We start from the raw sequence: 72,089 nt of genomic DNA, 5'->3' as shown, positions 1-72,089 counted from the left end.
ATAGAATAGAGTAAAATAGAACTGAACAGAAAGAATACAATAGAATAGAGTCGAGTAGAATAGAGTAAAGCAGAATAGAGTTGAATAGAGGCGAATAGAGCCAAATGGAGATGAAACGAGACAAATTGCTTTGAATGGCGTCGAAGAGAATCAATTCGAGTGAACTAGAGCAGGGTAGGGTAGGGTAGAATAGAGTAGACCAGAATGGAGTAGAATGGAATCGAATGGAGTCGAATAATGATGAATGGAGTAGAAAAGAGTTGACTAGAGCCAAATAGGGCAGAATAGGGCCGAATCGAGCCAAATTCCACCAAATCGAGCCGAATCGAGCTGAACTGACCCAACTGAGCTGATTTGAACCGAATGGTGCCGAATCGCGTCAAAATCTCTCAAATCAAATTATACAATTTTAGAGTAGGGTAGGTTAAGGTAGGGTAGAGTAGACTAGAATAGAAGAGGACAGAACAAAAGAGAAAGAATAGAGTCGAGTCGAGTAGAGACGAATAGAACCAAATGGAGACAAATCGTGCCCAATCTCATCGTATGGTGTCGAATCACTTTGAATGGCGTCGAATCCCTGCAATTCGTGTTGAATCGTGTTGCATCGAATCAAATCTATTAGAATGGATTATAGTAGAGTAGGATAGGGTACAGCAGATTACAATAGGATAGAGTAGAAGAGATTAGAATGGAGTAGAATGCTGGAGTGGAGCTGAATGTTTTTGAATGGAGTCGAATGGCATCGAATACAGAAGTTGAGTCGAATAGAGCTGATTAGAGCCAAATCGAGCCAAATCGAGCTGAACTGAGCCAAATCAAACCGATTTGAACCGAATGGACCCCGTTGGAGACGATTCGAGCCTAGTCACATCGAATCGCGTCAAAGAGTGTTGCAATGCGACAAATCGAATTGAATAGAGTAGGGTCGATTAGGGTAGAAGAGAAGAGAATACAACGGAACAGAATAAAACAGAATAGGGTAAGGAGAGTAGAGCAGGGTAGAATAGAGTAGTGTAGAGTAGAATAGAGTCCGATAGAGCCGAATCGAGCCGAATCAATCCAAATGCATAGGAAATAAGACAAATCGCGTCAAATAGAATCGAACCGATTAGAGTTTGTTAGGGTAGGGTAGAAAGGAATAGAGTAGGATAGTGTAGAATAGAGTGGAATTGTTTGGAATGGAGTCAAATGGAGTGGAATAGATACGAACAGAGTAGAAAAGAGTCGAATAGAGCCAAATAGAGCGGAATAGGGCTGAATAAGGCCAAATAGAGCCAACGTGAGTCGAATGGAGCCTAACTGAGCCGAATCAAGCTGAATGGAGCCGAATCCAGCCGAATCGAGCCTAATCAAGCTGAATCCACACGATTCGAGCCGAATGGAGCCGAAAGGACCTGAATGGAGCAAAGCAAGGCAAGGATCAAACGGGACCCAGTCAGACCAAGCTGGATATGACCAGATGCAGCCGGGCATAACCAGATCAAACCAGGTCGAACTAGACCCAACCGCATCAAGCCAGATCCAACCGGGCCTAATGGATCCAAGTGGATCCAATCGAATGCAGGTGGATAGAAGCAGATCCAGCCGAGTACAACCGGATCCAGCCAGACATAAAAGGATCCAGTCAGATCCGAATGGATTCAACCAGTTCTAAACAGATACACCTGGATCCAACCAGTCCCAACCACTTCCAACCGGATCCATCCGGTTCCAGTCTTTCCCATCTGGTTCCAACCGGATCCAACGGATTGGAACCGGATCCGTCCGGTTCCAACTGGTTCCCTGTGGACCCAGCCGGATCCATCAGGTTTGAACTGGTTCTAGCAGAATCCAACCGGTTCCAACCTGTTCGAACTGCATCCATCCGTATCCTTACGGAACTATCCGGTTCCAACCAGTCCCATCTGGATCGATCTGGTTCCAACCTGTTCCATCCGCATCAATCAGCTTCCAACCGGATCCATCCAGATCCAGCCAGAGCAATCAGGTTTCAACTGGTTCCAGCTGGATCCAACCGGTTCCAGTCGGTTCCAACTGGATCCATCCGGCTCCAATCTGTTCCTTCCGGGACTATCCGGTTCCAACCGGTTCCATCCAGATCCATCCGCTTCCAACCGGATCCATCGAGATCCAGCCATATCAATCAGGTTTCAACTGGTTCCGGCTGGATCCAACCCGTTCCAGCCGGTTCCAAATGGATCCATCCGGTTCCAACCGGTTCCTCCTGGAACTATCCAGTTCAAACCGGTCCCATCCGGATGCAGCCAGATCAATCAAGTTTCAACTGGTTCCAGCTGGATCCAACCGGTTCCAACCGGTTCCAACCGGATCCCTCCGCCTCCAACCAGATCCAGCAGGATCCATCAGGTTTCAACTGCTTCCAGCTGGATCCAACCGGTTCCAACTGGATCCATCTGGTTCCAACCGGTTCATTCTGGAACTATCTGCTTCCCACCGGTTCCATCCGGATCCATACGCTTCCAACCGGATCCATCCAGCTCCAACCGTATCCATCTGTCTCCAAACACTTCCATCCAGATCCAACAGGTTCCAATTGGGTCCATCCGGTTCCAACTGGATCCATCCCGTTCCATCCAGTTCCAACCGGTTGCTATCGGTTCCATCTGGATCCAACCAGATCCAACCTGATCCCTCCTATTCCAAGCGAATCCAACCGGTTCCATCCGATTCCAACCGGATCGAATCAGCTCGAACGAATCTCGTTGAATGCCATCGAATCCCAACAAATTCCAACAAATCGCATCGAATCGCATCGAATTCCATCCAATCGCGTCGAATCCTGTCACACCCCTTTGAATCGCATTGAATTTCGTCAAATCACGACGAATCTCTTCAAACCCCATTGAACCCTGTCGATTCTTGTCGAATCCTGTTGAATCGTGTCAAATCGTATTGAGTTCCATCACAACACGTCGAAATGCTTCGATTCCTGTCAAATTGCATCAATGGCATCGAATCGCTTCAAGTCGGTTCCAAACCCGTTGAATTCCATTGAATCGCATCAAATGGCTTCGATTGGCGTCTGGTCGGGTCGATTCCTGTCACATCCCATCGCATCTCATTCAGTTTGTTGAATCGTGTCAATCTGTGTCATGTTGCACTGAATCCCTTCAAAGAAAGTCGAGTGCCGTCGAATTGGGTCGAATCAAGTCGAATGGCATGGAATCCCGTCGAATCTTGTCGAATCACGTTGAATCCTGTCGGATTGCCTCTAATCGTGTCAAATCGTGTTGAATCGCTTCGATACCTGTCGAATCCCGTCGATTCCCATGAAATGCCGTCCAATCACATTGAATGGCTTTGAATCGGAGCCAATGGAATAGATTTGAACGGAATAAGGTAGAGTAAGTTTGAGTAGGGTAGACTAGGGTGGACTATAGTAGACTAGAGCAAACTAGACTAGTAGTCTAGACTATTACCCTAGGCTAGTAGCCTAGATGAGTAGACAAGAGTAAGGTAATGTGGGATAGCATAGGGTAGGGGAGCGAAGGGTGGAATAGAGACAGTAGAAGAAGAGAAGAGAAGAGAAGAGAGTTGAATTGTGTTGAATTGCCTCGAGTTGCATCGAATATCATCAAATCATATCGAATCGCATTGAATAGAGTCTATTAGAGCAGGGTAGTGTAGGATAGAATAGACTAGGACAGGAAAGAGTAGAATAGAATACAATACAGCAGAACAGAATAGAATAGTATAGATTACGGTAGTGTAGGGTCGTGCAGAGTAGAATCGAGTAGAAGAGAACAGAATAGAATAGAATCGATTAGGGTAGGGTAGATTGGAATAGAGAGAATAGAAGACTAGAATAAAACAGAACAGAGCAGAATAGAAAAGGATAGATTAGCGTACAGTAGGTTAGGATGGGGAGAATAGAATAGAATAAAAGAGAATAGAGTCGAATTGTATCAAATTTCGTGGAATCGCATGAAATCACATGGAATAGAATAGATTAGAGTAGGGTAGGGAAGGATAGACTGGAAAGGAACAGAATAGACCAGAACGGCATAGAACACAACTGAAAGGAACAGAACAGGGTAGGGCAGGGTAGAATTGAGTAGGGTACTGTAGAGTCAAATAGAATGGAATAGAATAGATTAGGGTAGGGTAGGGTAGCACAGGGTGGAATAGAGAGTAGAAGAATAGAAGAGAAGAGAATACAATTGAAAAGAGTCGAATAGATTAGAGTTGGACAGAGTAGGGGAGGGGAGGGTAGAATAGAATGGCATAGAACAGAACACAAAAGAAAGCATAGCAGAGAGTAGAATAGGGAAGAGTGGAGTTGAATAGAGTCGAAAAGAGCCAAATAGAGCTGATTAGAGCCGAATGGAGCCGAACTGAGCTGAATCAAGATGAAACGAGATGAATCGAGACAAATCGAGCCGAATTGCGCCTAATCGCATTGTATCACGGAGAATCGTGTCGCATCCCGTCAAATCGTGTCGAATTGCATCGAATCAAATCGAATTGTATTTGAGCTGAATCGCGTCGAATCGTGTCGAAATGTGTCAAGTCGAATCCAATGGAATAGAGTAGGGTAGAGAAATAGAATAGAGTAAAATAGAACTGAACAGAAAGAATACAATAGAATAGAGTCGAGTAGAATAGAGTAAAGCAGAATAGAGTTGAATAGAGGCGAATAGAGCCAAATGGAGATGAAACGAGACAAATTGCTTTGAATGGCGTCGAAGAGAATCAATTCGAGTGAACTAGAGCAGGGTAGGGTAGGGTAGAATAGAGTAGACCAGAATGGAGTAGAATGGAATCGAATGGAGTCGAATAATGATGAATGGAGTAGAAAAGAGTTGACTAGAGCCAAATAGGGCAGAATAGGGCCGAATCGAGCCAAATTCCACCAAATCGAGCCGAATCGAGCTGAACTGACCCAACTGAGCTGATTTGAACCGAATGGTGCCGAATCGCGTCAAAATCTCTCAAATCAAATTGTATAGATTAGAGTAGGGTAGGTTAAGGTAGGGTAGAGTAGACTAGAATAGAAGAGGACAGAACAAAAGAGAAAGAATAGAGTCGAGTCGAGTAGAGACGAATAGAACCAAATGGAGACAAATCGTGCCCAATCTCATCGTATGGTGTCGAATCACTTTGAATGGCGTCGAATCCCTGCAATTCGTGTTGAATCGTGTTGCATCGAATCAAATCTATTAGAATGGATTATAGTAGAGTAGGATAGGGTACAGCAGATTACAATAGGATAGAGTAGAAGAGATTAGAATGGAGTAGAATGCTGGAGTGGAGCTGAATGTTTTTGAATGGAGTCGAATGGCATCGAATACAGAAGTTGAGTCGAATAGAGCTGATTAGAGCCAAATCGAGCCAAATCGAGCTGAACTGAGCCAAATCAAACCGATTTGAACCGAATGGACCCCGTTGGAGACGATTCGAGCCTAGTCACATCAAATCGCGTCGAAGAGTGTTGCAATGCGACAAATCGAATTGAATAGAGTAGGGTCGATTAGGGTAGAAGAGAAGAGAATACAACGGAACAGAATAAAACAGAATAGGGTAAGGAGAGTAGAGCAGGGCAGAATAGAGTAGTGTAGAGTAGAATAGAGTCCGATAGAGCCGAATCGAGCCGAATCAATCCAAATGCATAGGAAATAAGACAAATCGCGTCAAATAGAATCGAACCGATTAGAGTTTGTTAGGGTAGGGTAGAAAGGAATAGAGTAGGATAGTGTAGAATAGAGTGGAATTGTTTGGAATGGAGTCAAATGGAGTGGAATAGATACGAACAGAGTAGAAAAGAGTCGAATAGAGCCAAATAGAGCGGAATAGGGCTGAATAAGGCCAAATAGAGCCAACGTGAGTCGAATGGAGCCTAACTGAGCCGAATCAAGCTGAATGGAGCCGAATCCAGCCGAATCGAGCCTAATCAAGCTGAATCCACACGATTCGAGCCGAATGGAGCCGAAAGGACCTGAATGGAGCAAAGCAAGGCAAGGATCAAACGGGACCCAGTCAGACCAAGCTGGATATGACCAGATGCAGCCGGGCATAACCAGATCAAACCAGGTCGAACTAGACCCAACCGCATCAAGCCAGATCCAACCGGGCCTAATGGATCCAAGTGGATCCAATCGAATGCAGGTGGATAGAAGCAGATCCAGCCGAGTACAACCGGATCCAGCCAGACATAAAAGGATCCAGTCAGATCCGAATGGATTCAACCAGTTCTAAACAGATACACCTGGATCCAACCAGTCCCAACCACTTCCAACCGGATCCATCCGGTTCCAGTCTTTCCCATCTGGTTCCAACCGGATCCAACGGATTGGAACCGGATCCGTCCGGTTCCAACTGGTTCCCTGTGGACCCAGCCGGATCCATCAGGTTTGAACTGGTTCTAGCAGAATCCAACCGGTTCCAACCTGTTCGAACTGCATCCATCCGTATCCTTACGGAACTATCCGGTTCCAACCAGTCCCATCTGGATCGATCTGGTTCCAACCTGTTCCATCCGCATCAATCAGCTTCCAACCGGATCCATCCAGATCCAGCCAGAGCAATCAGGTTTCAACTGGTTCCAGCTGGATCCAACCGGTTCCAGTCGGTTCCAACTGGATCCATCCGGCTCCAATCTGTTCCTTCCGGGACTATCCGGTTCCAACCGGTTCCATCCAGATCCATCCGCTTCCAACCGGATCCATCGAGATCCAGCCATATCAATCAGGTTTCAACTGGTTCCGGCTGGATCCAACCCGTTCCAGCCGGTTCCAAATGGATCCATCCGGTTCCAACCGGTTCCTCCTGGAACTATCCAGTTCAAACCGGTCCCATCCGGATGCAGCCAGATCAATCAAGTTTCAACTGGTTCCAGCTGGATCCAACCGGTTCCAACCGGTTCCAACCGGATCCCTCCGCCTCCAACCAGATCCAGCAGGATCCATCAGGTTTCAACTGCTTCCAGCTGGATCCAACCGGTTCCAACTGGATCCATCTGGTTCCAACCGGTTCATTCTGGAACTATCTGCTTCCCACCGGTTCCATCCGGATCCATACGCTTCCAACCGGATCCATCCAGCTCCAACCGTATCCATCTGTCTCCAAACACTTCCATCCAGATCCAACAGGTTCCAATTGGGTCCATCCGGTTCCAACTGGATCCATCCCGTTCCATCCAGTTCCAACCGGTTGCTATCGGTTCCATCTGGATCCAACCAGATCCAACCTGATCCCTCCTATTCCAAGCGAATCCAACCGGTTCCATCCGATTCCAACCGGATCGAATCAGCTCGAACGAATCTCGTTGAATGCCATCGAATCCCAACAAATTCCAACAAATCGCATCGAATCGCATCGAATTCCATCCAATCGCGTCGAATCCCGTCACACCCCTTTGAATCGCATTGAATTTCGTCAAATCACGACGAATCTCTTCAAACCCCATTGAACCCTGTCGATTCTTGTCGAATCCTGTTGAATCGTGTCAAATCGTATTGAGTTCCATCACAACACGTCGAAATGCTTCGATTCCTGTCAAATTGCATCAATGGCATCGAATCGCTTCAAGTCGGTTCCAAACCCGTTGAATTCCATTGAATCGCATCAAATGGCTTCGATTGGCGTCTGGTCGGGTCGATTCCTGTCACATCCCATCGCATCTCATTCAGTTTGTTGAATCGTGTCAATCTGTGTCATGTTGCACTGAATCCCTTCAAAGAAAGTCGAGTGCCGTCGAATTGGGTCGAATCAAGTCGAATGGCATGGAATCCCGTCGAATCTTGTCGAATCACGTTGAATCCTGTCGGATTGCCTCTAATCGTGTCAAATCGTGTTGAATCGCTTCGATACCTGTCGAATCCCGTCGATTCCCATGAAATGCCGTCCAATCACATTGAATGGCTTTGAATCGGAGCCAATGGAATAGATTTGAACGGAATAAGGTAGAGTAAGTTTGAGTAGGGTAGACTAGGGTGGACTATAGTAGACTAGAGCAAACTAGACTAGTAGTCTAGACTATTACCCTAGGCTAGTAGCCTAGATGAGTAGACAAGAGTAAGGTAATGTGGGATAGCGTAGGGTAGGGGAGCGAAGGGTGGAATAGAGACAGTAGAAGAAGAGAAGAGAAGAGAAGAGAGTTGAATTGTGTTGAATTGCCTCGAGTTGCATCGAATATCATCAAATCATATCGAATCGCATTGAATAGAGTCTATTAGAGCAGGGTAGTGTAGGATAGAATAGACTAGGACAGGAAAGAGTAGAATAGAATACAATACAGCAGAACAGAATAGAATAGTATAGATTACGGTAGTGTAGGGTCGTGCAGAGTAGAATCGAGTAGAAGAGAACAGAATAGAATAGAATCGATTAGGGTAGGGTAGATTGGAATAGAGAGAATAGAAGACTAGAATAAAACAGAACAGAGCAGAATAGAAAAGGATAGATTAGCGTACAGTAGGTTAGGATGGGGAGAATAGAATAGAATAAAAGAGAATAGAGTCGAATTGTATCAAATTTCGTGGAATCGCATGAAATCACATGGAATAGAATAGATTAGAGTAGGGTAGGGAAGGATAGACTGGAAAGGAACAGAATAGACCAGAACGGCATAGAACACAACTGAAAGGAACAGAACAGGGTAGGGCAGGGTAGAATTGAGTAGGGTACTGTAGAGTCAAATAGAATGGAATAGAATAGATTAGGGTAGGGTAGGGTAGCACAGGGTGGAATAGAGAGTAGAAGAATAGAAGAGAAGAGAATACAATTGAAAAGAGTCGAATAGATTAGAGTTGGACAGAGTAGGGGAGGGGAGGGTAGAATAGAATGGCATAGAACAGAACACAAAAGAAAGCATAGCAGAGAGTAGAATAGGGAAGAGTGGAGTTGAATAGAGTCGAAAAGAGCCAAATAGAGCTGATTAGAGCCGAATGGAGCCGAACTGAGCTGAATCAAGATGAAACGAGATGAATCGAGACAAATCGAGCCGAATTGCGCCTAATCGCATTGTATCACGGAGAATCGTGTCGCATCCCGTCAAATCGTGTCGAATTGCATCGAATCAAATCGAATTGTATTTGAGCTGAATCGCGTCGAATCGTGTCGAAATGTGTCAAGTCGAATCCAATGGAATAGAGTAGGGTAGAAAAATAGAATAGAGTAAAATAGAACTGAACAGAAAGAATACAATAGAATAGAGTCGAGTAGAATAGAGTAAAGCAGAATAGAGTTGAATAGAGGCGAATAGAGCCAAATGGAGATGAAACGAGACAAATTGCTTTGAATGGCGTCGAAGAGAATCAATTCCAGTGAACTAGAGCAGGGTAGGGTAGGGTAGAATAGAGTAGACCAGAATGGAGTAGAATGGAATCGAGTGGAGTCGAATAATGATGAATGGAGTAGAAAAGAGTTGACTAGAGCCAAATAGGGCAGAATAGGGCCGAATCGAGCCAAATTCCACCAAATCGAGCCGAATCGAGCTGAACTGACCCAACTGAGCTGATTTGAACCGAATGGTGCCGAATCACGTCAAAATCTCTCAAATCAAATTGTATAGATTAGAGTAGGGTAGGTTAAGGTAGGGTAGAGTAGACTAGAATAGAAGAGGACAGAACAAAAGAGAAAGAATAGAGTCGAGTCGAGTAGAGACGAATAGAACCAAATGGAGACAAATCGTGCCCAATCTCATCGTATGGTGTCGAATCACTTTAAATGGCGTCGAATCCCTGCAATTCGTGTTGAATCGTGTTGCATCGAATCAAATCTATTAGAATGGATTATAGTAGAGTAGGATAGGGTACAGCAGATTACAATAGGATAGAGTAGAAGAGATTAGAATGGAGTAGAATGCTGGAGTGGAGCTGAATGTTTTTGAATGGAGTCGAATGGCATCGAATACAGAAGTTGAGTCGAATAGAGCTGATTAGAGCCAAATCGAGCCAAATCGAGCTGAACTGAGCCAAATCAAACCGATTTGAACCGAATGGACCCCGTTGGAGACGATTCGAGCCTAGTCACATCGAATCGCGTCAAAGAGTGTTGCAATGCGACAAATCGAATTGAATAGAGTAGGGTCGATTAGGGTAGAAGAGAAGAGAATACAACGGAACAGAATAAAACAGAATAGGGTAAGGAGAGTAGAGCAGGGCAGAATAGAGTAGTGTAGAGTAGAATAGAGTCCGATAGAGCCGAATCGAGCCGAATCAATCCAAATGCATAGGAAATAAGACAAATCGCGTCAAATAGAATCGAACCGATTAGAGTTTGTTAGGGTAGGGTAGAAAGGAATAGAGTAGGATAGTGTAGAATAGAGTGGAATTGTTTGGAATGGAGTCAAATGGAGTGGAATAGATACGAACAGAGTAGAAAAGAGTCGAATAGAGCCAAATAGAGCGGAATAGGGCTGAATAAGGCCAAATAGAGCCAACGTGAGTCGAATGGAGCCTAACTGAGCCGAATCAAGCTGAATGGAGCCGAATCCAGCCGAATCGAGCCTAATCAAGCTGAATCCACACGATTCGAGCCGAATGGAGCCGAAAGGACCTGAATGGAGCAAAGCAAGGCAAGGATCAAACGGGACCCAGTCAGACCAAGCTGGATATGACCAGATGCAGCCGGGCATAACCAGATCAAACCAGGTCGAACTAGACCCAACCGCATCAAGCCAGATCCAACCGGGCCTAATGGATCCAAGTGGATCCAATCGAATGCAGGTGGATAGAAGCAGATCCAGCCGAGTACAACCGGATCCAGCCAGACATAAAAGGATCCAGTCAGATCCGAATGGATTCAACCAGTTCTAAACAGATACACCTGGATCCAACCAGTCCCAACCACTTCCAACCGGATCCATCCGGTTCCAGTCTTTCCCATCTGGTTCCAACCGGATCCAACGGATTGGAACCGGATCCGTCCGGTTCCAACTGGTTCCCTGTGGACCCAGCCGGATCCATCAGGTTTGAACTGGTTCTAGCAGAATCCAACCGGTTCCAACCTGTTGGAACTGCATCCATCCGTATCCTTACGGAACTATCCGGTTCCAACCAGTCCCATCTGGATCGATCTGGTTCCAACCTGTTCCATCCGCATCAATCAGCTTCCAACCGGATCCATCCAGATCCAGCCAGAGCAATCAGGTTTCAACTGGTTCCAGCTGGATCCAACCGGTTCCAGTCGGTTCCAACTGGATCCATCCGGCTCCAATCTGTTCCTTCCGGGACTATCCGGTTCCAACCGGTTCCATCCAGATCCATCCGCTTCCAACCGGATCCATCGAGATCCAGCCATATCAATCAGGTTTCAACTGGTTCCGGCTGGATCCAACCCGTTCCAGCCGGTTCCAAATGGATCCATCCGGTTCCAACCGGTTCCTCCTGGAACTATCCAGTTCAAACCGGTCCCATCCGGATGCAGCCAGATCAATCAAGTTTCAACTGGTTCCAGCTGGATCCAACCGGTTCCAACCGGTTCCAACCGGATCCCTCCGCCTCCAACCAGATCCAGCAGGATCCATCAGGTTTCAACTGCTTCCAGCTGGATCCAACCGGTTCCAACTGGATCCATCTGGTTCCAACCGGTTCATTCTGGAACTATCTGCTTCCCACCGGTTCCATCCGGATCCATACGCTTCCAACCGGATCCATCCAGCTCCAACCGTATCCATCTGTCTCCAAACACTTCCATCCAGATCCAACAGGTTCCAATTGGGTCCATCCGGTTCCAACTGGATCCATCCCGTTCCATCCAGTTCCAACCGGTTGCTATCGGTTCCATCTGGATCCAACCAGATCCAACCTGATCCCTCCTATTCCAAGCGAATCCAACCGGTTCCATCCGATTCCAACCGGATCGAATCAGCTCGAACGAATCTCGTTGAATGCCATCGAATCCCAACAAATTCCAACAAATCGCATCGAATCGCATCGAATTCCATCCAATCGCGTCGAATCCCGTCACACCCCTTTGAATCGCATTGAATTTCGTCAAATCACGACGAATCTCTTCAAACCCCATTGAACCCTGTCGATTCTTGTCGAATCCTGTTGAATCGTGTCAAATCGTATTGAGTTCCATCACAACACGTCGAAATGCTTCGATTCCTGTCAAATTGCATCAATGGCATCGAATCGCTTCAAGTCGGTTCCAAACCCGTTGAATTCCATTGAATCGCATCAAATGGCTTCGATTGGCGTCTGGTCGGGTCGATTCCTGTCACATCCCATCGCATCTCATTCAGTTTGTTGAATCGTGTCAATCTGTGTCATGTTGCACTGAATCCCTTCAAAGAAAGTCGAGTGCCGTCGAATTGGGTCGAATCAAGTCGAATGGCATGGAATCCCGTCGAATCTTGTCGAATCACGTTGAATCCTGTCGGATTGCCTCTAATCGTGTCAAATCGTGTTGAATCGCTTCGATACCTGTCGAATCCCGTCGATTCCCATGAAATGCCGTCCAATCACATTGAATGGCTTTGAATCGGAGCCAATGGAATAGATTTGAACGGAATAAGGTAGAGTAAGTTTGAGTAGGGTAGACTAGGGTGGACTATAGTAGACTAGAGCAAACTAGACTAGTAGTCTAGACTATTACCCTAGGCTAGTAGCCTAGATGAGTAGACAAGAGTAAGGTAATGTGGGATAGCGTAGGGTAGGGGAGCGAAGGGTGGAATAGAGACAGTAGAAGAAGAGAAGAGAAGAGAAGAGAGTTGAATTGTGTTGAATTGCCTCGAGTTGCATCGAATATCATCAAATCATATCGAATCGCATTGAATAGAGTCTATTAGAGCAGGGTAGTGTAGGATAGAATAGACTAGGACAGGAAAGAGTAGAATAGAATACAATACAGCAGAACAGAATAGAATAGTATAGATTACGGTAGTGTAGGGTCGTGCAGAGTAGAATCGAGTAGAAGAGAACAGAATAGAATAGAATCGATTAGGGTAGGGTAGATTGGAATAGAGAGAATAGAAGACTAGAATAAAACAGAACAGAGCAGAATAGAAAAGGATAGATTAGCGTACAGTAGGTTAGGATGGGGAGAATAGAATAGAATAAAAGAGAATAGAGTCGAATTGTATCAAATTTCGTGGAATCGCATGAAATCACATGGAATAGAATAGATTAGAGTAGGGTAGGGAAGGATAGACTGGAAAGGAACAGAATAGACCAGAACGGCATAGAACACAACTGAAAGGAACAGAACAGGGTAGGGCAGGGTAGAATTGAGTAGGGTACTGTAGAGTCAAATAGAATGGAATAGAATAGATTAGGGTAGGGTAGGGTAGCACAGGGTGGAATAGAGAGTAGAAGAATAGAAGAGAAGAGAATACAATTGAAAAGAGTCGAATAGATTAGAGTTGGACAGAGTAGGGGAGGGGAGGGTAGAATAGAATGGCATAGAACAGAACACAAAAGAAAGCATAGCAGAGAGTAGAATAGGGAAGAGTGGAGTTGAATAGAGTCGAAAAGAGCCAAATAGAGCTGATTAGAGCCGAATGGAGCCGAACTGAGCTGAATCAAGATGAAACGAGATGAATCGAGACAAATCGAGCCGAATTGCGCCTAATCGCATTGTATCACGGAGAATCGTGTCGCATCCCGTCAAATCGTGTCGAATTGCATCGAATCAAATCGAATTGTATTTGAGCTGAATCGCGTCGAATCGTGTCGAAATGTGTCAAGTCGAATCCAATGGAATAGAGTAGGGTAGAAAAATAGAATAGAGTAAAATAGAACTGAACAGAAAGAATACAATAGAATAGAGTCGAGTAGAATAGAGTAAAGCAGAATAGAGTTGAATAGAGGCGAATAGAGCCAAATGGAGATGAAACGAGACAAATTGCTTTGAATGGCGTCGAAGAGAATCAATTCGAGTGAACTAGAGCAGGGTAGGGTAGGGTAGAATAGAGTAGACCAGAATGGAGTAGAATGGAATCGAATGGAGTCGAATAATGATGAATGGAGTAGAAAAGAGTTGACTAGAGCCAAATAGGGCAGAATAGGGCCGAATCGAGCCAAATTCCACCAAATCGAGCCGAATCGAGCTGAACTGACCCAACTGAGCTGATTTGAACCGAATGGTGCCGAATCGCGTCAAAATCTCTCAAATCAAATTGTATAGATTAGAGTAGGGTAGGTTAAGGTAGGGTAGAGTAGACTAGAATAGAAGAGGACAGAACAAAAGAGAAAGAATAGAGTCGAGTCGAGTAGAGACGAATAGAACCAAATGGAGACAAATCGTGCCCAATCTCATCGTATGGTGTCGAATCACTTTGAATGGCGTCGAATCCCTGCAATTCGTGTTGAATCGTGTTGCATCGAATCAAATCTATTAGAATGGATTATAGTAGAGTAGGATAGGGTACAGCAGATTACAATAGGATAGAGTAGAAGAGATTAGAATGGAGTAGAATGCTGGAGTGGAGCTGAATGTTTTTGAATGGAGTCGAATGGCATCGAATACAGAAGTTGAGTCGAATAGAGCTGATTAGAGCCAAATCGAGCCAAATCGAGCTGAACTGAGCCAAATCAAACCGATTTGAACCGAATGGACCCCGTTGGAGACGATTCGAGCCTAGTCACATCGAATCGCGTCGAAGAGTGTTGCAATGCGACAAATCGAATTGAATAGAGTAGGGTCGATTAGGGTAGAAGAGAAGAGAATACAACGGAACAGAATAAAACAGAATAGGGTAAGGAGAGTAGAGCAGGGCAGAATAGAGTAGTGTAGAGTAGAATAGAGTCCGATAGAGCCGAATCGAGCCGAATCAATCCAAATGCATAGGAAATAAGACAAATCGCGTCAAATAGAATCGAACCGATTAGAGTTTGTTAGGGTAGGGTAGAAAGGAATAGAGTAGGATAGTGTAGAATAGAGTGGAATTGTTTGGAATGGAGTCAAATGGAGTGGAATAGATACGAACAGAGTAGAAAAGAGTCGAATAGAGCCAAATAGAGCGGAATAGGGCTGAATAAGGCCAAATAGAGCCAACGTGAGTCGAATCGAGCCTAACTGAGCCGAATCAAGCTGAATGGAGCCGAATCCAGCCGAATCGAGCCTAATCAAGCTGAATCCACACGATTCGAGCCGAATGGAGCCGAAAGGACCTGAATGGAGCAAAGCAAGGCAAGGATCAAACGGGACCCAGTCAGACCAAGCTGGATATGACCAGATGCAGCCGGGCATAACCAGATCAAACCAGGTCGAACTAGACCCAACCGCATCAAGCCAGATCCAACCGGGCCTAATGGATCCAAGTGGATCCAATCGAATGCAGGTGGATAGAAGCAGATCCAGCCGAGTACAACCGGATCCAGCCAGACATAAAAGGATCCAGTCAGATCCGAATGGATTCAACCAGTTCTAAACAGATACACCTGGATCCAACCAGTCCCAACCACTTCCAACCGGATCCATCCGGTTCCAGTCTTTCCCATCTGGTTCCAACCGGATCCAACGGATTGGAACCGGATCCGTCCGGTTCCAACTGGTTCCCTGTGGACCCAGCCGGATCCATCAGGTTTGAACTGGTTCTAGCAGAATCCAACCGGTTCCAACCTGTTGGAACTGCATCCATCCGTATCCTTACGGAACTATCCGGTTCCAACCAGTCCCATCTGGATCGATCTGGTTCCAACCTGTTCCATCCGCATCAATCAGCTTCCAACCGGATCCATCCAGATCCAGCCAGAGCAATCAGGTTTCAACTGGTTCCAGCTGGATCCAACCGGTTCCAGTCGGTTCCAACTGGATCCATCCGGCTCCAATCTGTTCCTTCCGGGACTATCCGGTTCCAACCGGTTCCATCCAGATCCATCCGCTTCCAACCGGATCCATCGAGATCCAGCCATATCAATCAGGTTTCAACTGGTTCCGGCTGGATCCAACCCGTTCCAGCCGGTTCCAAATGGATCCATCCGGTTCCAACCGGTTCCTCCTGGAACTATCCAGTTCAAACCGGTCCCATCCGGATGCAGCCAGATCAATCAAGTTTCAACTGGTTCCAGCTGGATCCAACCGGTTCCAACCGGTTCCAACCGGATCCCTCCGCCTCCAACCAGATCCAGCAGGATCCATCAGGTTTCAACTGCTTCCAGCTGGATCCAACCGGTTCCAACTGGATCCATCTGGTTCCAACCGGTTCATTCTGGAACTATCTGCTTCCCACCGGTTCCATCCGGATCCATACGCTTCCAACCGGATCCATCCAGCTCCAACCGTATCCATCTGTCTCCAAACACTTCCATCCAGATCCAACAGGTTCCAATTGGGTCCATCCGGTTCCAACTGGATCCATCCCGTTCCATCCAGTTCCAACCGGTTGCTATCGGTTCCATCTGGATCCAACCAGATCCAACCTGATCCCTCCTATTCCAAGCGAATCCAACCGGTTCCATCCGATTCCAACCGGATCGAATCAGCTCGAACGAATCTCGTTGAATGCCATCGAATCCCAACAAATTCCAACAAATCGCATCGAATCGCATCGAATTCCATCCAATCGCGTCGAATCCCGTCACACCCCTTTGAATCGCATTGAATTTCGTCAAATCACGACGAATCTCTTCAAACCCCATTGAACCCTGTCGATTCTTGTCGAATCCTGTTGAATCGTGTCAAATCGTATTGAGTTCCATCACAACACGTCGAAATGCTTCGATTCCTGTCAAATTGCATCAATGGCATCGAATCGCTTCAAGTCGGTTCCAAACCCGTTGAATTCCATTGAATCGCATCAAATGGCTTCGATTGGCGTCTGGTCGGGTCGATTCCTGTCACATCCCATCGCATCTCATTCAGTTTGTTGAATCGTGTCAATCTGTGTCATGTTGCACTGAATCCCTTCAAAGAAAGTCGAGTGCCGTCGAATTGGGTCGAATCAAGTCGAATGGCATGGAATCCCGTCGAATCTTGTCGAATCACGTTGAATCCTGTCGGATTGCCTCTAATCGTGTCAAATCGTGTTGAATCGCTTCGATACCTGTCGAATCCCGTCGATTCCCATGAAATGCCGTCCAATCACATTGAATGGCTTTGAATCGGAGCCAATGGAATAGATTTGAACGGAATAAGGTAGAGTAAGTTTGAGTAGGGTAGACTAGGGTGGACTATAGTAGACTAGAGCAAACTAGACTAGTAGTCTAGACTATTACCCTAGGCTAGTAGCCTAGATGAGTAGACAAGAGTAAGGTAATGTGGGATAGCGTAGGGTAGGGGAGTGAAGGGTGGAATAGAGACAGTAGAAGAAGAGAAGAGAAGAGAAGAGAGTTGAATTGTGTTGAATTGCCTCGAGTTGCATCGAATATCATCAAATCATATCGAATCGCATTGAATAGAGTCTATTAGAGCAGGGTAGTGTAGGATAGAATAGACTAGGACAGGAAAGAGTAGAATAGAATACAATACAGCAGAACAGAATAGAATAGTATAGATTACGGTAGTGTAGGGTCGTGCAGAGTAGAATCGAGTAGAAGAGAACAGAATAGAATAGAATCGATTAGGGTAGGGTAGATTGGAATAGAGAGAATAGAAGACTAGAATAAAACAGAACAGAGCAGAATAGAAAAGGATAGATTAGCGTACAGTAGGTTAGGATGGGGAGAATAGAATAGAATAAAAGAGAATAGAGTCGAATTGTATCAAATTTCGTGGAATCGCATGAAATCACATGGAATAGAATAGATTAGAGTAGGGTAGGGAAGGATAGACTGGAAAGGAACAGAATAGACCAGAACGGCATAGAACACAACTGAAAGGAACAGAACAGGGTAGGGCAGGGTAGAATTGAGTAGGGTACTGTAGAGTCAAATAGAATGGAATAGAATAGATTAGGGTAGGGTAGGGTAGCACAGGGTGGAATAGAGAGTAGAAGAATAGAAGAGAAGAGAATACAATTGAAAAGAGTCGAATAGATTAGAGTTGGACAGAGTAGGGGAGGGGAGGGTAGAATAGAATGGCATAGAACAGAACACAAAAGAAAGCATAGCAGAGAGTAGAATAGGGAAGAGTGGAGTTGAATAGAGTCGAAAAGAGCCAAATAGAGCTGATTAGAGCCGAATGGAGCCGAACTGAGCTGAATCAAGATGAAACGAGATGAATCGAGACAAATCGAGCCGAATTGCGCCTAATCGCATTGTATCACGGAGAATCGTGTCGCATCCCGTCAAATCGTGTCGAATTGCATCGAATCAAATCGAATTGTATTTGAGCTGAATCGCGTCGAATCGTGTCGAAATGTGTCAAGTCGAATCCGATGGAATAGAGTAGGGTAGAGAAATAGAATAGAGTAAAATAGAACTGAACAGAAAGAATACAATAGAATAGAGTCGAGTAGAATAGAGTAAAGCAGAATAGAGTTGAATAGAGGCGAATAGAGCCAAATGGAGATGAAACGAGACAAATTGCTTTGAATGGCGTCGAAGAGAATCAATTCGAGTGAACTAGAGCAGGGTAGGGTAGGGTAGAATAGAGTAGACCAGAATGGAGTAGAATGGAATCGAATGGAGTCGAATAATGATGAATGGAGTAGAAAAGAGTTGACTAGAGCCAAATAGGGCAGAATAGGGCCGAATCGAGCCAAATTCCACCAAATCGAGCCGAATCGAGCTGAACTGACCCAACTGAGCTGATTTGAACCGAATGGTGCCGAATCGCGTCAAAATCTCTCAAATCAAATTATACAATTTTAGAGTAGGGTAGGTTAAGGTAGGGTAGAGTAGACTAGAATAGAAGAGGACAGAACAAAAGAGAAAGAATAGAGTCGAGTCGAGTAGAGACGAATAGAACCAAATGGAGACAAATCGTGCCCAATCTCATCGTATGGTGTCGAATCACTTTGAATGGCGTCGAATCCCTGCAATTCGTGTTGAATCGTGTTGCATCGAATCAAATCTATTAGAATGGATTATAGTAGAGTAGGATAGGGTACAGCAGATTACAATAGGATAGAGTAGAAGAGATTAGAATGGAGTAGAATGCTGGAGTGGAGCTGAATGTTTTTGAATGGAGTCGAATGGCATCGAATACAGAAGTTGAGTCGAATAGAGCTGATTAGAGCCAAATCGAGCCAAATCGAGCTGAACTGAGCCAAATCAAACCGATTTGAACCGAATGGACCCCGTTGGAGACGATTCGAGCCTAGTCACATCGAATCGCGTCAAAGAGTGTTGCAATGCGACAAATCGAATTGAATAGAGTAGGGTCGATTAGGGTAGAAGAGAAGAGAATACAACGGAACAGAATAAAACAGAATAGGGTAAGGAGAGTAGAGCAGGGTAGAATAGAGTAGTGTAGAGTAGAATAGAGTCCGATAGAGCCGAATCGAGCCGAATCAATCCAAATGCATAGGAAATAAGACAAATCGCGTCAAATAGAATCGAACCGATTAGAGTTTGTTAGGGTAGGGTAGAAAGGAATAGAGTAGGATAGTGTAGAATAGAGTGGAATTGTTTGGAATGGAGTCAAATGGAGTGGAATAGATACGAACAGAGTAGAAAAGAGTCGAATAGAGCCAAATAGAGCGGAATAGGGCTGAATAAGGCCAAATAGAGCCAACGTGAGTCGAATGGAGCCTAACTGAGCCGAATCAAGCTGAATGGAGCCGAATCCAGCCGAATCGAGCCTAATCAAGCTGAATCCACACGATTCGAGCCGAATGGAGCCGAAAGGACCTGAATGGAGCAAAGCAAGGCAAGGATCAAACGGGACCCAGTCAGACCAAGCTGGATATGACCAGATGCAGCCGGGCATAACCAGATCAAACCAGGTCGAACTAGACCCAACCGCATCAAGCCAGATCCAACCGGGCCTAATGGATCCAAGTGGATCCAATTGAATGCAGGTGGATAGAAGCAGATCCAGCCGAGTACAACCGGATCCAGCCAGACATAAAAGGATCCAGTCAGATCCGAATGGATTCAACCAGTTCTAAACAGATACACCTGGATCCAACCAGTCCCAACCACTTCCAACCGGATCCATCCGGTTCCAGTCTTTCCCATCTGGTTCCAACCGGATCCAACGGATTGGAACCGGATCCGTCCGGTTCCAACTGGTTCCCTGTGGACCCAGCCGGATCCATCAGGTTTGAACTGGTTCTAGCAGAATCCAACCGGTTCCAACCTGTTCGAACTGCATCCATCCGTATCCTTACGGAACTATCCGGTTCCAACCAGTCCCATCTGGATCGATCTGGTTCCAACCTGTTCCATCCGCATCAATCAGCTTCCAACCGGATCCATCCAGATCCAGCCAGAGCAATCAGGTTTCAACTGGTTCCAGCTGGATCCAACCGGTTCCAGTCGGTTCCAACTGGATCCATCCGGCTCCAATCTGTTCCTTCCGGGACTATCCGGTTCCAACCGGTTCCATCCAGATCCATCCGCTTCCAACCGGATCCATCGAGATCCAGCCATATCAATCAGGTTTCAACTGGTTCCGGCTGGATCCAACCCGTTCCAGCCGGTTCCAAATGGATCCATCCGGTTCCAACCGGTTCCTCCTGGAACTATCCAGTTCAAACCGGTCCCATCCGGATGCAGCCAGATCAATCAAGTTTCAACTGGTTCCAGCTGGATCCAACCGGTTCCAACCGGTTCCAACCGGATCCCTCCGCCTCCAACCAGATCCAGCAGGATCCATCAGGTTTCAACTGCTTCCAGCTGGATCCAACCGGTTCCAACTGGATCCATCTGGTTCCAACCGGTTCATTCTGGAACTATCTGCTTCCCACCGGTTCCATCCGGATCCATACGCTTCCAACCGGATCCATCCAGCTCCAACCGTATCCATCTGTCTCCAAACACTTCCATCCAGATCCAACAGGTTCCAATTGGGTCCATCCGGTTCCAACTGGATCCATCCCGTTCCATCCAGTTCCAACCGGTTGCTATCGGTTCCATCTGGATCCAACCAGATCCAACCTGATCCCTCCTATTCCAAGCGAATCCAACCGGTTCCATCCGATTCCAACCGGATCGAATCAGCTCGAACGAATCTCGTTGAATGCCATCGAATCCCAACAAATTCCAACAAATCGCATCGAATCGCATCGAATTCCATCCAATCGCGTCGAATCCCGTCACACCCCTTTGAATCGCATTGAATTTCGTCAAATCACGACGAATCTCTTCAAACCCCATTGAACCCTGTCGATTCTTGTCGAATCCTGTTGAATCGTGTCAAATCGTATTGAGTTCCATCACAACACGTCGAAATGCTTCGATTCCTGTCAAATTGCATCAATGGCATCGAATCGCTTCAAGTCGGTTCCAAACCCGTTGAATTCCATTGAATCGCATCAAATGGCTTCGATTGGCGTCTGGTCGGGTCGATTCCTGTCACATCCCATCGCATCTCATTCAGTTTGTTGAATCGTGTCAATCTGTGTCATGTTGCACTGAATCCCTTCAAAGAAAGTCGAGTGCCGTCGAATTGGGTCGAATCAAGTCGAATGGCATGGAATCCCGTCGAATCTTGTCGAATCACGTTGAATCCTGTCGGATTGCCTCTAATCGTGTCAAATCGTGTTGAATCGCTTCGATACCTGTCGAATCCCGTCGATTCCCATGAAATGCCGTCCAATCACATTGAATGGCTTTGAATCGGAGCCAATGGAATAGATTTGAACGGAATAAGGTAGAGTAAGTTTGAGTAGGGTAGACTAGGGTGGACTATAGTAGACTAGAGCAAACTAGACTAGTAGTCTAGACTATTACCCTAGGCTAGTAGCCTAGATGAGTAGACAAGAGTAAGGTAATGTGGGATAGCGTAGGGTAGGGGAGTGAAGGGTGGAATAGAGACAGTAGAAGAAGAGAAGAGAAGAGAAGAGAGTTGAATTGTGTTGAATTGCCTCGAGTTGCATCGAATATCATCAAATCATATCGAATCGCATTGAATAGAGTCTATTAGAGCAGGGTAGTGTAGGATAGAATAGACTAGGACAGGAAAGAGTAGAATAGAATACAATACAGCAGAACAGAATAGAATAGTATAGATTACGGTAGTGTAGGGTCGTGCAGAGTAGAATCGAGTAGAAGAGAACAGAATAGAATAGAATCGATTAGGGTAGGGTAGATTGGAATAGAGAGAATAGAAGACTAGAATAAAACAGAACAGAGCAGAATAGAAAAGGATAGATTAGCGTACAGTAGGTTAGGATGGGGAGAATAGAATAGAATAAAAGAGAATAGAGTCGAATTGTATCAAATTTCGTGGAATCGCATGAAATCACATGGAATAGAATAGATTAGAGTAGGGTAGGGAAGGATAGACTGGAAAGGAACAGAATAGACCAGAACGGCATAGAACACAACTGAAAGGAACAGAACAGGGTAGGGCAGGGTAGAATTGAGTAGGGTACTGTAGAGTCAAATAGAATGGAATAGAATAGATTAGGGTAGGGTAGGGTAGCACAGGGTGGAATAGAGAGTAGAAGAATAGAAGAGAAGAGAATACAATTGAAAAGAGTCGAATAGATTAGAGTTGGACAGAGTAGGGGAGGGGAGGGTAGAATAGAATGGCATAGAACAGAACACAAAAGAAAGCATAGCAGAGAGTAGAATAGGGAAGAGTGGAGTTGAATAGAGTCGAAAAGAGCCAAATAGAGCTGATTAGAGCCGAATGGAGCCGAACTGAGCTGAATCAAGATGAAACGAGATGAATCGAGACAAATCGAGCCGAATTGCGCCTAATCGCATTGTATCACGGAGAATCGTGTCGCATCCCGTCAAATCGTGTCGAATTGCATCGAATCAAATCGAATTGTATTTGAGCTGAATCGCGTCGAATCGTGTCGAAATGTGTCAAGTCGAATCCGATGGAATAGAGTAGGGTAGAGAAATAGAATAGAGTAAAATAGAACTGAACAGAAAGAATACAATAGAATAGAGTCGAGTAGAATAGAGTAAAGCAGAATAGAGTTGAATAGAGGCGAATAGAGCCAAATGGAGATGAAACGAGACAAATTGCTTTGAATGGCGTCGAAGAGAATCAATTCGAGTGAACTAGAGCAGGGTAGGGTAGGGTAGAATAGAGTAGACCAGAATGGAGTAGAATGGAATCGAATGGAGTCGAATAATGATGAATGGAGTAGAAAAGAGTTGACTAGAGCCAAATAGGGCAGAATAGGGCCGAATCGAGCCAAATTCCACCAAATCGAGCCGAATCGAGCTGAACTGACCCAACTGAGCTGATTTGAACCGAATGGTGCCGAATCGCGTCAAAATCTCTCAAATCAAATTATACAATTTTAGAGTAGGGTAGGTTAAGGTAGGGTAGAGTAGACTAGAATAGAAGAGGACAGAACAAAAGAGAAAGAATAGAGTCGAGTCGAGTAGAGACGAATAGAACCAAATGGAGACAAATCGTGCCCAATCTCATCGTATGGTGTCGAATCACTTTGAATGGCGTCGAATCCCTGCAATTCGTGTTGAATCGTGTTGCATCGAATCAAATCTATTAGAATGGATTATAGTAGAGTAGGATAGGGTACAGCAGATTACAATAGGATAGAGTAGAAGAGATTAGAATGGAGTAGAATGCTGGAGTGGAGCTGAATGTTTTTGAATGGAGTCGAATGGCATCGAATACAGAAGTTGAGTCGAATAGAGCTGATTAGAGCCAAATCGAGCCAAATCGAGCTGAACTGAGCCAAATCAAACCGATTTGAACCGAATGGACCCCGTTGGAGACGATTCGAGCCTAGTCACATCGAATCGCGTCAAAGAGTGTTGCAATGCGACAAATCGAATTGAATAGAGTAGGGTCGATTAGGGTAGAAGAGAAGAGAATACAACGGAACAGAATAAAACAGAATAGGGTAAGGAGAGTAGAGCAGGGTAGAATAGAGTAGTGTAGAGTAGAATAGAGTCCGATAGAGCCGAATCGAGCCGAATCAATCCAAATGCATAGGAAATAAGACAAATCGCGTCAAATAGAATCGAACCGATTAGAGTTTGTTAGGGTAGGGTAGAAAGGAATAGAGTAGGATAGTGTAGAATAGAGTGGAATTGTTTGGAATGGAGTCAAATGGAGTGGAATAGATACGAACAGAGTAGAAAAGAGTCGAATAGAGCCAAATAGAGCGGAATAGGGCTGAATAAGGCCAAATAGAGCCAACGTGAGTCGAATGGAGCCTAACTGAGCCGAATCAAGCTGAATGGAGCCGAATCCAGCCGAATCGAGCCTAATCAAGCTGAATCCACACGATTCGAGCCGAATGGAGCCGAAAGGACCTGAATGGAGCAAAGCAAGGCAAGGATCAAACGGGACCCAGTCAGACCAAGCTGGATATGACCAGATGCAGCCGGGCATAACCAGATCAAACCAGGTCGAACTAGACCCAACCGCATCAAGCCAGATCCAACCGGGCCTAATGGATCCAAGTGGATCCAATCGAATGCAGGTGGATAGAAGCAGATCCAGCCGAGTACAACCGGATCCAGCCAGACATAAAAGGATCCAGTCAGATCCGAATGGATTCAACCAGTTCTAAACAGATACACCTGGATCCAACCAGTCCCAACCACTTCCAACCGGATCCATCCGGTTCCAGTCTTTCCCATCTGGTTCCAACCGGATCCAACGGATTGGAACCGGATCCGTCCGGTTCCAACTGGTTCCCTGTGGACCCAGCCGGATCCATCAGGTTTGAACTGGTTCTAGCAGAATCCAACCGGTTCCAACCTGTTCGAACTGCATCCATCCGTATCCTTACGGAACTATCCGGTTCCAACCAGTCCCATCTGGATCGATCTGGTTCCAACCTGTTCCATCCGCATCAATCAGCTTCCAACCGGATCCATCCAGATCCAGCCAGAGCAATCAGGTTTCAACTGGTTTCAGCTGGATCCAACCGGTTCCAGTCGGTTCCAACTGGATCCATCCGGCTCCAATCTGTTCCTTCCGGGACTATCCGGTTCCAACCGGTTCCATCCAGATCCATCCGCTTCCAACCGGATCCATCGAGATCCAGCCATATCAATCAGGTTTCAACTGGTTCCGGCTGGATCCAACCCGTTCCAGCCGGTTCCAAATGGATCCATCCGGTTCCAACCGGTTCCTCCTGGAACTATCCAGTTCAAACCGGTCCCATCCGGATGCAGCCAGATCAATCAAGTTTCAACTGGTTCCAGCTGGATCCAACCGGTTCCAACCGGTTCCAACCGGATCCCTCCGCCTCCAACCAGATCCAGCAGGATCCATCAGGTTTCAACTGCTTCCAGCTGGATCCAACCGGTTCCAACTGGATCCATCTGGTTCCAACCGGTTCATTCTGGAACTATCTGCTTCCCACCGGTTCCATCCGGATCCATACGCTTCCAACCGGATCCATCCAGCTCCAACCGTATCCATCTGTCTCCAAACACTTCCATCCAGATCCAACAGGTTCCAATTGGGTCCATCCGGTTCCAACTGGATCCATCCCGTTCCATCCAGTTCCAACCGGTTGCTATCGGTTCCATCTGGATCCAACCAGATCCAACCTGATCCCTCCTATTCCAAGCGAATCCAACCGGTTCCATCCGATTCCAACCGGATCGAATCAGCTCGAACGAATCTCGTTGAATGCCATCGAATCCCAACAAATTCCAACAAATCGCATCGAATCGCATCGAATTCCATCCAATCGCGTCGAATCCCGTCACACCCCTTTGAATCGCATTGAATTTCGTCAAATCACGACGAATCTCTTCAAACCCCATTGAACCCTGTCGATTCTTGTCGAATCCTGTTGAATCGTGTCAAATCGTATTGAGTTCCATCACAACACGTCGAAATGCTTCGATTCCTGTCAAATTGCATCAATGGCATCGAATCGCTTCAAGTCGGTTCCAAACCCGTTGAATTCCATTGAATCGCATCAAATGGCTTCGATTGGCGTCTGGTCGGGTCGATTCCTGTCACATCCCATCGCATCTCATTCAGTTTGTTGAATCGTGTCAATCTGTGTCATGTTGCACTGAATCCCTTCAAAGAAAGTCGAGTGCCGTCGAATTGGGTCGAATCAAGTCGAATGGCATGGAATCCCGTCGAATCTTGTCGAATCACGTTGAATCCTGTCGGATTGCCTCTAATCGTGTCAAATCGTGTTGAATCGCTTCGATACCTGTCGAATCCCGTCGATTCCCATGAAATGCCGTCCAATCACATTGAATGGCTTTGAATCGGAGCCAATGGAATAGATTTGAACGGAATAAGGTAGAGTAAGTTTGAGTAGGGTAGACTAGGGTGGACTATAGTAGACTAGAGCAAACTAGACTAGTAGTCTAGACTATTACCCTAGGCTAGTAGCCTAGATGAGTAGACAAGAGTAAGGTAATGTGGGATAGCGTAGGGTAGGGGAGTGAAGGGTGGAATAGAGACAGTAGAAGAAGAGAAGAGAAGAGAAGAGAGTTGAATTGTGTTGAATTGCCTCGAGTTGCATCGAATATCATCAAATCATATCGAATCGCATTGAATAGAGTCTATTAGAGCAGGGTAGTGTAGGATAGAATAGACTAGGACAGGAAAGAGTAGAATAGAATACAATACAGCAGAACAGAATAGAATAGTATAGATTACGGTAGTGTAGGGTCGTGCAGAGTAGAATCGAGTAGAAGAGAACAGAATAGAATAGAATCGATTAGGGTAGGGTAGATTGGAATAGAGAGAATAGAAGACTAGAATAAAACAGAACAGAGCAGAATAGAAAAGGATAGATTAGCGTACAGTAGGTTAGGATGGGGAGAATAGAATAGAATAAAAGAGAATAGAGTCGAATTGTATCAAATTTCGTGGAATCGCATGAAATCACATGGAATAGAATAGATTAGAGTAGGGTAGGGAAGGATAGACTGGAAAGGAACAGAATAGACCAGAACGGCATAGAACACAACTGAAAGGAACAGAACAGGGTAGGGCAGGGTAGAATTGAGTAGGGTACTGTAGAGTCAAATAGAATGGAATAGAATAGATTAGGGTAGGGTAGGGTAGCACAGGGTGGAATAGAGAGTAGAAGAATAGAAGAGAAGAGAATACAATTGAAAAGAGTCGAATAGATTAGAGTTGGACAGAGTAGGGGAGGGGAGGGTAGAATAGAATGGCATAGAACAGAACACAAAAGAAAGCATAGCAGAGAGTAGAATAGGGAAGAGTGGAGTTGAATAGAGTCGAAAAGAGCCAAATAGAGCTGATTAGAGCCGAATGGAGCCGAACTGAGCTGAATCAAGATGAAACGAGATGAATCGAGACAAATCGAGCCGAATTGCGCCTAATCGCATTGTATCACGGAGAATCGTGTCGCATCCCGTCAAATCGTGTCGAATTGCATCGAATCAAATCGAATTGTATTTGAGCTGAATCGCGTCGAATCGTGTCGAAATGTGTCAAGTCGAATCCGATGGAATAGAGTAGGGTAGAGAAATAGAATAGAGTAAAATAGAACTGAACAGAAAGAATACAATAGAATAGAGTCGAGTAGAATAGAGTAAAGCAGAATAGAGTTGAATAGAGGCGAATAGAGCCAAATGGAGATGAAACGAGACAAATTGCTTTGAATGGCGTCGAAGAGAATCAATTCGAGTGAACTAGAGCAGGGTAGGGTAGGGTAGAATAGAGTAGACCAGAATGGAGTAGAATGGAATCGAATGGAGTCGAATAATGATGAATGGAGTAGAAAAGAGTTGACTAGAGCCAAATAGGGCAGAATAGGGCCGAATCGAGCCAAATTCCACCAAATCGAGCCGAATCGAGCTGAACTGACCCAACTGAGCTGATTTGAACCGAATGGTGCCGAATCGCGTCAAAATCTCTCAAATCAAATTATACAATTTTAGAGTAGGGTAGGTTAAGGTAGGGTAGAGTAGACTAGAATAGAAGAGGACAGAACAAAAGAGAAAGAATAGAGTCGAGTCGAGTAGAGACGAATAGAACCAAATGGAGACAAATCGTGCCCAATCTCATCGTATGGTGTCGAATCACTTTGAATGGCGTCGAATCCCTGCAATTCGTGTTGAATCGTGTTGCATCGAATCAAATCTATTAGAATGGATTATAGTAGAGTAGGATAGGGTACAGCAGATTACAATAGGATAGAGTAGAAGAGATTAGAATGGAGTAGAATGCTGGAGTGGAGCTGAATGTTTTTGAATGGAGTCGAATGGCATCGAATACAGAAGTTGAGTCGAATAGAGCTGATTAGAGCCAAATCGAGCCAAATCGAGCTGAACTGAGCCAAATCAAACCGATTTGAACCGAATGGACCCCGTTGGAGACGATTCGAGCCTAGTCACATCGAATCGCGTCAAAGAGTGTTGCAATGCGACAAATCGAATTGAATAGAGTAGGGTCGATTAGGGTAGAAGAGAAGAGAATACAACGGAACAGAATAAAACAGAATAGGGTAAGGAGAGTAGAGCAGGGTAGAATAGAGTAGTGTAGAGTAGAATAGAGTCCGATAGAGCCGAATCGAGCCGAATCAATCCAAATGCATAGGAAATAAGACAAATCGCGTCAAATAGAATCGAACCGATTAGAGTTTGTTAGGGTAGGGTAGAAAGGAATAGAGTAGGATAGTGTAGAATAGAGTGGAATTGTTTGGAATGGAGTCAAATGGAGTGGAATAGATACGAACAGAGTAGAAAAGAGTCGAATAGAGCCAAATAGAGCGGAATAGGGCTGAATAAGGCCAAATAGAGCCAACGTGAGTCGAATGGAGCCTAACTGAGCCGAATCAAGCTGAATGGAGCCGAATCCAGCCGAATCGAGCCTAATCAAGCTGAATCCACACGATTCGAGCCGAATGGAGCCGAAAGGACCTGAATGGAGCAAAGCAAGGCAAGGATCAAACGGGACCCAGTCAGACCAAGCTGGATATGACCAGATGCAGCCGGGCATAACCAGATCAAACCAGGTCGAACTAGACCCAACCGCATCAAGCCAGATCCAACCGGGCCTAATGGATCCAAGTGGATCCAATCGAATGCAGGTGGATAGAAGCAGATCCAGCCGAGTACAACCGGATCCAGCCAGACATAAAAGGATCCAGTCAGATCCGAATGGATTCAACCAGTTCTAAACAGATACACCTGGATCCAACCAGTCCCAACCACTTCCAACCGGATCCATCCGGTTCCAGTCTTTCCCATCTGGTTCCAACCGGATCCAACGGATTGGAACCGGATCCGTCCGGTTCCAACTGGTTCCCTGTGGACCCAGCCGGATCCATCAGGTTTGAACTGGTTCTAGCAGAATCCAACCGGTTCCAACCTGTTCGAACTGCATCCATCCGTATCCTTACGGAACTATCCGGTTCCAACCAGTCCCATCTGGATCGATCTGGTTCCAACCTGTTCCATCCGCATCAATCAGCTTCCAACCGGATCCATCCAGATCCAGCCAGAGCAATCAGGTTTCAACTGGTTCCAGCTGGATCCAACCGGTTCCAGTCGGTTCCAACTGGATCCATCCGGCTCCAATCTGTTCCTTCCGGGACTATCCGGTTCCAACCGGTTCCATCCAGATCCATCCGCTTCCAACCGGATCCATCGAGATCCAGCCATATCAATCAGGTTTCAACTGGTTCCGGCTGGATCCAACCCGTTCCAGCCGGTTCCAAATGGATCCATCCGGTTCCAACCGGTTCCTCCTGGAACTATCCAGTTCAAACCGGTCCCATCCGGATGCAGCCAGATCAATCAAGTTTCAACTGGTTCCAGCTGGATCCAACCGGTTCCAACCGGTTCCAACCGGATCCCTCCGCCTCCAACCAGATCCAGCAGGATCCATCAGGTTTCAACTGCTTCCAGCTGGATCCAACCGGTTCCAACTGGATCCATCTGGTTCCAACCGGTTCATTCTGGAACTATCTGCTTCCCACCGGTTCCATCCGGATCCATACGCTTCCAACCGGATCCATCCAGCTCCAACCGTATCCATCTGTCTCCAAACACTTCCATCCAGATCCAACAGGTTCCAATTGGGTCCATCCGGTTCCAACTGGATCCATCCCGTTCCATCCAGTTCCAACCGGTTGCTATCGGTTCCATCTGGATCCAACCAGATCCAACCTGATCCCTCCTATTCCAAGCGAATCCAACCGGTTCCATCCGATTCCAACCGGATCGAATCAGCTCGAACGAATCTCGTTGAATGCCATCGAATCCCAACAAATTCCAACAAATCGCATCGAATCGCATCGAATTCCATCCAATCGCGTCGAATCCTGTCACACCCCTTTGAATCGCATTGAATTTCGTCAAATCACGACGAATCTCTTCAAACCCCATTGAACCCTGTCGATTCTTGTCGAATCCTGTTGAATCGTGTCAAATCGTATTGAGTTCCATCACAACACGTCGAAATGCTTCGATTCCTGTCAAATTGCATCAATGGCATCGAATCGCTTCAAGTCGGTTCCAAACCCGTTGAATTCCATTGAATCGCATCAAATGGCTTCGATTGGCGTCTGGTCGGGTCGATTCCTGTCACATCCCATCGCATCTCATTCAGTTTGTTGAATCGTGTCAATCTGTGTCATGTTGCACTGAATCCCTTCAAAGAAAGTCGAGTGCCGTCGAATTGGGTCGAATCAAGTCGAATGGCATGGAATCCCGTCGAATCTTGTCGAATCACGTTGAATCCTGTCGGATTGCCTCTAATCGTGTCAAATCGTGTTGAATCGCTTCGATACCTGTCGAATCCCGTCGATTCCCATGAAATGCCGTCCAATCACATTGAATGGCTTTGAATCGGAGCCAATGGAATAGATTTGAACGGAATAAGGTAGAGTAAGTTTGAGTAGGGTAGACTAGGGTGGACTATAGTAGACTAGAGCAAACTAGACTAGTAGTCTAGACTATTACCCTAGGCTAGTAGCCTAGATGAGTAGACAAGAGTAAGGTAATGTGGGATAGCATAGGGTAGGGGAGCGAAGGGTGGAATAGAGACAGTAGAAGAAGAGAAGAGAAGAGAAGAGAGTTGAATTGTGTTGAATTGCCTCGAGTTGCATCGAATATCATCAAATCATATCGAATCGCATTGAATAGAGTCTATTAGAGCAGGGTAGTGTAGGATAGAATAGACTAGGACAGGAAAGAGTAGAATAGAATACAATACAGCAGAACAGAATAGAATAGTATAGATTACGGTAGTGTAGGGTCGTGCAGAGTAGAATCGAGTAGAAGAGAACAGAATAGAATAGAATCGATTAGGGTAGGGTAGATTGGAATAGAGAGAATAGAAGACTAGAATAAAACAGAACAGAGCAGAATAGAAAAGGATAGATTAGCGTACAGTAGGTTAGGATGGGGAGAATAGAATAGAATAAAAGAGAATAGAGTCGAATTGTATCAAATTTCGTGGAATCGCATGAAATCACATGGAATAGAATAGATTAGAGTAGGGTAGGGAAGGATAGACTGGAAAGGAACAGAATAGACCAGAACGGCATAGAACACAACTGAAAGGAACAGAACAGGGTAGGGCAGGGTAGAATTGAGTAGGGTACTGTAGAGTCAAATAGAATGGAATAGAATAGATTAGGGTAGGGTAGGGTAGCACAGGGTGGAATAGAGAGTAGAAGAATAGAAGAGAAGAGAATACAATTGAAAAGAGTCGAATAGATTAGAGTTGGACAGAGTAGGGGAGGGGAGGGTAGAATAGAATGGCATAGAACAGAACACAAAAGAAAGCATAGCAGAGAGTAGAATAGGGAAGAGTGGAGTTGAATAGAGTCGAAAAGAGCCAAATAGAGCTGATTAGAGCCGAATGGAGCCGAACTGAGCTGAATCAAGATGAAACGAGATGAATCGAGACAAATCGAGCCGAATTGCGCCTAATCGCATTGTATCACGGAGAATCGTGTCGCATCCCGTCAAATCGTGTCGAATTGCATCGAATCAAATCGAATTGTATTTGAGCTGAATCGCGTCGAATCGTGTCGAAATGTGTCAAGTCGAATCCGATGGAATAGAGTAGGGTAGAGAAATAGAATAGAGTAAAATAGAACTGAACAGAAAGAATACAATAGAATAGAGTCGAGTAGAATAGAGTAAAGCAGAATAGAGTTGAATAGAGGCGAATAGAGCCAAATGGAGATGAAACGAGACAAATTGCTTTGAATGGCGTCGAAGAGAATCAATTCGAGTGAACTAGAGCAGGGTAGGGTAGGGTAGAATAGAGTAGACCAGAATGGAGTAGAATGGAATCGAATGGAGTCGAATAATGATGAATGGAGTAGAAAAGAGTTGACTAGAGCCAAATAGGGCAGAATAGGGCCGAATCGAGCCAAATTCCACCAAATCGAGCCGAATCGAGCTGAACTGACCCAACTGAGCTGATTTGAACCGAATGGTGCCGAATCGCGTCAAAATCTCTCAAATCAAATTATACAATTTTAGAGTAGGGTAGGTTAAGGTAGGGTAGAGTAGACTAGAATAGAAGAGGACAGAACAAAAGAGAAAGAATAGAGTCGAGTCGAGTAGAGACGAATAGAACCAAATGGAGACAAATCGTGCCCAATCTCATCGTATGGTGTCGAATCACTTTGAATGGCGTCGAATCCCTGCAATTCGTGTTGAATCGTGTTGCATCGAATCAAATCTATTAGAATGGATTATAGTAGAGTAGGATAGGGTACAGCAGATTACAATAGGATAGAGTAGAAGAGATTAGAATGGAGTAGAATGCTGGAGTGGAGCTGAATGTTTTTGAATGGAGTCGAATGGCATCGAATACAGAAGTTGAGTCGAATAGAGCTGATTAGAGCCAAATCGAGCCAAATCGAGCTGAACTGAGCCAAATCAAACCGATTTGAACCGAATGGACCCCGTTGGAGACGATTCGAGCCTAGTCACATCGAATCGCGTCAAAGAGTGTTGCAATGCGACAAATCGAATTGAATAGAGTAGGGTCGATTAGGGTAGAAGAGAAGAGAATACAACGGAACAGAATAAAACAGAATAGGGTAAGGAGAGTAGAGCAGGGTAGAATAGAGTAGTGTAGAGTAGAATAGAGTCCGATAGAGCCGAATCGAGCCGAATCAATCCAAATGCATAGGAAATAAGACAAATCGCGTCAAATAGAATCGAACCGATTAGAGTTTGTTAGGGTAGGGTAGAAAGGAATAGAGTAGGATAGTGTAGAATAGAGTGGAATTGTTTGGAATGGAGTCAAATGGAGTGGAATAGATACGAACAGAGTAGAAAAGAGTCGAATAGAGCCAAATAGAGCGGAATAGGGCTGAATAAGGCCAAATAGAGCCAACGTGAGTCGAATGGAGCCTAACTGAGCCGAATCAAGCTGAATGGAGCCGAATCCAGCCGAATCGAGCCTAATCAAGCTGAATCCACACGATTCGAGCCGAATGGAGCCGAAAGGACCTGAATGGAGCAAAGCAAGGCAAGGATCAAACGGGACCCAGTCAGACCAAGCTGGATATGACCAGATGCAGCCGGGCATAACCAGATCAAACCAGGTCGAACTAGACCCAACCGCATCAAGCCAGATCCAACCGGGCCTAATGGATCCAAGTGGATCCAATCGAATGCAGGTGGATAGAAGCAGATCCAGCCGAGTACAACCGGATCCAGCCAGACATAAAAGGATCCAGTCAGATCCGAATGGATTCAACCAGTTCTAAACAGATACACCTGGATCCAACCAGTCCCAACCACTTCCAACCGGATCCATCCGGTTCCAGTCTTTCCCATCTGGTTCCAACCGGATCCAACGGATTGGAACCGGATCCGTCCGGTTCCAACTGGTTCCCTGTGGACCCAGCCGGATCCATCAGGTTTGAACTGGTTCTAGCAGAATCCAACCGGTTCCAACCTGTTCGAACTGCATCCATCCGTATCCTTACGGAACTATCCGGTTCCAACCAGTCCCATCTGGATCGATCTGGTTCCAACCTGTTCCATCCGCATCAATCAGCTTCCAACCGGATCCATCCAGATCCAGCCAGAGCAATCAGGTTTCAACTGGTTCCAGCTGGATCCAACCGGTTCCAGTCGGTTCCAACTGGATCCATCCGGCTCCAATCTGTTCCTTCCGGGACTATCCGGTTCCAACCGGTTCCATCCAGATCCATCCGCTTCCAACCGGATCCATCGAGATCCAGCCATATCAATCAGGTTTCAACTGGTTCCGGCTGGATCCAACCCGTTCCAGCCGGTTCCAAATGGATCCATCCGGTTCCAACCGGTTCCTCCTGGAACTATCCAGTTCAAACCGGTCCCATCCGGATGCAGCCAGATCAATCAAGTTTCAACTGGTTCCAGCTGGATCCAACCGGTTCCAACCGGTTCCAACCGGATCCCTCCGCCTCCAACCAGATCCAGCAGGATCCATCAGGTTTCAACTGCTTCCAGCTGGATCCAACCGGTTCCAACTGGATCCATCTGGTTCCAACCGGTTCATTCTGGAACTATCTGCTTCCCACCGGTTCCATCCGGATCCATACGCTTCCAACCGGATCCATCCAGCTCCAACCGTATCCATCTGTCTCCAAACACTTCCATCCAGATCCAACAGGTTCCAATTGGGTCCATCCGGTTCCAACTGGATCCATCCCGTTCCATCCAGTTCCAACCGGTTGCTATCGGTTCCATCTGGATCCAACCAGATCCAACCTGATCCCTCCTATTCCAAGCGAATCCAACCGGTTCCATCCGATTCCAACCGGATCGAATCAGCTCGAACGAATCTCGTTGAATGCCATCGAATCCCAACAAATTCCAACAAATCGCATCGAATCGCATCGAATTCCATCCAATCGCGTCGAATCCTGTCACACCCCTTTGAATCGCATTGAATTTCGTCAAATCACGACGAATCTCTTCAAACCCCATTGAACCCTGTCGATTCTTGTCGAATCCTGTTGAATCGTGTCAAATCGTATTGAGTTCCATCACAACACGTCGAAATGCTTCGATTCCTGTCAAATTGCATCAATGGCATCGAATCGCTTCAAGTCGGTTCCAAACCCGTTGAATTCCATTGAATCGCATCAAATGGCTTCGATTGGCGTCTGGTCGGGTCGATTCCTGTCACATCCCATCGCATCTCATTCAGTTTGTTGAATCGTGTCAATCTGTGTCATGTTGCACTGAATCCCTTCAAAGAAAGTCGAGTGCCGTCGAATTGGGTCGAATCAAGTCGAATGGCATGGAATCCCGTCGAATCTTGTCGAATCACGTTGAATCCTGTCGGATTGCCTCTAATCGTGTCAAATCGTGTTGAATCGCTTCGATACCTGTCGAATCCCGTCGATTCCCATGAAATGCCGTCCAATCACATTGAATGGCTTTGAATCGGAGCCAATGGAATAGATTTGAACGGAATAAGGTAGAGTAAGTTTGAGTAGGGTAGACTAGGGTGGACTATAGTAGACTAGAGCAAACTAGACTAGTAGTCTAGACTATTACCCTAGGCTAGTAGCCTAGATGAGTAGACAAGAGTAAGGTAATGTGGGATAGCATAGGGTAGGGGAGCGAAGGGTGGAATAGAGACAGTAGAAGAAGAGAAGAGAAGAGAAGAGAGTTGAATTGTGTTGAATTGCCTCGAGTTGCATCGAATATCATCAAATCATATCGAATCGCATTGAATAGAGTCTATTAGAGCAGGGTAGTGTAGGATAGAATAGACTAGGACAGGAAAGAGTAGAATAGAATACAATACAGCAGAACAGAATAGAATAGTATAGATTACGGTAGTGTAGGGTCGTGCAGAGTAGAATCGAGTAGAAGAGAACAGAATAGAATAGAATCGATTAGGGTAGGGTAGATTGGAATAGAGAGAATAGAAGACTAGAATAAAACAGAACAGAGCAGAATAGAAAAGGATAGATTAGCGTACAGTAGGTTAGGATGGGGAGAATAGAATAGAATAAAAGAGAATAGAGTCGAATTGTATCAAATTTCGTGGAATCGCATGAAATCACATGGAATAGAATAGATTAGAGTAGGGTAGGGAAGGATAGACTGGAAAGGAACAGAATAGACCAGAACGGCATAGAACACAACTGAAAGGAACAGAACAGGGTAGGGCAGGGTAGAATTGAGTAGGGTACTGTAGAGTCAAATAGAATGGAATAGAATAGATTAGGGTAGGGTAGGGTAGCACAGGGTGGAATAGAGAGTAGAAGAATAGAAGAGAAGAGAATACAATTGAAAAGAGTCGAATAGATTAGAGTTGGACAGAGTAGGGGAGGGGAGGGTAGAATAGAATGGCATAGAACAGAACACAAAAGAAAGCATAGCAGAGAGTAGAATAGGGAAGAGTGGAGTTGAATAGAGTCGAAAAGAGCCAAATAGAGCTGATTAGAGCCGAATGGAGCCGAACTGAGCTGAATCAAGATGAAACGAGATGAATCGAGACAAATCGAGCCGAATTGCGCCTAATCGCATTGTATCACGGAGAATCGTGTCGCATCCCGTCAAATCGTGTCGAATTGCATCGAATCAAATCGAATTGTATTTGAGCTGAATCGCGTCGAATCGTGTCGAAATGTGTCAAGTCGAATCCAATGGAATAGAGTAGGGTAGAGAAATAGAATAGAGTAAAATAGAACTGAACAGAAAGAATACAATAGAATAGAGTCGAGTAGAATAGAGTAAAGCAGAATAGAGTTGAATAGAGGCGAATAGAGCCAAATGGAGATGAAACGAGACAAATTGCTTTGAATGGCGTCGAAGAGAATCAATTCGAGTGAACTAGAGCAGGGTAGGGTAGGGTAGAATAGAGTAGACCAGAATGGAGTAGAATGGAATCGAATGGAGTCGAATAATGATGAATGGAGTAGAAAAGAGTTGACTAGAGCCAAATAGGGCAGAATAGGGCCGAATCGAGCCAAATTCCACCAAATCGAGCCGAATCGAGCTGAACTGACCCAACTGAGCTGATTTGAACCGAATGGTGCCGAATCGCGTCAAAATCTCTCAAATCAAATTGTATAGATTAGAGTAGGGTAGGTTAAGGTAGGGTAGAGTAGACTAGAATAGAAGAGGACAGAACAAAAGAGAAAGAATAGAGTCGAGTCGAGTAGAGACGAATAGAACCAAATGGAGACAAATCGTGCCCAATCTCATCGTATGGTGTCGAATCACTTTGAATGGCGTCGAATCCCTGCAATTCGTGTTGAATCGTGTTGCATCGAATCAAATCTATTAGAATGGATTATAGTAGAGTAGGATAGGGTACAGCAGATTACAATAGGATAGAGTAGAAGAGATTAGAATGGAGTAGAATGCTGGAGTGGAGCTGAATGTTTTTGAATGGAGTCGAATGGCATCGAATACAGAAGTTGAGTCGAATAGAGCTGATTAGAGCCAAATCGAGCCAAATCGAGCTGAACTGAGCCAAATCAAACCGATTTGAACCGAATGGACCCCGTTGGAGACGATTCGAGCCTAGTCACATCGAATCGCGTCGAAGAGTGTTGCAATGCGACAAATCGAATTGAATAGAGTAGGGTCGATTAGGGTAGAAGAGAAGAGAATACAACGGAACAGAATAAAACAGAATAGGGTAAGGAGAGTAGAGCAGGGCAGAATAGAGTAGTGTAGAGTAGAATAGAGTCCGATAGAGCCGAATCGAGCCGAATCAATCCAAATGCATAGGAAATAAGACAAATCGCGTCAAATAGAATCGAACCGATTAGAGTTTGTTAGGGTAGGGTAGAAAGGAATAGAGTAGGATAGTGTAGAATAGAGTGGAATTGTTTGGAATGGAGTCAAATGGAGTGGAATAGATACGAACAGAGTAGAAAAGAGTCGAATAGAGCCAAATAGAGCGGAATAGGGCTGAATAAGGCCAAATAGAGCCAACGTGAGTCGAATGGAGCCTAACTGAGCCGAATCAAGCTGAATGGAGCCGAATCCAGCCGAATCGAGCCTAATCAAGCTGAATCCACACGATTCGAGCCGAATGGAGCCGAAAGGACCTGAATGGAGCAAAGCAAGGCAAGGATCAAACGGGACCCAGTCAGACCAAGCTGGATATGACCAGATGCAGCCGGGCATAACCAGATCAAACCAGGTCGAACTAGACCCAACCGCATCAAGCCAGATCCAACCGGGCCTAATGGATCCAAGTGGATCCAATCGAATGCAGGTGGATAGAAGCAGATCCAGCCGAGTACAACCGGATCCAGCCAGACATAAAAGGATCCAGTCAGATCCGAATGGATTCAACCAGTTCTAAACAGATACACCTGGATCCAACCAGTCCCAACCACTTCCAACCGGATCCATCCGGTTCCAGTCTTTCCCATCTGGTTCCAACCGGATCCAACGGATTGGAACCGGATCCGTCCGGTTCCAACTGGTTCCCTGTGGACCCAGCCGGATCCATCAGGTTTGAACTGGTTCTAGCAGAATCCAACCGGTTCCAACCTGTTCGAACTGCATCCATCCGTATCCTTACGGAACTATCCGGTTCCAACCAGTCCCATCTGGATCGATCTGGTTCCAACCTGTTCCATCCGCATCAATCAGCTTCCAACCGGATCCATCCAGATCCAGCCAGAGCAATCAGGTTTCAACTGGTTCCAGCTGGATCCAACCGGTTCCAGTCGGTTCCAACTGGATCCATCCGGCTCCAATCTGTTCCTTCCGGGACTATCCGGTTCCAACCGGTTCCATCCAGATCCATCCGCTTCCAACCGGATCCATCGAGATCCAGCCATATCAATCAGGTTTCAACTGGTTCCGGCTGGATCCAACCCGTTCCAGCCGGTTCCAAATGGATCCATCCGGTTCCAACCGGTTCCTCCTGGAACTATCCAGTTCAAACCGGTCCCATCCGGATGCAGCCAGATCAATCAAGTTTCAACTGGTTCCAGCTGGATCCAACCGGTTCCAACCGGTTCCAACCGGATCCCTCCGCCTCCAACCAGATCCAGCAGGATCCATCAGGTTTCAACTGCTTCCAGCTGGATCCAACCGGTTCCAACTGGATCCATCTGGTTCCAACCGGTTCATTCTGGAACTATCTGCTTCCCACCGGTTCCATCCGGATCCATACGCTTCCAACCGGATCCATCCAGCTCCAACCGTATCCATCTGTCTCCAAACACTTCCATCCAGATCCAACAGGTTCCAATTGGGTCCATCCGGTTCCAACTGGATCCATCCCGTTCCATCCAGTTCCAACCGGTTGCTATCGGTTCCATCTGGATCCAACCAGATCCAACCTGATCCCTCCTATTCCAAGCGAATCCAACCGGTTCCATCCGATTCCAACCGGATCGAATCAGCTCGAACGAATCTCGTTGAATGCCATCGAATCCCAACAAATTCCAACAAATCGCATCGAATCGCATCGAATTCCATCCAATCGCGTCGAATCCCGTCACACCCCTTTGAATCGCATTGAATTTCGTCAAATCACGACGAATCTCTTCAAACCCCATTGAACCCTGTCGATTCTTGTCGAATCCTGTTGAATCGTGTCAAATCGTATTGAGTTCCATCACAACACGTCGAAATGCTTCGATTCCTGTCAAATTGCATCAATGGCATCGAATCGCTTCAAGTCGGTTCCAAACCCGTTGAATTCCATTGAATCGCATCAAATGGCTTCGATTGGCGTCTGGTCGGGTCGATTCCTGTCACATCCCATTGCATCTCATTCAGTTTGTTGAATCGTGTCAATCTGTGTCATGTTGCACTGAATCCCTTCAAAGAAAGTCGAGTGCCGTCGAATTGGGTCGAATCAAGTCGAATGGCATGGAATCCCGTCGAATCTTGTCGAATCACGTTGAATCCTGTCGGATTGCCTCTAATCGTGTCAAATCGTGTTGAATCGCTTCGATACCTGTCGAATCCCATCGATTCCCATGAAATGCCGTCCAATCACATTGAATGGCTTTGAATCGGAGCCAATGGAAGAGATTTGAACGGAATAAGGTAGAGTAAGTTTGAGTAGGGTAGACTAGGGTGGACTATAGTAGACTAGAGCAAACTAGACTAGTAGTCTAGACTATTACCCTAGGCTAGTAGCCTAGATGAGTAGACAAGAGTAAGGTAATGTGGGATAGCGTAGGGTAGGGGAGCGAAGGGTGGAATAGAGACAGTAGAAGAAGAGAAGAGAAGAGAAGAGAGTTGAATTGTGTTGAATTGCCTCGAGTTGCATCGAATATCATCAAATCATATCGAATCGCATTGAATAGAGTCTATTAGAGCAGGGTAGTGTAGGATAGAATAGACTAGGACAGGAAAGAGTAGAATAGAATACAATACAGCAGAACAGAATAGAATAGTATAGATTACGGTAGTGTAGGGTCGTGCAGAGTAGAATCGAGTAGAAGAGAACAGAATAGAATAGAATCGATTAGGGTAGGGTAGATTGGAATAGAGAGAATAGAAGACTAGAATAAAACAGAACAGAGCAGAATAGAAAAGGATAGATTAGCGTACAGTAGGTTAGGATGGGGAGAATAGAATAGAATAAAAGAGAATAGAGTCGAATTGTATCAAATTTCGTGGAATCGCATGAAATCACATGGAATAGAATAGATTAGAGTAGGGTAGGGAAGGATAGACTGGAAAGGAACAGAATAGACCAGAACGGCATAGAACACAACTGAAAGGAACAGAACAGGGTAGGGCAGGGTAGAATTGAGTAGGGTACTGTAGAGTCAAATAGAATGGAATAGAATAGATTAGGGTAGGGTAGGGTAGCACAGGGTGGAATAGAGAGTAGAAGAATAGAAGAGAAGAGAATACAATTGAAAAGAGTCGAATAGATTAGAGTTGGACAGAGTAGGGGAGGGGAGGGTAGAATAGAATGGCATAGAACAGAACACAAAAGAAAGCATAGCAGAGAGTAGAATAGGGAAGAGTGGAGTTGAATAGAGTCGAAAAGAGCCAAATAGAGCTGATTAGAGCCGAATGGAGCCGAACTGAGCTGAATCAAGATGAAACGAGATGAATCGAGACAAATCGAGCCGAATTGCGCCTAATCGCATTGTATCACGGAGAATCGTGTCGCATCCCGTCAAATCGTGTCGAATTGCATCGAATCAAATCGAATTGTATTTGAGCTGAATCGCGTCGAATCGTGTCGAAATGTGTCAAGTCGAATCCAATGGAATAGAGTAGGGTAGAAAAATAGAATAGAGTAAAATAGAACTGAACAGAAAGAATACAATAGAATAGAGTCGAGTAGAATAGAGTAAAGCAGAATAGAGTTGAATAGAGGCGAATAGAGCCAAATGGAGATGAAACGAGACAAATTGCTTTGAATGGCGTCGAAGAGAATCAATTCGAGTGAACTAGAGCAGGGTAGGGTAGGGTAGAATAGAGTAGACCAGAATGGAGTAGAATGGAATCGAATGGAGTCGAATAATGATGAATGGAGTAGAAAAGAGTTGACTAGAGCCAAATAGGGCAGAATAGGGCCGAATCGAGCCAAATTCCACCAAATCGAGCCGAATCGAGCTGAACTGACCCAACTGAGCTGATTTGAACCGAATGGTGCCGAATCGCGTCAAAATCTCTCAAATCAAATTGTATAGATTAGAGTAGGGTAGGTTAAGGTAGGGTAGAGTAGACTAGAATAGAAGAGGACAGAACAAAAGAGAAAGAATAGAGTCGAGTCGAGTAGAGACGAATAGAACCAAATGGAGACAAATCGTGCCCAATCTCATCGTATGGTGTCGAATCACTTTGAATGGCGTCGAATCCCTGCAATTCGTGTTGAATCGTGTTGCATCGAATCAAATCTATTAGAATGGATTATAGTAGAGTAGGATAGGGTACAGCAGATTACAATAGGATAGAGTAGAAGAGATTAGAATGGAGTAGAATGCTGGAGTGGAGCTGAATGTTTTTGAATGGAGTCGAATGGCATCGAATACAGAAGTTGAGTTGAATAGAGCTGATTAGAGCCAAATCGAGCCAAATCGAGCCAAATCGAGCTGAACTGAGCCAAATCAAACCGATTTGAACCGAATGGACCCCGTTGGAGCCGATTCGAGCCTAGTCACATCGAATCGCGTCGAAGAGTGTTGCAATGCGACAAATCGAATTGAATAGAGTAGGGTCGATTAGGGTAGAATAGAAGAGAATACAACGGAACAGAATAAAACAGAATAGGGTAAGGAGAGTAGAGCAGGGCAGAATAGAGTAGTGTAGAGTAGAATAGAGTCCGATAGAGCCGAATCGAGCCGAATCAATCCAAATGCATAGGAAATAAGACAAATCGCGTCAAATAGAATCGAACCGATTAGAGTTTGTTAGGGTAGGGTAGAAAGGAATAGAGTAGGATAGTGTAGAATAGAGTGGAATTGTTTGGAATGGAGTCAAATGGAGTGGAATAGATACGAACAGAGTAGAAAAGAGTCGAATAGAGCCAAATAGAGCGGAATAGGGCTGAATAAGGCCAAATAGAGCCAACGTGAGTCGAATGGAGCCTAACTGAGCCGAATCAAGCTGAATGGAGCCGAATCCAGCCGAATCGAGCCTAATCAAGCTGAATCCACACGATTCGAGCCGAATGGAGCCGAAAGGACCTGAATGGAGCAAAGCAAGGCAAGGATCAAACGGGACCCAGTCAGACCAAGCTGGATATGACCAGATGCAGCCGGGCATAACCAGATCAAACCAGGTCGAACTAGACCCAACCGCATCAAGCCAGATCCAACCGGGCCTAATGGATCCAAGTGGATCCAATCGAATGCAGGTGGATAGAAGCAGATCCAGCCGAGTACAACCGGATCCAGCCAGACATAAAAGGATCCAGTCAGATCCGAATGGATTCAACCAGTTCTAAACAGATACACCTGGATCCAACCAGTCCCAACCACTTCCAACCGGATCCATCCGGTTCCAGTCTTTCCCATCTGGTTCCAACCGGATCCAACGGATTGGAACCGGATCCGTCCGGTTCCAACTGGTTCCCTGTGGACCCAGCCGGATCCATCAGGTTTGAACTGGTTCTAGCAGAATCCAACCGGTTCCAACCTGTTCGAACTGCATCCATCCGTATCCTTACGGAACTATCCGGTTCCAACCAGTCCCATCTGGATCGATCTGGTTCCAACCTGTTCCATCCGCATCAATCAGCTTCCAACCGGATCCATCCAGATCCAGCCAGAGCAATCAGGTTTCAACTGGTTCCAGCTGGATCCAACCGGTTCCAGTCGGTTCCAACTGGATCCATCCGGCTCCAATCTGTTCCTTCCGGGACTATCCGGTTCCAACCGGTTCCATCCAGATCCATCCGCTTCCAACCGGATCCATCGAGATCCAGCCATATCAATCAGGTTTCAACTGGTTCCGGCTGGATCCAACCCGTTCCAGCCGGTTCCAAATGGATCCATCCGGTTCCAACCGGTTCCTCCTGGAACTATCCAGTTCAAACCGGTCCCATCCGGATGCAGCCAGATCAATCAAGTTTCAACTGGTTCCAGCTGGATCCAACCGGTTCCAACCGGTTCCAACCGGATCCCTCCGCCTCCAACCAGATCCAGCAGGATCCATCAGGTTTCAACTGCTTCCAGCTGGATCCAACCGGTTCCAACTGGATCCATCTGGTTCCAACCGGTTCATTCTGGAACTATCTGCTTCCCACCGGTTCCATCCGGATCCATACGCTTCCAACCGGATCCATCCAGCTCCAACCGTATCCATCTGTCTCCAAACACTTCCATCCAGATCCAACAGGTTCCAATTGGGTCCATCCGGTTCCAACTGGATCCATCCCGTTCCATCCAGTTCCAACCGGTTGCTATCGGTTCCATCTGGATCCAACCAGATCCAACCTGATCCCTCCTATTCCAAGCGAATCCAACCGGTTCCATCCGATTCCAACCGGATCGAATCAGCTCGAACGAATCTCGTTGAATGCCATCGAATCCCAACAAATTCCAACAAATCGCATCGAATTCCATCCAATCGCGTCGAATCCCGTCACACCCCTTTGAATCGCATTGAATTTCGTCAAATCACGACGAATCTCTTCAAACCCCATTGAACCCTGTCGATTCTTGTCGAATCCTGTTGAATCGTGTCAAATCGTATTGAGTTCCATCACAACACGTCGAAATGCTTCGATTCCTGTCAAATTGCATCAATGGCATCGAATCGCTTCAAGTCGGTTCCAAACCCGTTGAATTCCATTGAATCGCATCAAATGGCTTCGATTGGCGTCTGGTCGGGTCGATTCCTGTCACATCCCATCGCATCTCATTCAGTTTGTTGAATCGTGTCAATCTGTGTCATGTTGCACTGAATCCCTTCAAAGAAAGTCGAGTGCCGTCGAATTGGGTCGAATCAAGTCGAATGGCATGGAATCCCGTCGAATCTTGTCGAATCACGTTGAATCCTGTCGGATTGCCTCTAATCGTGTCAAATCGTGTTGAATCGCTTCGATACCTGTCGAATCCCGTCGATTCCCATGAAATGCCGTCCAATCACATTGAATGGCTTTGAATCGGAGCCAATGGAATAGATTTGAACGGAATAAGGTAGAGTAAGTTTGAGTAGGGTAGACTAGGGTGGACTATAGTAGACTAGAGCAAACTAGACTAGTAGTCTAGACTATTACCCTAGGCTAGTAGCCTAGATGAGTAGACAAGAGTAAGGTAATGTGGGATAGCGTAGGGTAGGGGAGCGAAGGGTGGAATAGAGACAGTAGAAGAAGAGAAGAGAAGAGAAGAGAGTTGAATTGTGTTGAATTGCCTCGAGTTGCATCGAATATCATCAAATCATATCGAATCGCATTGAATAGAGTCTATTAGAGCAGGGTAGTGTAGGATAGAATAGACTAGGACAGGAAAGAGTAGAATAGAATACAATACAGCAGAACAGAATAGAATAGTATAGATTACGGTAGTGTAGGGTCGTGCAGAGTAGAATCGAGTAGAAGAGAACAGAATAGAATAGAATCGATTAGGGTAGGGTAGATTGGAATAGAGAGAATAGAAGACTAGAATAAAACAGAACAGAGCAGAATAGAAAAGGATAGATTAGCGTACAGTAGGTTAGGATGGGGAGAATAGAATAGAATAAAAGAGAATAGAGTCGAATTGTATCAAATTTCGTGGAATCGCATGAAATCACATGGAATAGAATAGATTAGAGTAGGGTAGGGAAGGATAGACTGGAAAGGAACAGAATAGACCAGAACGGCATAGAACACAACTGAAAGGAACAGAACAGGGTAGGGCAGGGTAGAATTGAGTAGGGTACTGTAGAGTCAAATAGAATGGAATAGAATAGATTAGGGTAGGGTAGGGTAGCACAGGGTGGAATAGAGAGTAGAAGAATAGAAGAGAAGAGAATACAATTGAAAAGAGTCGAATAGATTAGAGTTGGACAGAGTAGGGGAGGGGAGGGTAGAATAGAATGGCATAGAACAGAACACAAAAGAAAGCATAGCAGAGAGTAGAATAGGGAAGAGTGGAGTTGAATAGAGTCGAAAAGAGCCAAATAGAGCTGATTAGAGCCGAATGGAGCCGAACTGAGCTGAATCAAGATGAAACGAGATGAATCGAGACAAATCGAGCCGAATTGCGCCTAATCGCATTGTATCACGGAGAATCGTGTCGCATCCCGTCAAATCGTGTCGAATTGCATCGAATCAAATCGAATTGTATTTGAGCTGAATCGCGTCGAATCGTGTCGAAATGTGTCAAGTCGAATCCAATGGAATAGAGTAGGGTAGAGAAATAGAATAGAGTAAAATAGAACTGAACAGAAAGAATACAATAGAATAGAGTCGAGTAGAATAGAGTAAAGCAGAATAGAGTTGAATAGAGGCGAATAGAGCCAAATGGAGATGAAACGAGACAAATTGCTTTGAATGGCGTCGAAGAGAATCAATTCGAGTGAACTAGAGCAGGGTAGGGTAGGGTAGAATAGAGTAGACCAGAATGGAGTAGAATGGAATCGAATGGAGTCGAATAATGATGAATGGAGTAGAAAAGAGTTGACTAGAGCCAAATAGGGCAGAATAGGGCCGAATCGAGCCAAATTCCACCAAATCGAGCCGAATCGAGCTGAACTGACCCAACTGAGCTGATTTGAACCGAATGGTGCCGAATCGCGTCAAAATCTCTCAAATCAAATTGTATAGATTAGAGTAGGGTAGGTTAAGGTAGGGTAGAGTAGACTAGAATAGAAGAGGACAGAACAAAAGAGAAAGAATAGAGTCGAGTCGAGTAGAGACGAATAGAACCAAATGGAGACAAATCGTGCCCAATCTCATCGTATGGTGTCGAATCACTTTGAATGGCGTCGAATCCCTGCAATTCGTGTTGAATCGTGTTGCATCGAATCAAATCTATTAGAATGGATTATAGTAGAGTAGGATAGGGTACAGCAGATTACAATAGGATAGAGTAGAAGAGATTAGAATGGAGTAGAATGCTGGAGTGGAGCTGAATGTTTTTGAATGGAGTCGAATGGCATCGAATACAGAAGTTGAGTTGAATAGAGCTGATTAGAGCCAAATCGAGCCAAATCGAGCCAAATCGAGCTGAACTGAGCCAAATCAAACCGATTTGAACCGAATGGACCCCGTTGGAGCCGATTCGAGCCTAGTCACATCGAATCGCGTCGAAGAGTGTTGCAATGCGACAAATCGAATTGAATAGAGTAGGGTCGATTAGGGTAGAATAGAAGAGAATACAACGGAACAGAATAAAACAGAATAGGGTAAGGAGAGTAGAGCAGGGCAGAATAGAGTAGTGTAGAGTAGAATAGAGTCCGATAGAGCCGAATCGAGCCGAATCAATCCAAATGCATAGGAAATAAGACAAATCGCGTCAAATAGAATCGAACCGATTAGAGTTTGTTAGGGTAGGGTAGAAAGGAATAGAGTAGGATAGTGTAGAATAGAGTGGAATTGTTTGGAATGGAGTCAAATGGAGTGGAATAGATACGAACAGAGTAGAAAAGAGTCGAATAGAGCCAAATAGAGCGGAATAGGGCTGAATAAGGCCAAATAGAGCCAACGTGAGTCGAATGGAGCCTAACTGAGCCGAATCAAGCTGAATGGAGCCGAATCCAGCCGAATCGAGCCTAATCAAGCTGAATCCACACGATTCGAGCCGAATGGAGCCGAAAGGACCTGAATGGAGCAAAGCAAGGCAAGGATCAAACGGGACCCAGTCAGACCAAGCTGGATATGACCAGATGCAGCCGGGCATAACCAGATCAAACCAGGTCGAACTAGACCCAACCGCATCAAGCCAGATCCAACCGGGCCTAATGGATCCAAGTGGATCCAATCGAATGCAGGTGGATAGAAGCAGATCCAGCCGAGTACAACCGGATCCAGCCAGACATAAAAGGATCCAGTCAGATCCGAATGGATTCAACCAGTTCTAAACAGATACACCTGGATCCAACCAGTCCCAACCACTTCCAACCGGATCCATCCGGTTCCAGTCTTTCCCATCTGGTTCCAACCGGATCCAACGGATTGGAACCGGATCCGTCCGGTTCCAACTGGTTCCCTGTGGACCCAGCCGGATCCATCAGGTTTGAACTGGTTCTAGCAGAATCCAACCGGTTCCAACCTGTTCGAACTGCATCCATCCGTATCCTTACGGAACTATCCGGTTCCAACCAGTCCCATCTGGATCGATCTGGTTCCAACCTGTTCCATCCGCATCAATCAGCTTCCAACCGGATCCATCCAGATCCAGCCAGAGCAATCAGGTTTCAACTGGTTCCAGCTGGATCCAACCGGTTCCAGTCGGTTCCAACTGGATCCATCCGGCTCCAATCTGTTCCTTCCGGGACTATCCGGTTCCAACCGGTTCCATCCAGATCCATCCGCTTCCAACCGGATCCATCGAGATCCAGCCATATCAATCAGGTTTCAACTGGTTCCGGCTGGATCCAACCCGTTCCAGCCGGTTCCAAATGGATCCATCCGGTTCCAACCGGTTCCTCCTGGAACTATCCAGTTCAAACCGGTCCCATCCGGATGCAGCCAGATCAATCAAGTTTCAACTGGTTCCAGCTGGATCCAACCGGTTCCAACCGGTTCCAACCGGATCCCTCCGCCTCCAACCAGATCCAGCAGGATCCATCAGGTTTCAACTGCTTCCAGCTGGATCCAACCGGTTCCAACTGGATCCATCTGGTTCCAACCGGTTCATTCTGGAACTATCTGCTTCCCACCGGTTCCATCCGGATCCATACGCTTCCAACCGGATCCATCCAGCTCCAACCGTATCCATCTGTCTCCAAACACTTCCATCCAGATCCAACAGGTTCCAATTGGGTCCATCCGGTTCCAACTGGATCCATCCCGTTCCATCCAGTTCCAACCGGTTGCTATCGGTTCCATCTGGATCCAACCAGATCCAACCTGATCCCTCCTATTCCAAGCGAATCCAACCGGTTCCATCCGATTCCAACCGGATCGAATCAGCTCGAACGAATCTCGTTGAATGCCATCGAATCCCAACAAATTCCAACAAATCGCATCGAATTCCATCCAATCGCGTCGAATCCCGTCACACCCCTTTGAATCGCATTGAATTTCGTCAAATCACGACGAATCTCTTCAAACCCCATTGAACCCTGTCGATTCTTGTCGAATCCTGTTGAATCGTGTCAAATCGTATTGAGTTCCATCACAACACGTCGAAATGCTTCGATTCCTGTCAAATTGCATCAATGGCATCGAATCGCTTCAAGTCGGTTCCAAACCCGTTGAATTCCATTGAATCGCATCAAATGGCTTCGATTGGCGTCTGGTCGGGTCGATTCCTGTCACATCCCATTGCATCTCATTCAGTTTGTTGAATCGTGTCAATCTGTGTCATGTTGCACTGAATCCCTTCAAAGAAAGTCGAGTGCCGTCGAATTGGGTCGAATCAAGTCGAATGGCATGGAATCCCGTCGAATCTTGTCGAATCACGTTGAATCCTGTCGGATTGCCTCTAATCGTGTCAAATCGTGTTGAATCGCTTCGATACCTGTCGAATCCCGTCGATTCCCATGAAATGCCGTCCAATCACATTGAATGGCTTTGAATCGGAGCCAATGGAAGAGATTTGAACGGAATAAGGTAGAGTAAGTTTGAGTAGGGTAGACTAGGGTGGACTATAGTAGACTAGAGCAAACTAGACTAGTAGTCTAGACTATTACCCTAGGCTAGTAGCCTAGATGAGTAGACAAGAGTAAGGTAATGTGGGATAGCGTAGGGTAGGGGAGCGAAGGGTGGAATAGAGACAGTAGAAGAAGAGAAGAGAAGAGAAGAGAGTTGAATTGTGTTGAATTGCCTCGAGTTGCATCGAATATCATCAAATCATATCGAATCGCATTGAATAGAGTCTATTAGAGCAGGGTAGTGTAGGATAGAATAGACTAGGACAGGAAAGAGTAGAATAGAATACAATACAGCAGAACAGAATAGAATAGTATAGATTACGGTAGTGTAGGGTCGTGCAGAGTAGAATCGAGTAGAAGAGAACAGAATAGAATAGAATCGATTAGGGTAGGGTAGATTGGAATAGAGAGAATAGAAGACTAGAATAAAACAGAACAGAGCAGAATAGAAAAGGATAGATTAGCGTACAGTAGGTTAGGATGGGGAGAATAGAATAGAATAAAAGAGAATAGAGTCGAATTGTATCAAATTTCGTGGAATCGCATGAAATCACATGGAATAGAATAGATTAGAGTAGGGTAGGGAAGGATAGACTGGAAAGGAACAGAATAGACCAGAACGGCATAGAACACAACTGAAAGGAACAGAACAGGGTAGGGCAGGGTAGAATTGAGTAGGGTACTGTAGAGTCAAATAGAATGGAATAGAATAGATTAGGGTAGGGTAGGGTAGCACAGGGTGGAATAGAGAGTAGAAGAATAGAAGAGAAGAGAATACAATTGAAAAGAGTCGAATAGATTAGAGTTGGACAGAGTAGGGGAGGGGAGGGTAGAATAGAATGGCATAGAACAGAACACAAAAGAAAGCATAGCAGAGAGTAGAATAGGGAAGAGTGGAGTTGAATAGAGTCGAAAAGAGCCAAATAGAGCTGATTAGAGCCGAATGGAGCCGAACTGAGCTGAATCAAGATGAAACGAGATGAATCGAGACAAATCGAGCCGAATTGCGCCTAATCGCATTGTATCACGGAGAATCGTGTCGCATCCCGTCAAATCGTGTCGAATTGCATCGAATCAAATCGAATTGTATTTGAGCTGAATCGCGTCGAATCGTGTCGAAATGTGTCAAGTCGAATCCAATGGAATAGAGTAGGGTAGAGAAATAGAATAGAGTAAAATAGAACTGAACAGAAAGAATACAATAGAATAGAGTCGAGTAGAATAGAGTAAAGCAGAATAGAGTTGAATAGAGGCGAATAGAGCCAAATGGAGATGAAACGAGACAAATTGCTTTGAATGGCGTCGAAGAGAATCAATTCGAGTGAACTAGAGCAGGGTAGGGTAGGGTAGAATAGAGTAGACCAGAATGGAGTAGAATGGAATCGAATGGAGTCGAATAATGATGAATGGAGTAGAAAAGAGTTGACTAGAGCCAAATAGGGCAGAATAGGGCCGAATCGAGCCAAATTCCACCAAATCGAGCCGAATCGAGCTGAACTGACCCAACTGAGCTGATTTGAACCGAATGGTGCCGAATCGCGTCAAAATCTCTCAAATCAAATTGTATAGATTAGAGTAGGGTAGGTTAAGGTAGGGTAGAGTAGACTAGAATAGAAGAGGACAGAACAAAAGAGAAAGAATAGAGTCGAGTCGAGTAGAGACGAATAGAACCAAATGGAGACAAATCGTGCCCAATCTCATCGTATGGTGTCGAATCACTTTGAATGGCGTCGAATCCCTGCAATTCGTGTTGAATCGTGTTGCATCGAATCAAATCTATTAGAATGGATTATAGTAGAGTAGGATAGGGTACAGCAGATTACAATAGGATAGAGTAGAAGAGATTAGAATGGAGTAGAATGCTGGAGTGGAGCTGAATGTTTTTGAATGGAGTCGAATGGCATCGAATACAGAAGTTGAGTCGAATAGAGCTGATTAGAGCCAAATCGAGCCAAATCGAGCCAAATCGAGCTGAACTGAGCCAAATCAAACCGATTTGAACCGAATGGACCCCGTTGGAGCCGATTCGAGCCTAGTCACATCGAATCGCGTCGAAGAGTGTTGCAATGCGACAAATCGAATTGAATAGAGTAGGGTCGATTAGGGTAGAATAGAAGAGAATACAACGGAACAGAATAAAACAGAATAGGGTAAGGAGAGTAGAGCAGGGCAGAATAGAGTAGTGTAGAGTAGAATAGAGTCCGATAGAGCCGAATCGAGCCGAATCAATCCAAATGCATAGGAAATAAGACAAATCGCGTCAAATAGAATCGAACCGATTAGAGTTTGTTAGGGTAGGGTAGAAAGGAATAGAGTAGGATAGTGTAGAATAGAGTGGAATTGTTTGGAATGGAGTCAAATGGAGTGGAATAGATACGAACAGAGTAGAAAAGAGTCGAATAGAGCCAAATAGAGCGGAATAGGGCTGAATAAGGCCAAATAGAGCCAACGTGAGTCGAATGGAGCCTAACTGAGCCGAATCAAGCTGAATGGAGCCGAATCCAGCCGAATCGAGCCTAATCAAGCTGAATCCACACGATTCGAGCCGAATGGAGCCGAAAGGACCTGAATGGAGCAAAGCAAGGCAAGGATCAAACGGGACCCAGTCAGACCAAGCTGGATATGACCAGATGCAGCCGGGCATAACCAGATCAAACCAGGTCGAACTAGACCCAACCGCATCAAGCCAGATCCAACCGGGCCTAATGGATCCAAGTGGATCCAATCGAATGCAGGTGGATAGAAGCAGATCCAGCCGAGTACAACCGGATCCAGCCAGACATAAAAGGATCCAGTCAGATCCGAATGGATTCAACCAGTTCTAAACAGATACACCTGGATCCAACCAGTCCCAACCACTTCCAACCGGATCCATCCGGTTCCAGTCTTTCCCATCTGGTTCCAACCGGATCCAACGGATTGGAACCGGATCCGTCCGGTTCCAACTGGTTCCCTGTGGACCCAGCCGGATCCATCAGGTTTGAACTGGTTCTAGCAGAATCCAACCGGTTCCAACCTGTTCGAACTGCATCCATCCGTATCCTTACGGAACTATCCGGTTCCAACCAGTCCCATCTGGATCGATCTGGTTCCAACCTGTTCCATCCGCATCAATCAGCTTCCAACCGGATCCATCCAGATCCAGCCAGAGCAATCAGGTTTCAACTGGTTCCAGCTGGATCCAACCGGTTCCAGTCGGTTCCAACTGGATCCATCCGGCTCCAATCTGTTCCTTCCGGGACTATCCGGTTCCAACCGGTTCCATCCAGATCCATCCGCTTCCAACCGGATCCATCGAGATCCAGCCATATCAATCAGGTTTCAACTGGTTCCGGCTGGATCCAACCCGTTCCAGCCGGTTCCAAATGGATCCATCCGGTTCCAACCGGTTCCTCCTGGAACTATCCAGTTCAAACCGGTCCCATCCGGATGCAGCCAGATCAATCAAGTTTCAACTGGTTCCAGCTGGATCCAACCGGTTCCAACCGGTTCCAACCGGATCCCTCCGCCTCCAACCAGATCCAGCAGGATCCATCAGGTTTCAACTGCTTCCAGCTGGATCCAACCGGTTCCAACTGGATCCATCTGGTTCCAACCGGTTCATTCTGGAACTATCTGCTTCCCACCGGTTCCATCCGGATCCATACGCTTCCAACCGGATCCATCCAGCTCCAACCGTATCCATCTGTCTCCAAACACTTCCATCCAGATCCAACAGGTTCCAATTGGGTCCATCCGGTTCCAACTGGATCCATCCCGTTCCATCCAGTTCCAACCGGTTGCTATCGGTTCCATCTGGATCCAACCAGATCCAACCTGATCCCTCCTATTCCAAGCGAATCCAACCGGTTCCATCCGATTCCAACCGGATCGAATCAGCTCGAACGAATCTCGTTGAATGCCATCGAATCCCAACAAATTCCAACAAATCGCATCGAATTCCATCCAATCGCGTCGAATCCCGTCACACCCCTTTGAATCGCATTGAATTTCGTCAAATCACGACGAATCTCTTCAAACCCCATTGAACCCTGTCGATTCTTGTCGAATCCTGTTGAATCGTGTCAAATCGTATTGAGTTCCATCACAACACGTCGAAATGCTTCGATTCCTGTCAAATTGCATCAATGGCATCGAATCGCTTCAAGTCGGTTCCAAACCCGTTGAATTCCATTGAATCGCATCAAATGGCTTCGATTGGCGTCTGGTCGGGTCGATTCCTGTCACATCCCATTGCATCTCATTCAGTTTGTTGAATCGTGTCAATCTGTGTCATGTTGCACTGAATCCCTTCAAAGAAAGTCGAGTGCCGTCGAATTGGGTCGAATCAAGTCGAATGGCATGGAATCCCGTCGAATCTTGTCGAATCACGTTGAATCCTGTCGGATTGCCTCTAATCGTGTCAAATCGTGTTGAATCGCTTCGATACCTGTCGAATCCCGTCGATTCCCATGAAATGCCGTCCAATCACATTGAATGGCTTTGAATCGGAGCCAATGGAAGAGATTTGAACGGAATAAGGTAGAGTAAGTTTGAGTAGGGTAGACTAGGGTGGACTATAGTAGACTAGAGCAAACTAGACTAGTAGTCTAGACTATTACCCTAGGCTAGTAGCCTAGATGAGTAGACAAGAGTAAGGTAATGTGGGATAGCGTAGGGTAGGGGAGCGAAGGGTGGAATAGAGACAGTAGAAGAAGAGAAGAGAAGAGAAGAGAGTTGAATTGTGTTGAATTGCCTCGAGTTGCATCGAATATCATCAAATCATATCGAATCGCATTGAATAGAGTCTATTAGAGCAGGGTAGTGTAGGATAGAATAGACTAGGACAGGAAAGAGTAGAATAGAATACAATACAGCAGAACAGAATAGAATAGTATAGATTACGGTAGTGTAGGGTCGTGCAGAGTAGAATCGAGTAGAAGAGAACAGAATAGAATAGAATCGATTAGGGTAGGGTAGATTGGAATAGAGAGAATAGAAGACTAGAATAAAACAGAACAGAGCAGAATAGAAAAGGATAGATTAGCGTACAGTAGGTTAGGATGGGGAGAATAGAATAGAATAAAAGAGAATAGAGTCGAATTGTATCAAATTTCGTGGAATCGCATGAAATCACATGGAATAGAATAGATTAGAGTAGGGTAGGGAAGGATAGACTGGAAAGGAACAGAATAGACCAGAACGGCATAGAACACAACTGAAAGGAACAGAACAGGGTAGGGCAGGGTAGAATTGAGTAGGGTACTGTAGAGTCAAATAGAATGGAATAGAATAGATTAGGGTAGGGTAGGGTAGCACAGGGTGGAATAGAGAGTAGAAGAATAGAAGAGAAGAGAATACAATTGAAAAGAGTCGAATAGATTAGAGTTGGACAGAGTAGGGGAGGGGAGGGTAGAATAGAATGGCATAGAACAGAACACAAAAGAAAGCATAGCAGAGAGTAGAATAGGGAAGAGTGGAGTTGAATAGAGTCGAAAAGAGCCAAATAGAGCTGATTAGAGCCGAATGGAGCCGAACTGAGCTGAATCAAGATGAAACGAGATGAATCGAGACAAATCGAGCCGAATTGCGCCTAATCGCATTGTATCACGGAGAATCGTGTCGCATCCCGTCAAATCGTGTCGAATTGCATCGAATCAAATCGAATTGTATTTGAGCTGAATCGCGTCGAATCGTGTCGAAATGTGTCAAGTCGAATCCAATGGAATAGAGTAGGGTAGAGAAATAGAATAGAGTAAAATAGAACTGAACAGAAAGAATACAATAGAATAGAGTCGAGTAGAATAGAGTAAAGCAGAATAGAGTTGAATAGAGGCGAATAGAGCCAAATGGAGATGAAACGAGACAAATTGCTTTGAATGGCGTCGAAGAGAATCAATTCGAGTGAACTAGAGCAGGGTAGGGTAGGGTAGAATAGAGTAGACCAGAATGGAGTAGAATGGAATCGAATGGAGTCGAATAATGATGAATGGAGTAGAAAAGAGTTGACTAGAGCCAAATAGGGCAGAATAGGGCCGAATCGAGCCAAATTCCACCAAATCGAGCCGAATCGAGCTGAACTGACCCAACTGAGCTGATTTGAACCGAATGGTGCCGAATCGCGTCAAAATCTCTCAAATCAAATTATACAATTTTAGAGTAGGGTAGGTTAAGGTAGGGTAGAGTAGACTAGAATAGAAGAGGACAGAACAAAAGAGAAAGAATAGAGTCGAGTCGAGTAGAGACGAATAGAACCAAATGGAGACAAATCGTGCCCAATCTCATCGTATGGTGTCGAATCACTTTGAATGGCGTCGAATCCCTGCAATTCGTGTTGAATCGTGTTGCATCGAATCAAATCTATTAGAATGGATTATAGTAGAGTAGGATAGGGTACAGCAGATTACAATAGGATAGAGTAGAAGAGATTAGAATGGAGTAGAATGCTGGAGTGGAGCTGAATGTTTTTGAATGGAGTCGAATGGCATCGAATACAGAAGTTGAGTTGAATAGAGCTGATTAGAGCCAAATCGAGCCAAATCGAGCCAAATCGAGCTGAACTGAGCCAAATCAAACCGATTTGAACCGAATGGACCCCGTTGGAGACGATTCGAGCCTAGTCACATCGAATCGCGTCGAAGAGTGTTGCAATGCGACAAATCGAATTGAATAGAGTAGGGTCGATTAGGGTAGAAGAGAAGAGAATACAACGGAACAGAATAAAACAGAATAGGGTAAGGAGAGTAGAGCAGGGCAGAATAGAGTAGTGTAGAGTAGAATAGATTCCGATAGAGCCGAATCGAGCCGAATCAATCCAAATGCATAGGAAATAAGACAAATCGCGTCAAATAGAATCGAACCGATTAGAGTTTGTTAGGGTAGGGTAGAAAGGAATAGAGTAGGATAGTGTAGAATAGAGTGGAATTGTTTGGAATGGAGTCAAATGGAGTGGAATAGATACGAACAGAGTAGAAAAGAGTCGAATAGAGCCAAATAGAGCGGAATAGGGCTGAATAAGGCCAAATAGAGCCAACGTGAGTCGAATGGAGCCTAACTGAGCCGAATCAAGCTGAATGGAGCCGAATCCAGCCGAATCGAGCCTAATCAAGCTGAATCCACACGATTCGAGCCGAATGGAGCCGAAAGGACCTGAATGGAGCAAAGCAAGGCAAGGATCAAACGGGACCCAGTCAGACCAAGCTGGATATGACCAGATGCAGCCGGGCATAACCAGATCAAACCAGGTCGAACTAGACCCAACCGCATCAAGCCAGATCCAACCGGGCCTAATGGATCCAAGTGGATCCAATCGAATGCAGGTGGATAGAAGCAGATCCAGCCGAGTACAACCGGATCCAGCCAGACATAAAAGGATCCAGTCAGATCCGAATGGATTCAACCAGTTCTAAACAGATACACCTGGATCCAACCAGTCCCAACCACTTCCAACCGGATCCATCCGGTTCCAGTCTTTCCCATCTGGTTCCAACCGGATCCAACGGATTGGAACCGGATCCGTCCGGTTCCAACTGGTTCCCTGTGGACCCAGCCGGATCCATCAGGTTTGAACTGGTTCTAGCAGAATCCAACCGGTTCCAACCTGTTCGAACTGCATCCATCCGTATCCTTACGGAACTATCCGGTTCCAACCAGTCCCATCTGGATCGATCTGGTTCCAACCTGTTCCATCCGCATCAATCAGCTTCCAACCGGATCCATCCAGATCCAGCCAGAGCAATCAGGTTTCAACTGGTTCCAGCTGGATCCAACCGGTTCCAGTCGGTTCCAACTGGATCCATCCGGCTCCAATCTGTTCCTTCCGGGACTATCCGGTTCCAACCGGTTCCATCCAGATCCATCCGCTTCCAACCGGATCCATCGAGATCCAGCCATATCAATCAGGTTTCAACTGGTTCCGGCTGGATCCAACCCGTTCCAGCCGGTTCCAAATGGATCCATCCGGTTCCAACCGGTTCCTCCTGGAACTATCCAGTTCAAACCGGTCCCATCCGGATGCAGCCAGATCAATCAAGTTTCAACTGGTTCCAGCTGGATCCAACCGGTTCCAACCGGTTCCAACCGGATCCCTCCGCCTCCAACCAGATCCAGCAGGATCCATCAGGTTTCAACTGCTTCCAGCTGGATCCAACCGGTTCCAACTGGATCCATCTGGTTCCAACCGGTTCATTCTGGAACTATCTGCTTCCCACCGGTTCCATCCGGATCCATACGCTTCCAACCGGATCCATCCAGCTCCAACCGTATCCATCTGTCTCCAAACACTTCCATCCAGATCCAACAGGTTCCAATTGGGTCCATCCGGTTCCAACTGGATCCATCCCGTTCCATCCAGTTCCAACCGGTTGCTATCGGTTCCATCTGGATCCAACCAGATCCAACCTGATCCCTCCTATTCCAAGCGAATCCAACCGGTTCCATCCGATTCCAACCGGATCGAATCAGCTCGAACGAATCTCGTTGAATGCCATCGAATCCCAACAAATTCCAACAAATCGCATCGATTCGCATCGAATTCCATCCAATCGCGTCGAATCCCGTCACACCCCTTTGAATCGCATTGAATTTCGTCAAATCACGACGAATCTCTTCAAACCCCATTGAACCCTGTCGATTCTTGTCGAATCCTGTTGAATCGTGTCAAATCGTATTGAGTTCCATCACAACACGTCGAAATGCTTCGATTCCTGTCAAATTGCATCAATGGCATCGAATCGCTTCAAGTCGGTTCCAAACCCGTTGAATTCCATTGAATCGCATCAAATGGCTTCGATTGGCGTCTGGTCGGGTCGATTCCTGTCACATCCCATTGCATCTCATTCAGTTTGTTGAATCGTGTCAATCTGTGTCATGTTGCACTGAATCCCTTCAAAGAAAGTCGAGTGCCGTCGAATTGGGTCGAATCAAGTCGAATGGCATGGAATCCCGTCGAATCTTGTCGAATCACGTTGAATCCTGTCGGATTGCCTCTAATCGTGTCAAATCGTGTTGAATCGCTTCGATACCTGTCGAATCCCGTCGATTCCCATGAAATGCCGTCCAATCACATTGAATGGCTTTGAATCGGAGCCAATGGAAGAGATTTGAACGGAATAAGGTAGAGTAAGTTTGAGTAGGGTAGACTAGGGTGGACTATAGTAGACTAGAGCAAACTAGACTAGTAGTCTAGACTATTACCCTAGGCTAGTAGCCTAGATGAGTAGACAAGAGTAAGGTAATGTGGGATAGCGTAGGGTAGGGGAGCGAAGGGTGGAATAGAGACAGTAGAAGAAGAGAAGAGAAGAGAAGAGAGTTGAATTGTGTTGAATTGCCTCGAGTTGCATCGAATATCATCAAATCATATCGAATCGCATTGAATAGAGTCTATTAGAGCAGGGTAGTGTAGGATAGAATAGACTAGGACAGGAAAGAGTAGAATAGAATACAATACAGCAGAACAGAATAGAATAGTATAGATTACGGTAGTGTAGGGTCGTGCAGAGTAGAATCGAGTAGAAGAGAACAGAATAGAATAGAATCGATTAGGGTAGGGTAGATTGGAATAGAGAGAATAGAAGACTAGAATAAAACAGAACAGAGCAGAATAGAAAAGGATAGATTAGCGTACAGTAGGTTAGGATGGGGAGAATAGAATAGAATAAAAGAGAATAGAGTCGAATTGTATCAAATTTCGTGGAATCGCATGAAATCACATGGAATAGAATAGATTAGAGTAGGGGAGGGAAGGATAGACTGGAAAGGAACAGAATAGACCAGAACGGCATAGAACACAACTGAAAGGAACAGAACAGGGTAGGGCAGGGTAGAATTGAGTAGGGTACTGTAGAGTCAAATAGAATGGAATAGAATAGATTAGGGTAGGGTAGGGTAGCACAGGGTGGAATAGAGAGTAGAAGAATAGAAGAGAAGAGAATACAATTGAAAAGAGTCGAATAGATTAGAGTTGGACAGAGTAGGGGAGGGGAGGGTAGAATAGAATGGCATAGAACAGAACACAAAAGAAAGCATAGCAGAGAGTAGAATAGGGAAGAGTGGAGTTGAATAGAGTCGAAAAGAGCCAAATAGAGCTGATTAGAGCCGAATGGAGCCGAACTGAGCTGAATCAAGATGAAACGAGATGAATCGAGACAAATCGAGCCGAATTGCGCCTAATCGCATTGTATCACGGAGAATCGTGTCGCATCCCGTCAAATCGTGTCGAATTGCATCGAATCAAATCGAATTGTATTTGAGCTGAATCGCGTCGAATCGTGTCGAAATGTGTCGAGTCGAATCCAATGGAATAGAGTAGGGTAGAAAAATAGAATAGAGTAAAATAGAACTGAACAGAAAGAATACAATAGAATAGAGTCGAGTAGAATAGAGTAAAGCAGAATAGAGTTGAATAGAGGCGAATAGAGCCAAATGGAGATGAAACGAGACAAATTGCTTTGAATGGCGTCGAAGAGAATCAATTCGAGTGAACTAGAGCAGGGTAGGGTAGGGTAGAATAGAGTAGACCAGAATGGAGTAGAATGGAATCGAATGGAGTCGAATAATGATGAATGGAGTAGAAAAGAGTTGACTAGAGCCAAATAGGGCAGAATAGGGCCGAATCGAGCCAAATTCCACCAAATCGAGCCGAATCGAGCTGAACTGACCCAACTGAGCTGATTTGAACCGAATGGTGCCGAATCGCGTCAAAATCTCTCAAATCAAATTGTATAGATTAGAGTAGGGTAGGTTAAGGTAGGGTAGAGTAGACTAGAATAGAAGAGGACAGAACAAAAGAGAAAGAATAGAGTCGAGTCGAGTAGAGACGAATAGAACCAAATGGAGACAAATCGTGCCCAATCTCATCGTATGGTGTCGAATCACTTTGAATGGCGTCGAATCCCTGCAATTCGTGTTGAATCGTGTTGCATCGAATCAAATCTATTAGAATGGATTATAGTAGAGTAGGATAGGGTACAGCAGATTACAATAGGATAGAGTAGAAGAGATTAGAATGGAGTAGAATGCTGGAGTGGAGCTGAATGTTTTTGAATGGAGTCGAATGGCATCGAATACAGAAGTTGAGTCGAATAGAGCTGATTAGAGCCAAATCGAGCCAAATCGAGCTGAACTGAGCCAAATCAAACCGATTTGAACCGAATGGACCCCGTTGGAGCCGATTCGAGCCTAGTCACATCGAATCGCGTCGAAGAGGGTTGCAATGCGACAAATCGAATTGAATAGAGTAGGGTCGATTAGGGTAGAAGAGAAGAGAATACAACGGAACAGAATAAAACAGAATAGGGTAAGGAGAGTAGAGCAGGGCAGAATAGAGTAGTGTAGAGTAGAATAGAGTCCGATAGAGCCGAATCGAGCCGAATCAATCCAAATGCATAGGAAATAAGACAAATCGCGTCAAATAGAATCGAACCGATTAGAGTTTGTTAGGGTAGGGTAGAAAGGAATAGAGTAGGATAGTGTAGAATAGAGTGGAATTGTTTGGAATGGAGTCAAATGGAGTGGAATAGATACGAACAGAGTAGAAAAGAGTCGAATAGAGCCAAATAGAGCGGAATAGGGCTGAATAAGGCCAAATAGAGCCAACGTGAGTCGAATGGAGCCTAACTGAGCCGAATCAAGCTGAATGGAGCCGAATCCAGCCGAATCGAGCCTAATCAAGCTGAATCCACACGATTCGAGCCGAATGGAGCCGAAAGGACCTGAATGGAGCAAAGCAAGGCAAGGATCAAACGGGACCCAGTCAGACCAAGCTGGATATGACCAGATGCAGCCGGGCATAACCAGATCAAACCAGGTCGAACTAGACCCAACCGCATCAAGCCAGATCCAACCGGGCCTAATGGATCCAAGTGGATCCAATCGAATGCAGGTGGATAGAAGCAGATCCAGCCGAGTACAACCGGATCCAGCCAGACATAAAAGGATCCAGTCAGATCCGAATGGATTCAACCAGTTCTAAACAGATACACCTGGATCCAACCAGTCCCAACCACTTCCAACCGGATCCATCCGCTTCCAGTCTTTCCCATCTGGTTCCAACCGGATCCAACGGATTGGAACCGGATCCGTCCGGTTCCAACTGGTTCCCTGTGGACCCAGCCGGATCCATCAGGTTTGAACTGGTTCTAGCAGAATCCAACCGGTTCCAACCTGTTCGAACTGCATCCATCCGTATCCTTACGGAACTATCCGGTTCCAACCAGTCCCATCTGGATCGATCTGGTTCCAACCTGTTCCATCCGCATCAATCAGCTTCCAACCGGATCCATCCAGATCCAGCCAGAGCAATCAGGTTTCAACTGGTTCCAGCTGGATCCAACCGGTTCCAGTCGGTTCCAACTGGATCCATCCGGCTCCAATCTGTTCCTTCCGGGACTATCCGGTTCCAACCGGTTCCATCCAGATCCATCCGCTTCCAACCGGATCCATCGAGATCCAGCCATATCAATCAGGTTTCAACTGGTTCCGGCTGGATCCAACCCGTTCCAGCCGGTTCCAAATGGATCCATCCGGTTCCAACCGGTTCCTCCTGGAACTATCCAGTTCAAACCGGTCCCATCCGGATGCAGCCAGATCAATCAAGTTTCAACTGGTTCCAGCTGGATCCAACCGGTTCCAACCGGTTCCAACCGGATCCCTCCGCCTCCAACCAGATCCAGCAGGATCCATCAGGTTTCAACTGCTTCCAGCTGGATCTAACCGGTTCCAACTGGATCCATCTGGTTCCAACCGGTTCATTCTGGAACTATCTGCTTCCCACCGGTTCCATCCGGATCCATACGCTTCCAACCGGATCCATCCAGCTCCAACCGTATCCATCTGTCTCCAAACACTTCCATCCAGATCCAACAGGTTCCAATTGGGTCCATCCGGTTCCAACTGGATCCATCCCGTTCCATCCAGTTCCAACCGGTTGCTATCGGTTCCATCTGGATCCAACCAGATCCAACCTGATCCCTCCTATTCCAAGCGAATCCAACCGGTTCCATCCGATTCCAACCGGATCGAATCAGCTCGAACGAATCTCGTTGAATGCCATCGAATCCCAACAAATTCCAACAAATCACATCGAATCGCATCGAATTCCATCCAATCGCGTCGAATCCCGTCACACCCCTTTGAATCGCATTGAATTTCGTCAAATCACGACGAATCTCTTCAAACCCCATTGAACCCTGTCGATTCTTGTCGAATCCTGTTGAATCGTGTCAAATCGTATTGAGTTCCATCACAACACGTCGAAATGCTTCGATTCCTGTCAAATTGCATCAATGGCATCGAATCGCTTCAAGTCGGTTCCAAACCCGTTGAATTCCATTGAATCGCATCAAATGGCTTCGATTGGCGTCTGGTCGGGTCGATTCCTGTCACATCCCATCGCATCTCATTCAGTTTGTTGAATCGTGTCAATCTGTGTCATGTTGCACTGAATCCCTTCAAAGAAAGTCGAGTGCCGTCGAATTGGGTCGAATCAAGTCGAATGGCATGGAATCCCGTCGAATCTTGTCGAATCACGTTGAATCCTGTCGGATTGCCTCTAATCGTGTCAAATCGTGTTGAATCGCTTCGATACCTGTCGAATCCCGTCGATTCCCATGAAATGCCGTCCAATCACATTGAATGGCTTTGAATCGGAGCCAATGGAATAGATTTGAACGGAATAAGGTAGAGTAAGTTTGAGTAGGGTAGACTAGGGTGGACTATAGTAGACTAGAGCAAACTAGACTAGTAGTCTAGACTATTACCCTAGGCTAGTAGCCTAGATGAGTAGACAAGAGTAAGGTAATGTGGGATAGCGTAGGGTAGGGGAGCGAAGGGTGGAATAGAGACAGTAGAAGAAGAGAAGAGAAGAGAAGAGAGTTGAATTGTGTTGAATTGCCTCGAGTTGCATCGAATATCATCAAATCATATCGAATCGCATTGAATAGAGTCTATTAGAGCAGGGTAGTGTAGGATAGAATAGACTAGGACAGGAAAGAGTAGAATAGAATACAATACAGCAGAACAGAATAGAATAGTATAGATTACGGTAGTGTAGGGTCGTGCAGAGTAGAATCGAGTAGAAGAGAACAGAATAGAATAGAATCGATTAGGGTAGGGTAGATTGGAATAGAGAGAATAGAAGACTAGAATAAAACAGAACAGAGCAGAATAGAAAAGGATAGATTAGCGTACAGTAGGTTAGGATGGGGAGAATAGAATAGAATAAAAGAGAATAGAGTCGAATTGTATCAAATTTCGTGGAATCGCATGAAATCACATGGAATAGAATAGATTAGAGTAGGGGAGGGAAGGATAGACTGGAAAGGAACAGAATAGACCAGAACGGCATAGAACACAACTGAAAGGAACAGAACAGGGTAGGGCAGGGTAGAATTGAGTAGGGTACTGTAGAGTCAAATAGAATGGAATAGAATAGATTAGGGTAGGGTAGGGTAGCACAGGGTGGAATAGAGAGTAGAAGAATAGAAGAGAAGAGAATACAATTGAAAAGAGTCGAATAGATTAGAGTTGGACAGAGTAGGGGAGGGGAGGGTAGAATAGAATGGCATAGAACAGAACACAAAAGAAAGCATAGCAGAGAGTAGAATAGGGAAGAGTGGAGTTGAATAGAGTCGAAAAGAGCCAAATAGAGCTGATTAGAGCCGAATGGAGCCGAACTGAGCTGAATCAAGATGAAACGAGATGAATCGAGACAAATCGAGCCGAATTGCGCCTAATCGCATTGTATCACGGAGAATCGTGTCGCATCCCGTCAAATCGTGTCGAATTGCATCGAATCAAATCGAATTGTATTTGAGCTGAATCGCGTCGAATCGTGTCGAAATGTGTCAAGTCGAATCCAATGGAATAGAGTAGGGTAGAGAAATAGAATAGAGTAAAATAGAACTGAACAGAAAGAATACAATAGAATAGAGTCAAGTAGAATAGAGTAAAGCAGAATAGAGTTGAATAGAGGCGAATAGAGCCAAATGGAGATGAAACGAGACAAATTGCTTTGAATGGCGTCGAAGAGAATCAATTCGAGTGAACTAGAGCAGGGTAGGGTAGGGTAGAATAGAGTAGACCAGAATGGAGTAGAATGGAATCGAATGGAGTCGAATAATGATGAATGGAGTAGAAAAGAGTTGACTAGAGCCAAATAGGGCAGAATAGGGCCGAATCGAGCCAAATTCCACCAAATCGAGCCGAATCGAGCTGAACTGACCCAACTGAGCTGATTTGAACCGAATGGTGCCGAATCGCGTCAAAATCTCTCAAATCAAATTGTATAGATTAGAGTAGGGTAGGTTAAGGTAGGGTAGAGTAGACTAGAATAGAAGAGGACAGAACAAAAGAGAAAGAATAGAGTCGAGTCGAGTAGAGACGAATAGAACCAAATGGAGACAAATCGTGCCCAATCTCATCGTATGGTGTCGAATCACTTTGAATGGCGTCGAATCCCTGCAATTCGTGTTGAATCGTGTTGCATCGAATCAAATCTATTAGAATGGATTATAGTAGAGTAGGATAGGGTACAGCAGATTACAATAGGATAGAGTAGAAGAGATTAGAATGGAGTAGAATGCTGGAGTGGAGCTGAATGTTTTTGAATGGAGTCGAATGGCATCGAATACAGAAGTTGAGTCGAATAGAGCTGATTAGAGCCAAATCGAGCCAAATCGAGCTGAACTGAGCCAAATCAAACCGATTTGAACCGAATGGACCCCGTTGGAGACGATTCGAGCCTAGTCACATCGAATCGCGTCAAAGAGTGTTGCAATGCGACAAATCGAATTGAATAGAGTAGGGTCGATTAGGGTAGAAGAGAAGAGAATACAACGGAACAGAATAAAACAGAATAGGGTAAGGAGAGTAGAGCAGGGTAGAATAGAGTAGTGTAGAGTAGAATAGAGTCCGATAGAGCCGAATCGAGCCGAATCAATCCAAATGCATAGGAAATAAGACAAATCGCGTCAAATAGAATCGAACCGATTAGAGTTTGTTAGGGTAGGGTAGAAAGGAACAGAGTAGGATAGTGTAGAATAGAGTGGAATTGTTTGGAATGGAGTCAAATGGAGTGGAATAGATACGAACAGAGTAGAAAAGAGTCGAATAGAGCCAAATAGAGCGGAATAGGGCTGAATAAGGCCAAATAGAGCCAACGTGAGTCGAATGGAGCCTAACTGAGCCGAATCAAGCTGAATGGAGCCGAATCCAGCCGAATCGAGCCTAATCAAGCTGAATCCACACGATTCGAGCCGAATGGAGCCGAAAGGACCTGAATGGAGCAAAGCAAGGCAAGGATCAAACGGGACCCAGTCAGACCAAGCTGGATATGACCAGATGCAGCCGGGCATAACCAGATCAAACCAGGTCGAACTAGACCCAACCGCATCAAGCCAGATCCAACCGGGCCTAATGGATCCAAGTGGATCCAATCGAATGCAGGTGGATAGAAGCAGATCCAGCCGAGTACAACCGGATCCAGCCAGACATAAAAGGATCCAGTCAGATCCGAATGGATTCAACCAGTTCTAAACAGATACACCTGGATCCAACCAGTCCCAACCACTTCCAACCGGATCCATCCGGTTCCAGTCTTTCCCATCTGGTTCCAACCGGATCCAACGGATTGGAACCGGATCCGTCCGGTTCCAACTGGTTCCCTGTGGACCCAGCCGGATCCATCAGGTTTGAACTGGTTCTAGCAGAATCCAACCGGTTCCAACCTGTTGGAACTGCATCCATCCGTATCCTTACGGAACTATCCGGTTCCAACCAGTCCCATCTGGATCGATCTGGTTCCAACCTGTTCCATCCGCATCAATCAGCTTCCAACCGGATCCATCCAGATCCAGCCAGAGCAATCAGGTTTCAACTGGTTCCAGCTGGATCCAACCGGTTCCAGTCGGTTCCAACTGGATCCATCCGGCTCCAATCTGTTCCTTCCGGGACTATCCGGTTCCAACCGGTTCCATCCAGATCCATCCGCTTCCAACCGGATCCATCGAGATCCAGCCATATCAATCAGGTTTCAACTGGTTCCGGCTGGATCCAACCCGTTCCAGCCGGTTCCAAATGGATCCATCCGGTTCCAACCGGTTCCTCCTGGAACTATCCAGTTCAAACCGGTCCCATCCGGATGCAGCCAGATCAATCAAGTTTCAACTGGTTCCAGCTGGATCCAACCGGTTCCAACCGGTTCCAACCGGATCCCTCCGCCTCCAACCAGATCCAGCAGGATCCATCAGGTTTCAACTGCTTCCAGCTGGATCCAACCGGTTCCAACTGGATCCATCTGGTTCCAACCGGTTCATTCTGGAACTATCTGCTTCCCACCGGTTCCATCCGGATCCATACGCTTCCAACCGGATCCATCCAGCTCCAACCGTATCCATCTGTCTCCAAACACTTCCATCCAGATCCAACAGGTTCCAATTGGGTCCATCCGGTTCCACCTGGATCCATCCCGTTCCATCCAGTTCCAACCGGTTGCTATCGGTTCCATCTGGATCCAACCAGATTCAACCTGATCCCTCCTATTCCAAGCGAATCCAACCGGTTCCATCCGATTCCAACCGGATCGAATCAGCTCGAACGAATCTCGTTGAATGCCATCGAATCCCAACAAATTCCAACAAATCACATCGAATCGCATCGAATTCCATCCAATCGCGTCGAATCCCGTCACACCCCTTTGAATCGCATTGAATTTCGTCAAATCACGACGAATCTCTTCAAACCCCATTGAACCCTGTCGATTCTTGTCGAATCCTGTTGAATCGTGTCAAATCGTATTGAGTTCCATCACAACACGTCGAAATGCTTCGATTCCTGTCAAATTGCATCAATGGCATCGAATCGCTTCAAGTCGGTTCCAAACCCGTTGAATTCCATTGAATCGCATCAAATGGCTTCGATTGGCGTCTGGTCGGGTCGATTCCTGTCACATCCCATCGCATCTCATTCAGTTTGTTGAATCGTGTCAATCTGTGTCATGTTGCACTGAATCCCTTCAAAGAAAGTCGAGTGCCGTCGAATTGGGTCGAATCAAGTCGAATGGCATGGAATCCCGTCGAATCTTGTCGAATCACGTTGAATCCTGTCGGATTGCCTCTAATCGTGTCAAATCGTGTTGAATCGCTTCGATACCTGTCGAATCCCGTCGATTCCCATGAAATGCCGTCCAATCACATTGAATGGCTTTGAATCGGAGCCAATGGAATAGATTTGAACGGAATAAGGTAGAGTAAGTTTGAGTAGGGTAGACTAGGGTGGACTATAGTAGACTAGAGCAAACTAGACTAGTAGTCTAGACTATTACCCTAGGCTAGTAGCCTAGATGAGTAGACAAGAGTAAGGTAATGTGGGATAGCGTAGGGTAGGGGAGCGAAGGGTGGAATAGAGACAGTAGAAGAAGAGAAGAGAAGAGAAGAGAGTTGAATTGTGTTGAATTGCCTCGAGTTGCATCGAATATCATCAAATCATATCGAATCGCATTGAATAGAGTCTATTAGAGCAGGGTAGTGTAGGATAGAATAGACTAGGACAGGAAAGAGTAGAATAGAATACAATACAGCAGAACAGAATAGAATAGTATAGATTACGGTAGTGTAGGGTCGTGCAGAGTAGAATCGAGTAGAAGAGAACAGAATAGAATAGAATCGATTAGGGTAGGGTAGATTGGAATAGAGAGAATAGAAGACTAGAATAAAACAGAACAGAGCAGAATAGAAAAGGATAGATTAGCGTACAGTAGGTTAGGATGGGGAGAATAGAATAGAATAAAAGAGAATAGAGTCGAATTGTATCAAATTTCGTGGAATCGCATGAAATCACATGGAATAGAATAGATTAGAGTAGGGTAGGGAAGGATAGACTGGAAAGGAACAGAATAGACCAGAACGGCATAGAACACAACTGAAAGGAACAGAACAGGGTAGGGCAGGGTAGAATTGAGTAGGGTACTGTAGAGTCAAATAGAATGGAATAGAATAGATTAGGGTAGGGTAGGGTAGCACAGGGTGGAATAGAGAGTAGAAGAATAGAAGAGAAGAGAATACAATTGAAAAGAGTCGAATAGATTAGAGTTGGACAGAGTAGGGGAGGGGAGGGTAGAATAGAATGGCATAGAACAGAACACAAAAGAAAGCATAGCAGAGAGTAGAATAGGGAAGAGTGGAGTTGAATAGAGTCGAAAAGAGCCAAATAGAGCTGATTAGAGCCGAATGGAGCCGAACTGAGCTGAATCAAGATGAAACGAGATGAATCGAGACAAATCGAGCCGAATTGCGCCTAATCGCAGTGTATCACGGAGAATCGTGTCGCATCCCGTCAAATCGTGTCGAATTGCATCGAATCAAATCGAATTGTATTTGAGCTGAATCGCGTCGAATCGTGTCGAAATGTGTCAAGTCGAATCCAATGGAATAGAGTAGGGTAGAAAAATAGAATAGAGTAAAATAGAACTGAACAGAAAGAATACAATAGAATAGAGTCGAGTAGAATAGAGTAAAGCAGAATAGAGTTGAATAGAGGCGAATAGAGCCAAATGGAGATGAAACGAGACAAATTGCTTTGAATGGCGTCGAAGAGAATCAATTCGAGTGAACTAGAGCAGGGTAGGGTAGGGTAGAATAGAGTAGACCAGAATGGAGTAGAATGGAATCGAATGGAGTCGAATAATGATGAATGGAGTAGAAAAGAGTTGACTAGAGCCAAATAGGGCAGAATAGGGCCGAATCGAGCCAAATTCCACCAAATCGAGCCGAATCGAGCTGAACTGACCCAACTGAGCTGATTTGAACCGAATGGTGCCGAATCGCGTCAAAATCTCTCAAATCAAATTGTATAGATTAGAGTAGGGTAGGTTAAGGTAGGGTAGAGTAGACTAGAATAGAAGAGGACAGAACAAAAGAGAAAGAATAGAGTCGAGTCGAGTAGAGACGAATAGAACCAAATGGAGACAAATCGTGCCCAATCTCATCGTATGGTGTCGAATCACTTTGAATGGCGTCGAATCCCTGCAATTCGTGTTGAATCGTGTTGCATCGAATCAAATCTATTAGAATGGATTATAGTAGAGTAGGATAGGGTACAGCAGATTACAATAGGATAGAGTAGAAGAGATTAGAATGGAGTAGAATGCTGGAGTGGAGCTGAATGTTTTTGAATGGAGTCGAATGGCATCGAATACAGAAGTTGAGTCGAATAGAGCTGATTAGAGCCAAATCGAGCCAAATCGAGCTGAACTGAGCCAAATCAAACCGATTTGAACCGAATGGACCCCGTTGGAGACGATTCGAGCCTAGTCACATCGAATCGCGTCGAAGAGTGTTGCAATGCGACAAATCGAATTGAATAGAGTAGGGTCGATTAGGGTAGAAGAGAATACAACGGAACAGAATAAAACAGAATAGGGTAAGGAGAGTAGAGCAGGGTAGAATAGAGTAGTGTAGAGTAGAATAGAGTCCGATAGAGCCGAATCGAGCCGAATCAATCCAAATGCATAGGAAATAAGACAAATCGCGTCAAATAGAATCGAACCGATTAGAGTTTGTTAGGGTAGGGTAGAAAGGAATAGAGTAGGATAGTGTAGAATAGAGTGGAATTGTTTGGAATGGAGTCAAATGGAGTGGAATAGATACGAACAGAGTAGAAAAGAGTCGAATAGAGCCAAATAGAGCGGAATAGGGCTGAATAAGGCCAAATAGAGCCAACGTGAGTCGAATCGAGCCTAACTGAGCCGAATCAAGCTGAATGGAGCCGAATCCAGCCGAATCGAGCCTAATCAAGCTGAATCCACACGATTCGAGCCGAATGGAGCCGAAAGGACCTGAATGGAGCAAAGCAAGGCAAGGATCAAACGGGACCCAGTCAGACCAAGCTGGATATGACCAGATGCAGCCGGGCATAACCAGATCAAACCAGGTCGAACTAGACCCAACCGCATCAAGCCAGATCCAACCGGGCCTAATGGATCCAAGTGGATCCAATCGAATGCAGGTGGATAGAAGCAGATCCAGCCGAGTACAACCGGATCCAGCCAGACATAAAAGGATCCAGTCAGATCCGAATGGATTCAACCAGTTCTAAGCAGATACACCTGGATCCAACCAGTCCCAACCACTTCCAACCGGATCCATCCGGTTCCAGTCTTTCCCATCTGGTTCCAACCGGATCCAACGGATTGGAACCGGATCCGTCCGGTTCCAACTGGTTCCCTGTGGACCCAGCCGGATCCATCAGGTTTGAACTGGTTCTAGCAGAATCCAACCGGTTCCAACCTGTTGGAACTGCATCCATCCGTATCCTTACGGAACTATCCGGTTCCAACCAGTCCCATCTGGATCGATCTGGTTCCAACCTGTTCCATCCGCATCAATCAGCTTCCAACCGGATCCATCCAGATCCAGCCAGAGCAATCAGGTTTCAACTGGTTCCAGCTGGATCCAACCGGTTCCAGTCGGTTCCAACTGGATCCATCTGGCTCCAATCTGTTCCTTCCGGGACTATCCGGTTCCAACCGGTTCCATCCAGATCCATCCGCTTCCAACCGGATCCATCGAGATCCAGCCATATCAATCAGGTTTCAACTGGTTCCGGCTGGATCCAACCCGTTCCAGCTGGTTCCAAATGGATCCATCCGGTTCCAACCGGTTCCTCCTGGAACTATCCAGTTCAAACCGGTCCCATCCGGATGCAGCCAGATCAATCAAGTTTCAACTGGTTCCAGCTGGATCCAACCGGTTCCAACCGGTTCCAACCGGATCCCTCCGCCTCCAACCAGATCCAGCAGGATCCATCAGGTTTCAACTGCTTCCAGCTGGATCCAACCGGTTCCAACTGGATCCATCTGGTTCCAACCGGTTCATTCTGGAACTATCTGCTTCCCACCGGTTCCATCCGGATCCATACGCTTCCAACCGGATCCATCCAGCTCCAACCGTATCCATCTGTCTCCAAACACTTCCATCCAGATCCAACAGGTTCCAATTGGGTCCATCCGGTTCCAACTGGATCCATCCCGTTCCATCCAGTTCCAACCGGTTGCTATCGGTTCCATCTGGATCCAACCAGATCCAACCTGATCCCTCCTATTCCAAGCGAATCCAACCGGTTCCATCCGATTCCAACCGGATCGAATCAGCTCGAACGAATCTCGTTGAATGCCATCGAATCCCAACAAATTCCAACAAATCGCATCGAATCTCATCGAATTCCATCCAATCGCGTCGAATCCCGTCACACCCCTTTGAATCGCATTGAATTTCGTCAAATCACGACGAATCTCTTCAAACCCCATTGAACCCTGTCGATTCTTGTCGAATCCTGTTGAATCGTGTCAAATCGTATTGAGTTCCATCACAACAAGTCGAAATGCTTCGATTCCTGTCAAATTGCATCAATGGCATCGAATCGCTTCAAGTCGGTTCCAAACCCGTTGAATTCCATTGAATCGCATCAAATGGCTTCGATTGGCGTCTGGTCGGGTCGATTCCTGTCACATCCCATCGCATCTCATTCAGTTTGTTGAATCGTGTCAATCTGTGTCATGTTGCACTGAATCCCTTCAAAGAAAGTCGAGTGCCGTCGAATTGGGTCGAATCAAGTCGAATGGCATGGAATCCCGTCGAATCTTGTCGAATCACGTTGAATCCTGTCGGATTGCCTCTAATCGTGTCAAATCGTGTTGAATCGCTTCGATACCTGTCGAATCCCGTCGATTCCCATGAAATGCCGTCCAATCACATTGAATGGCTTTGAATCGGAGCCAATGGAATAGATTTGAACGGAATAAGGTAGAGTAAGTTTGAGTAGGGTAGACTAGGGTGGACTATAGTAGACTAGAGCAAACTAGACTAGTAGTCTAGACTATTACCCTAGGCTAGTAGCCTAGATGAGTAGACAAGAGTAAGGTAATGTGGGATAGCGTAGGGTAGGGGAGCGAAGGGTGGAATAGAGACAGTAGAAGAAGAGAAGAGAAGAGAAGAGAGTTGAATTGTGTTGAATTGCCTCGAGTTGCATCGAATATCATCAAATCATATCGAATCGCATTGAATAGAGTCTATTAGAGCAGGGTAGTGTAGG

This window comes from Elephas maximus, chromosome 12, assembly GCF_024166365.1.
Source record: "Elephas maximus indicus isolate mEleMax1 chromosome 12, mEleMax1 primary haplotype, whole genome shotgun sequence".
NCBI classification, from domain to species: Eukaryota; Metazoa; Chordata; class Mammalia; order Proboscidea; family Elephantidae; genus Elephas; species Elephas maximus.
This window is presented reverse-complemented; position numbering follows the sequence as displayed.